General features: G+C 57.9%; 3 protein-coding genes and 1 long non-coding RNA gene across 5 annotated transcripts; 1 reads left to right on the top strand and 3 right to left on the bottom strand.

Annotated features, from left to right (window-relative positions):
- Positions 1 to 22,429: 22,429 nt before the first annotated feature.
- On the bottom strand, positions 22,430 to 26,563 carry Tnnt3 (troponin T3, fast skeletal type). 2 transcript variants are annotated; one of them, XM_090347154.1, is made up of 7 exons: positions 26,447 to 26,563; positions 26,276 to 26,353; positions 25,750 to 25,863; positions 25,553 to 25,662; positions 25,315 to 25,405; positions 24,307 to 24,347; positions 22,430 to 22,627 (listed from the first exon to the last, which is right to left on the bottom strand). In XM_090347154.1, exons 1-7 carry the CDS (start codon positions 26,528 to 26,530, stop codon positions 22,573 to 22,575), a joined length of 573 nt encoding a protein of 190 aa, XP_090203280.1. In that variant the 5' UTR covers positions 26,531 to 26,563; the 3' UTR covers positions 22,430 to 22,572. The 2 variants fall into 2 exon arrangements, with proteins under 2 accessions (XP_090203280.1, XP_090203279.1); XM_090347153.1 differs by lacking the exon at positions 24,307 to 24,347 and adding an exon at positions 23,674 to 23,714.
- A 1,095-nt stretch (positions 26,564 to 27,658) lies between these two features.
- LOC150052223 (uncharacterized) lies at positions 27,659 to 30,855 on the bottom strand. Its single transcript, XR_016538003.1, has 3 exons — positions 30,822 to 30,855; positions 30,168 to 30,186; positions 27,659 to 27,705 (listed from the first exon to the last, which is right to left on the bottom strand). It is a non-coding gene; the product is annotated as an uncharacterized LOC150052223 (long non-coding RNA).
- Positions 30,856 to 39,895: 9,040 nt separating this feature from the next.
- Prr33 (proline rich 33) lies at positions 39,896 to 43,555 on the top strand. Its single transcript, XM_090348621.1, has 4 exons — positions 39,896 to 40,139; positions 41,523 to 41,680; positions 41,789 to 41,988; positions 42,274 to 43,555. Exons 1-4 carry the CDS (start codon positions 39,896 to 39,898, stop codon positions 43,553 to 43,555), a joined length of 1,884 nt encoding a protein of 627 aa, XP_090204747.1.
- On the bottom strand, positions 40,942 to 57,238 carry Lsp1 (lymphocyte specific protein 1). The gene is made up of 11 exons (XM_090347151.1): positions 57,159 to 57,238; positions 50,594 to 50,722; positions 48,602 to 48,757; positions 46,970 to 47,111; positions 46,566 to 46,658; positions 46,348 to 46,391; positions 46,108 to 46,189; positions 45,458 to 45,592; positions 45,098 to 45,175; positions 44,899 to 45,010; positions 40,942 to 41,157 (listed from the first exon to the last, which is right to left on the bottom strand). The coding sequence occupies exons 1-10, from the start codon at positions 57,218 to 57,220 to the stop codon at positions 44,921 to 44,923; spliced, it is 1,011 nt and encodes a 336-aa protein (XP_090203277.1). The 5' UTR covers positions 57,221 to 57,238; the 3' UTR covers positions 40,942 to 41,157; positions 44,899 to 44,920.
- Positions 57,239 to 67,375: the final 10,137 nt, after the last annotated feature.

The raw sequence follows: 67,375 nt of genomic DNA, 5'->3' as shown, positions 1-67,375 counted from the left end.
GTGTTGCTGTCAACTGGTGCACTTGTGGCTTCTGTAACGTTGTGTCCCACAATCAGCTGTCACAGAGTCTTAAGAAACAGCTTCGCTCCCCCAAGCCCACCTTGACAGCTCCCTTCTGCCCCATCACCCGCGCACTGCCCCTCGCCACCTCCCATCTTCTTACTGTCCCAGTGCCAGTCTGTCATTGCTAAGGCGTCTGTCCATCAACAGTGTGCATTTTGCTTTCTCTGTCTCTGCACCTCCTGCGAGGGCCAGGGAGAACTGTGTGGTTTGGGCCTCAGTGGGCCTGCTTGCCTACTGTTGCTTCCAAGATTTAGCATGTACAAGTTGAATGGCGGTGACCCTTCTCCCAGGCAGGAGCCACAGCCAGGCGAATGCCATGCCTCAGTGGCACGCCTGTAATCATAGCTACACAGAAGGGTGCGACCTGAGGGTGGAGGTTTGAAGCCAGCCAAGTCTGGGACACTCTTCTCTCCAATAAACTACCAAAAAGCCAGAAGTGGAGCTGTAGCTCGAGTGGTAGCGCCGTGAGTGAACAAGTTTAAGGGCTAGCACTCAGGCTCTGAGTTCAAGTCCCAGTACTGGCTCACACCAAATGAATGAACGAGTGAATGAATGAATGAACGGATAAATAGCTAGCATGCACTAAAGAGAAGAGAAGAGTGCTTCATTTAGGCAGAGTGTCACCTGGCCTGGCACCTCAGAGCTGAAGAGCTAAAGGCCCAGGGAGACTTGTCTGGTTTCCTGCTCTAGCTGGATGGACTTAGACCAGTAAGTCCTGTGTGGACATGGCTGAGACAAAGGTTTGACCTCATGACAGCAGTCTGAGAGACCCTGGTGGGCCTGCCTGCCTGGATTCTTTTCTGATCTCTGCCTCCCTCCCTCCCTCCCTCTTTCCCTCCCTCCCTCCCCTTCCTCCCTCCCTATCTCCCTCCCTCCTTCCCTGTCTTCCTCCCTCTCTCCCTTCATCCTTCTCTCCCTCCCTCCCTTCAGCCCTCCCTCCCCCCTCCCTCCTTCCCTCCCCCTCCTTCCTATGTGGGGTAAGACCTCTGCAGGAAAGATTGCATCAGAACCAGTGTCTTCATAGCTGGGTCCCCCAGTGACACTTGAGGTCACCACTTCAAGATTCCCCCAGGGAGGAAGTGGGGCTTAGAGTGGTATTTGGTCTCCCAGGGAAGGAACAGGGCTTAAGTGGAACTGGGGGGGGGTTCAGCCTGGGGAGGGGCTCCAGCTTCCACCACCCACCTCGTGGAGGGCTTTGGGAAGGTCTGGGAGGCTGGCAGGGTTAGCATGGAGGAGGACACCACAGACCCTGCAGCACCGGGCGCCTGGGGGCCGCCGGGCACCTCACAGGGCCGTGTGGGCCTCGGTTCTCCACCCACACCAGCAGTTCCCTGGCTTAGTGAGACGCTGCCAGGTCTCCCGGTGGCTGCCTGCCTTGCACCCCTAGCCTGGAAGCCATGCCATCACCGCCCAGCTCCGCTGGTGTGACATTGGGAGGCTTGGATAGGATATAGGTCTCCACATGCACTCATTCATTCATTCATTCATTCATTCTGCTACAGACCAGCCTCAGGCCCTGGACAGAGGAGGAGGGAGGGAGGGAAGGGAGGACCTGTGGGACTGAACTGGGGTGCTTAGCAAAGGAAGTGGTCCTGCACCCGCCCACCCACCAAGCATCCCCTGGTCCAGGTTGGAGGCAGCGGGTGAATGTCTGGTGGCGCCGTGCTTGGGGCTCTGAGCAAGCCACCTCTCCAGAGCCCGTCCTCGTGAGTGGAAGTGTCTGCTTGCATGAGCAGGGCTGCAGAGGCCGGAAGTAGAGGCCGGCTCCACATCACAGCTGTCCCTCCAGTGCCTTGGCAGGGGCCGTGGGACCTTGTGCCGTCCTCGCCAGGCTTCCTCTGAGCTCTCTTGGCCTCTGAGAGGGTGGGCGGCTGCCTCTCACCAGCGTCCAGCGTGGGGAGGTGCAGGCCGAGCGCGGCGGTGGCTGTCCCCCAGATTCCGGCACATGGCCAGTGGGCACTGGTGGGCACTCTGGCTCCTTTGCTCTTGGCGTTGGCCACGTGTGTTTGCACTTTTCATGGGCATTTACCATTTGTGTCTCTAAGGTTGACTTTTGTTCCCCCTATTTATACATTGAAGTCTTGACTCCTGACCTCTCAGGATGCAGCTGTATCTGGAGATTTGGGGGGGGAGGGAGGGAGTGCATGCATGTGAATGTGTGTATGTGTGAATGTGTGTGTGTGTGTGTGTGTGTGTGTGTGTGTGTGTGTGTGTGTGTGTGTCTGTGTCTGCATGCCAGTACTGGGGCTTGAACTTGGCCCCTGAGGGCTGTCCCTTAGCTTTTTCTCCACTGAAGGCTAGCACTCTTCCACTTGAGTCAAGCTCCTTTTCTTGCTTTTTAGTGTTAATTGGAGATAAAAAGCATCATGGATTTTTCTACCCATGCTAGCTTCACGTGACAGTGCGGCGGGTTCTAGGCTTGGAGCTGAGTCTTTTAAGCAGGGTTAATTAAGATAAGAAGGGATCACTGGGGTAGATCTTGACCCAGCCTGACCGGATCCTTGTCGAAAGAGGAGGTGGGGGACTCAGACACCCAGGGGACACGGAGGAGCCAGTGTGGAGACACCGGGACGCCTCCATCTTAGGCTTCGGCCCTCAGGGCCTGAGACAGAACTCTCCGGTCTTGCACAAGTTCTCCGATGTGCGCGGGTACCTCAAATGACAGCGTGATGTCTTCCTCATGCATTCCCGGGCACATGGAATGCTTTCACTCCATCCTCCCTGTCTGTCCTGTTTGTCTGAACACATGGCCCTCCAGCTGTTCTTAGCCCTCTGGTGTTCAAAAGCGGCCTTTTGTTCTGAAGTATAATGTACAGTCACACGCTCACAGCACACCCCATGGACGGGTCAGAATGCAGGGGAGGCCCACGGAACTGTGCTGGGCTGAGGCCTCCCTCCTGCGTGTCGCCGTCCTCTGCCCTCCCTGTGCCCTCCCCAGGACGGTGCCCGGACGCTCCACATGCCCGGACGCTCCACACACGGAGTTACGGAGCGTGGACTTCTTCCTTCTCCCAGCTGGGCCGCTCTTCTGAACCCATCCCTGCGGGAGTGAGTGTGAGGACAGGACGCTGGTGGTGTGTCAGCGAGTGTGGACACACCACCGTCGGTTTACCCGCGCCTCTGACGGACCCCAGGCCCTTTCCAGTCCTCCATGGTTAAAATTCCACAGCCTGTGTTCCCATTCCCAGGAACATCCTCCCAAGAATGTCCACGTCTAGTCCTCCTGGGAAAAGGTCTGGAGGGGGGCCTGGGCCCCAGCACCCTGAGAGGGGCCCCTCCTCCCATCAGCTTCCGAGGAACTTCCACCAAGCTCCCCACCCCTCCCCGGAGCTCACTGGCCTCATAGACTTTGCTGTGGGTTTAAGTTAAATTTAGGTTTGTAGCAAGGTTGTATTCTAGTAAAACAGTGTGAAAGTTGGAAGAAACAGGGGTGGGAGAGAGAAGAGAGAGAGAGAGAGAGAGAGAGAGAGAGAGAGAGAGAGAGAGAGAGAGAGAGAGAGAGAGAGAGAGAGAGAGAGAGGAAGAGGGGAAGAGAAACATTTCCTGCTCCCCATGCAGAGCATGGGAGTAAAATTTTCAATTTAAACTTGATTTTCACTGTCTCATAGTTGGGCCCTGCTGTCTAAAGATGTCATTCTGCATCTTTCCAGTAACAAATGGGTCTGAGCACTTTCTCCTATGAATTTATGTAGCTTGCTCGGTGGAGAACCTTCAGATCTGCTTTCATATAGTTGAATTGGAAGAGATCTTTACATATTCTGGAACACTCCCCCCACCCCCCACCCCCGCCATGAAGTACCCATTTGCAAAGATTTTTCTCTCAATCCTGAGATTGTCTTCTCAGCCCTTCAAAAATTGTTATTTGAAGGGCTGAATTTTAAGATTATTTTAGATGGACTCACATCTGTCTATTTAAGGATACAGCTTTGTAGTTTTGTATGTAAGAAGTCTTTGGGTGAGCCAAAATCTCAAAGATTTTTCTCTGACTTTTTCATAGTTCTAGTCTTACATGTGGATTCGTCAATTCTTTCTTCTTTTCCATTTTTTTTGGGGGGGTTGTGGGGCTTGAACTCTGGGTATTGTCCCTGAGCTCTTCAGCTCAAGGCTACCGCCCTACCCCTCAGTGCCACGTCCACATTTCTCGTGGTTGAACTGGAGATAAGAGTCTCACAGACTTTTCGTTCCCCTGGCTGGCTTTGAACCATGATCCTCAGATCTCAACCTCCTGGTAGGATTACAGGCATGAGCCACCGGCTCCCGGCTTCATCAATCTTTTTTGAGTAAATTTTTAGTGATCTTGTGAAACAGGAATTTAAGTTCTTCTCTTTTTTCTTTCCTTTTCTTTGCCCCTGGCTTCCCCAGCAGGGCTTTCTGACACAGAGCTCATTGCTACACCTTCACCAGAGGCATGGGACTTTATTTCTGAGCTATTTTGTTCTTCTGTTTGACTGTTTACCAATACTGCTCTGTTTGGATGGGTTACGAATTCTTGGAATGTCAGTTCTGTGATCATAAGATCTTGTTAAGGATGTTTTTGCCCATCTAGAATCCTTGCTTTATTCTAGTGACAAGAATAACAAGGAGGGAGTGCCACTCAGAGAAAACTGATATTCAGTATGAGTTAGCCGCACCCTGCAAGCTGACATCAGTCAAGGCCACAGTAAAGAATGTGTGTATTTTAAAAGGTGGGGGGGGCAAGTTTTTAAGAGCAAAAGTACAGAGAAATTGACGTCAGCAGCTTGGGTACAAAGTTTCCTGACAGGTCTCAGAGATCCGAGGCCCCAGCCCCTGGTGGAGGGCACCTCACTGGCTGGGCACGGGTTCCGTCCAGAGCATCTTGTCTGCATTGCCACAGTCTTAAAGAATGCTATAGATAAACTTTACTGCAGAAGTCTGTGCCTACGTGTGCATCCAGGAGAAACAGAACATTAGGCGAGGTTGTGGGGGCCGCTGGAATGGAGAGGAGCTGCGGGTGGGATTTTAGAAAAGTCTCTGAGAAAGTATTTATCTCAGCCAGGCAGGCAGGAGCCCTTTATTGCTTCCCAGCTCTCCTTCTGTTTGGGTCTGACAAGAACAATTTTATCTTAGCATCAGCAAGTTTCACCATCCATATAAATTTTACAATCAGGCTGTTAATTTCTACGGGTTTAGGGAGAATGGACATCTTATCAGCCAGGAGCTGCTGGTCTGGACATTCTTTGTATTCCTCTGTTTACCCGGCTTTCCCTCGGTTTCCCTCCTGCAAGGTTCTTACTTCCGTGTATAGGCATTTTACCGTGCCTGTGGAGGCCTTCAGCAAGTGGCATTCTCAAAACTCAGTGTCAGGTGACTCCTTGCCATTTTGTGTTAGTGCAGTTGACTTGGTTTATCAATCTTGTATCCTACTACCCAGCTAAACCCATCCATGGCCCCATTTTCTTCTCTGCTTCTCCCCCCCTCCTTTTTCTCTGATAGATTCCATGAGATTAGATGCTGTTGTTATCTGTAAACGAAATAGTTTTCTACCTTCCTCTCTTATCTGACTGGCTTTGATTTCTTCCTCCAGCCAGAAAGCTCTTATGGGAACCTCAGCCAGGGCTAGACAGAGCCTGGGGCAGGGTCCAGATTCCAGGCCCTTCCAGAACCCAGCCCCAGCACGCACAGGTCATCCTCAGGCCCCAGGCTGAGAAAATTCCTCACTGGGCGTCTTTGCTGGGAGCTCTTTTTTTTCTTAAGTTAGGAATGGAGAGTGGGTTTCTTCAGAAGTCTTTTCTGCTGATATTATGACTTCGTTGCAAAAAAATGAGATGACAGAGCAGATCCAGGCCTCCCAGAGTTCTGAAAGGCTAAAGCAGGAGGGTTGGGAGTTCAAAGCCAGTTTGAGCTATGTAGCCAGACCCCATCTCAAAAAAAAAAAAAAAAGAGATGACCCTGTGTTTTTTCTTGTTCAACTGTTTATTCAGCAAACTACTCAGATTTTCAAATGTTATGACCTTATGTTCCTGAGCTAAACCCCACATAATCAACCACAGTGTATGATCCTTTTTATATACACTTGAAAGCTGTTGGCTAAAGTTGTAGCTTAACATTTGCACTTATGTTTCTAAGGAATGTTGGTCTATACTTTTTTTTTTTTGGTAAAGTCTTTGGTTTTGGTATTGGGGAAATTCTGACCTCATCGAATGGGTTGGAAAATCTTCTTTTTAATTTTTTGGGAGAATGTGTATATAATTGCTATAATTGCTTCTTTAAATGTTTGTTCGGCTCTACTGGGTGTCGGGAGCCAAGCTAACTCCATAATGTGGAAAATTATTGAGCCACATCTGTTAACTGCCTATTGTCGAATCTAACTGATAAGAACATCTGGTGTTTGTGAAACCTCATCCATGATATCCTGTTTTGTATCTAACTAGTATCCTCTTTTTGTATTTGACTAGTATTCTGTTTTGTAGAATAACCTATAACCCTTGTCCTTGGTGTCTTCCTGGAAAATATTGTGCAGGTCTTATTATTTAGCCACCTGCCTACGTCAATTACCCTCGTGCTGAGCATATATAAGCAGCCATGTAAAAATAAAGATTGAGACCTTGATCAGAAAACGGTCTTGGTCTCCCTCCTTGTGTCTGGTTTGTCTCTCATTCAGGTCTGCGCCTCCTCGAGCTCAGGTTGACTACCCCACGGGCCAGGACAAGTGGCGCCCAACCTGGGGCTCGAAGGAACGGAAGCTGAACTGTCTTCTGATTTGGGTGAGAGAAGACCCGCATACCGGCCACCACAGGTGGACCTGTCTGCCATACAGGCCCAGAAAGGTAAGGAGAGTGACGCAATTATGGGACAAACACTTAGTACGCATGAGTTATTTATTCAGGGGCACGAGGTGTACGGGTTAAGAAAAAAGATTTGGTAGATTTTTTTATGTTTTTGGAAAATCTTTGTCCTTGGCTTCCATAAGAGGGAACCATAGACGAGAACAGATGATAGCGTGTGGGTGATTGTCTTAAAGACTTTTACCACACTTTTGGCCCCGAAAAGGTGCCTGTTCAGGCCTTCTCATACTGGAACCTCATAAATGAAGTCCTGCAGGTCCATCATTATCAGGCAGATGTCTCTGAAGTGCTGAAAGACAGTGAAACCTTCCTAAAAGAAAATTTTAAGGAGAGTCTGTCTTCCCTTTTAAAACAACCTCCTAAATCCCCCTGCCTCTCTGTTTCTATCCCAATGCCTGCGGATGGTCCTCAGACCCATAAGCTACAGTCAATTTATCCTGTTCTATCGGACCTAGATTCTGGCAATCCCGAGGATGATGTTTTATCACCTGAGGGGGAGGCAACCTTCGAAGCAGAGACAGCCAAGTACAATAACCCAGCCGCCTTCTTATGGAAATCCCCCCTCCTTTCTGTGCTCCTGTAAATGACTTAACAGAAGTCACAGGGCAGGCTATTGTTAAAATCACCAGGGAAGCTCAGTCCTTAAAAACCCTCCTCCAAATTAAAAAACCGATCTACTCAAACAGCTTCGAGAGCTGACCTGGAACTAAGTCCCCATCCCATGCCCGGTCCAAATCTAAGACAAAAGACAGGCAGACTCTTCATGCCTTCCCTGTAAACCAGATCCCAGCTGAACTCTAAAAAACCCCCCTGATAGTACGGGAGGCCCAGAAGATAGTGAGGAAAAAGAAGAGGAAAGGGAGGAAAGGGAGCCAGTTACCAAAGACCCAGAAACCTCCGGAGAGGAGGAGGAGAATGACCCTCTAATCATTAAACCCCCAAATATCGTCCTCTAAAATTCAACTATATTAAAGAACTTAAAAGTGCTGTCTCCATGTATGGCCCAGTTGCCCCGTCACTCTCTCTCTTTTAGAATCTTTGAGTGATGACTGGCTTACAGCACATGATTGGGGAGGGTTAGCTAAAGCCACTCTTAGTAGAGGCCAATATCTTTCATGGAAAGCTGATTATACTGAAAGATACCAAGGTACCGCTGGTCGCAATGCTTCCGCTGGAGGCCTGTCTAAGTCGTGGACTCTAGACAAATGATTAGGACAAAGCCCATATGATTCTAATGCGAAACAAGCCAACTTTCCCCCGGGGCTACTCGTTCAGATCCAACGTGGGCGCTCCAAGCCTGGAAGAGCCTTCCCTCCCAGGGGTCTGCTGTTTCTTCCATTGTCAAGATTCTTCAGGGGTCCCAGGAACCATAGAGTGATTTTGTGGGTCGGCTTACTGAGGCTGCAGAACATTTTATGGGCCGTGAGGAGACAGACAATGAACTCATTAGACATCTTGCCTTTGAAAATGCCCATTCTGCCTGGCAGGCCGTCCTCTTCGCGTGGCAAAACTCTTTCTGATTATATCAGACTTTGTGCTGATGTTGACCCAGCCTCCCGTAATATTGGATTGGCTACTGGAGCTGCCTTAAATGATTTTACTCAAGGGCCAAAGGCTAAGACCTGTTTTAACTGCAAACAGCCTGGTCACTTTCTAAAGGAATGCCCCCTCCGTCCCTTTACCCTCCATGCAAACGAGGAAAACACTGGCCTCCTCGGAATGCCAATCAAAAACTGATAACCAGGGAAATCCATTGCCCAGGAAGCAGGGAGACTTGAGGAGGGGCCCACCCCAGGGCCTGTAGCCAACAATGGGGTCGAACCCTGGGGCTGTCAGGTTTGTCTCCCAATCTCCAGCTCATCTAATGTCGTCTCCCTCATGCGAGCAACACCAGGTAGTGCAGAACTAGAACTCTGAGCCACCTCCCACTCAATATTAACTCCTGAATCCGGGACTCAGATCCTTTCCACTGGAATTTTCGGCCCTCTGCCCCCAAACACATTTGGCTTAATTTTGGGACGTGGAAGCTCCACCATCCAGGGTCTTAATATTTCACCAGGCATTATTGATAATGATTATACTGGGGAAATCAAAATAGTGGCAACTGCTTCTCAAGGACCTATAACTATTTCCCCTGGCCAGAGAATTGCTCAATTGGCATTGCTTCCTCTCATTGCTAATAACCCCAGTCATGAACGGCGGAGAGGCACTCATAATTTTGGTTCCTCAGATACCTATTGGGTACAGGAAATTACACATAAAAGACCTTTATTAAAGTTAAAATTAGATGGAAGGATTTTCAGGGCCCTGTTGATACAGGAGCAGATGCTACTATTATTTCCAATAGGGATGGGCCTTCAGCCTGGCCCCTTAACCCTTCTATGACCCACTTAAAAGGAATAGGACAGACTTCTAGCCCTCTCCAAAGTTCTAAAATTATTTTGGGGGAGGATGAGGAAGGAAACCAAGGCACAGTGCAGCCTTACGTGGTCACCGGCCTCCCCGTTAATTTATGGGGCAGAGACATTCTTTCTCAGATGGGACTTATTATGTGTAGCCCCAATGAATTAATTACTCAACAGAGGCTTAATCAGGGATATCGCCCAGGCCAAAGGCTGGGAAAGAATTCTCAGGGTCTTACGTCGCCCATCCAGGTCGATGCGAAGGCTGATCGTGCTGGCATAGGCTATAAAAATTTTCCTTAGTGGCCATTGACATGCCTGTACTCCACGCAGACAAGATTCCTTGGGAAAGGACAGAGCCTGTGCGGGTTGATCAGTGGCCTCTAACAATTGAAAAGTTGGCTGCAGCCACAGCGTTAGTACAGGGACGGCTTGCTGCAGGCCACATTGAATCTACCACTTCTCCTTGGAACACACCCATTTTTGTAATAAAAAAAGAAATCAGGAAAGTGGAGACTTCTTCAAGATCTTAGGGAAATTAATAAGGCCATGATCCCTTTAGCCACTACAAATGCTGCCCCCCTGTTTTCCTTAATTCAGCAGTATATTCAGACTAGAAGTTGCCCCTTCTTTATAGGCCACATCTGTGCCCACTCTGGCCTCCCTGGACCTTTGACAAAAGGTAATGAAATAATAGACCAAGCCATCCAACTGGCACTCTTGGCTGAGAGTGACCCAATTACCCAAGCCAGAGAAGCCCATTCATTAGATCACCTTAATACCCAGACCCTTCGTCTTCTTTTTCAAATCACCAGAGAGCAGGCACGGCAAATTGTCAAACAATGCCAAAATTGTGTTCCCTTGTTGCCAATACCCCATTTGGGTGTTAACCCCCGAGGGTTGGTTCCTAATGAATTGTGGCAAATGGATGTTACTCAGGTTCCCTTTCTTTGGTACTCTTAAATATCTTCATATTTCTGTAGATACCTTTAGTGGATTTATTTTGGCCACACCACATTCTACTGAGGCCTCCAAAAATGTTATCGCCCATGTACTTAATTGCATGGCGGTCACGGGAAAGCCTAAGACCGACAATGGCTCCGGTTATACTGGCAAAAATGTTCAACATTTCTGCCGCAAGACTCAAATAAAACACATCACTGGTACTCCCTATAATCCTCAAGGCCAAGGAATTGTTGAGCGAGCTCATCAGACCCCTAAAAATACTCTTCAAAAGTTAAAAACGCAAACCTTTTATCCCACGAAAGGAACTCCAAAGAATCTTCTTCACCATGCCCCATTTGTTATTAACTTTTTAACTCTGGACATTAATGAAAGATCTGCAGCTGATCCCCTTTGGCACCCCCAAACCGTGAATAATTATGCCACGGTTAAGTGGAAGGATCCTCTGACCACCCTGACCCCGTGTTGATCTGGGGTAGAGGATCGGCTTGCAGATTTGATAATGAAGAAGGCGCAGCCCGATGGCTTCCAGAAAGACTTGTTAAGCCTGTTAATAATCCTCCTTCCAGGGATCATAGACAGCCCTGAGAACACTTTCCCCCCCTTCTTCTCTGTTCTTAGAGTAGACCAGCTAACCGACAATTCTCATCAAAGGACCTAGTCCAAACCGCGGGGCCTGTGTGAGCCGAGCCACCTCCAGCCCCAGTACGGAAGATCCCGTGCCTGGGCGCCGACCGAACGGGTCAGGAGAAAACGGAGACGGCCTGGAGAATTGAGTAGACTGAAAACGATTCTTAAAAACTAGGTTGTGTTATATAGCGATTCCCTTCCTGAACACTTGTTTGTTAGACTTGTCATTTGAAATATGATGGAAAAAGCCATGTTAATAAATTCTTTCATTAAAAAGAAAATAGGTTGCGCTGCCCTAAACGGTATGCTGCTTTTTCTTTTTTTGCGATGTTTTCAATTGCCTTTTCCAATCCTCATCAGTCCCCACGCGTGGCACGGGCCATTGCTAACCCAGCAACTGGACAGATGACCAATAGTACATCTCAGGAAGAAAGCGGTTCCCTCCTGATGGTGGCCTGAGTTGGAATTTGATTTGTGCGATTGGCTAGAAGGTCCCGGGGTGTTTCGGATTGGGCCCCCCCGACAAACAAAGCAGGCCGACGTGTGTGGGACCAGGACGGCCTCCCCTGGACGCTCGCAAGTGGCAAAACGGGCGGCTCTAAAGGAAACTTCTTTTTATGTGTGTGCCGGCAGCAACCGCACGGTAGAAGAAATGAATCCGTGCGGGGACCAGAGGCGGGCCATTGTGCCAGCTGGGCTCGTGAGAGCACCGGAACGGGTTACTGGATGAGACACAAAGGACTAATAACTGTGCAGAGGATCCCCCAGTCACCTCTTCTGAGGTTACAAGGGTATTGCACTGACTACGGATGTAACCCTTAACGATCACCTTCTCGGAGGAAGGACCAAGGGCCCAAGGATGGGATATAGGAAAGATGTGGGGACCTAGACTTTAACAAGAAGGATTAGATACCGGCCTTCTTTTTCATCTTAGAAGAACGGTAAGACCCGTTGAAAAACCCCAAATGATGGGCCCCCTTGCCTTGACCCCCATTCCTGTGCCCCCCTCTGCTCCTTCCATAGGGGCCCCCACCTCTTCTAATGAAAGCGATTTGTCCGTTTTATATCGAAATTCCTGGGAAGAACAAGATGTGCCCCGATCCCACATCCTAACCACCATGCAGTTGGCCTTTTCGGCATTAAATAAAACCCGTCCCGATGTAACGCGCTCGTGTTGGCGGTGCCTGATGCACAAACCTCCATTTTATGAGGCCGTAGGATGGGGAGGAAATTATACCCCAGAAAATGGTTCTGTCAAATGTAGATGGGGTGATCCTGCACGGATAGATCCTGGAGGACAGTTATACCCCCACAATTGGATAATGCCACCTGTGTCAGAACAGTCGATTCTCCTGGAACCATGGACTGCTTTACCCTTAATTCCACCCAAGATACTTGGCTTGTCCCTTCTGATGAAGGAACCTTCTGGCTATGCCAATCCACTGGATTAACTCCATGTGTGATAGCTAAAAATTCTTCAGTTATATAATGACACATGTGCCTTAATAACAGGTTACCCCATGTCGTGTGTCCTTCAGATGAAGAGATGCTTGCCTATAGCTACTCCAGAATGAAGCGGGAGCCTCGTACAGCTTTAGCTATTACTACCCTTATAGGCCGGGGGGGTTGCGGAAATAGGAACTGGGACTGCTTCCCGAATTTTACAGAAAAAACCTTTTCTGAGCTTTGAGCACAAATAGATGCCCATCTAGATGAAGTAGAAACTTCACTTAGATGTTTACAAAAAAGCACTGAGTCCCTAGCTCAGGGAGCCTTACAAAATAGACGAGGTTTAGATTTGCTTTTTCTTAAACAAGGTGGATTGTGTAAAGCCTTAAGAGAAGAGTGTTGTTTTTATGCCGATTATTCTGCAATAATTACTGAAAATTTAGATGACATAAGAAAAGGACTGGAAGAAAGAAAACGAGAATTAGACTCAAATCAAAGTTGGCTCGAATCATGGTTTAATTCCTCCCCTTGGTTGACAACCCTATTATCTGCCCTGGCTGGACCCTTAGTTTTGTTTATATTACTTATAACCATAGGACCTGTGCTCTAATTGGATTCTACGCTTTGTAAGGCAGCAAATTGACTCCCTGACATCTAAGCCCCTTTAAATTCATTATCCTAGGCTAGATTTAGCCGCTCAAGAGGCAGGTGAATGCCCAGAGGCTACCATCTCCTACTATTCAAACGGTCTGGCAAAGAACAACAGTTCTACCAAGGCAGCCGGAACCCGAACTGGCTAAATTTAGGTCATTGGCACCTATGGAAGGGCAGAACCGAGCGGTATCTACCGACGAGGGCTCAACAGAAAAACCGCCACTCGGGCTCGTGGAAGCAAACCCATCGGCACAGGGCTTGGATCCACTCAAAATTCCCCTCCCCTCAAAAACGATCCCATAAAACATTCCAGGGGATGGGTCCCTACTTCCTTCCAGGAGTCAATGCCAGCCATTCAAGGGACCCTTTCTTCTTGAAAAGAAGCCTGGCTTCTCTTCAGGGAGATTTCACTATCTTTTACTACCCAGAGATCCTAAGAGGAGTGGATGATGGTGAGACCTTCCTTTTAGGCTATGCCTCAACGCCCTTCTACTGGATTCAAATAAAATTCGGCCTTTTTAATGAATAGAAAGGGAGGAGATGTCGGGAACCAAGCTAACTGCCATAATGTGGGAAATTATTGAGCCACATCTGTTAACTGCCTATTGTGGAATCAAACTGATAAGAACATCTGGTGTTTGTGAAACCTCATCCATGATATTCTGTTTTGTATCTAACTAGTATCCTTTTTTTGTATTTGACTAGTTAGCATCTTGTTTTGTAGAATAACCTATACCCCTGTCCTTGGTGTCTTCCTGGAAAATATTGTGCAGGTCTTATTATTTAGCCACCTGCCTACGTCAATTACCCTCGTGCTGAGCATATATAAGCAGCCATGTAAAAATAAAGATTGAGGGGCTGGGAGTTTGGCCTGGTAGTAGAGTGCTTGCCTAGCATGCACGAAGACCTGGGGTCAATTCCTTGGTACCACATACATAGAAAAAAAAAGCCAGAAGTGGTGCTGAGGCTCAAGTGGTAGAGCTCTGGCCTTGAGAAAGTCCAAGGACAGAGCTCAAGCCCAGGACTGGCGGAAAAAAAAAATAAAGATTGAGACCTTGATCAGAAAACTGTCTTGGTCTCCCTCCTTGTGTCTGGTTTGTCTCTCATTCAGGTCTGCTCCTCCTCGAGCTCAGGTTGGCTACCCCGTGGGCCGGGGCAACTGGGGGGCCTGGGGACTTTCAGTGAAGGTTTTGAGAAGACATCTTCCCCACCTCAAACATACTGAGGGCAGTAGTACATCTTCCCGCTGCCTCCTCACACAACTCCGGCATTTTCCAAGAAGTGTGTGTGCTCCGCTGAACTTGTCAAAGTCATGGCATCCAACTGTCCCCAGTATTTCCCTTCACTGGTTGGCAATGGTGCCACCTCCCCCTGCCCTGGCTCTTGCCACATTCTGACAGCTGCCCAGAGCAGGACAGTTAGGTTGCAGAAGCTCCATGGGTTTGGTTTGCCTGTGGTTTTCTATTGCTTTTCTGCCATGCACTTATTTATTTATTTATTTATTTTATCATTTGGTGCCCCCCCCCAATTCCATCCCTCCTCGCCTGAGGAGCTGTCCTAGCTCTGCAGTGGCCTCTTCACGCCATGAACTCTGGTTGCCTTGGTCCCTCAGCCCCTGGGCTGGGCTCAAGGAGTCTGGGGACTCCACCTCAACTATCCCTTCCTGCAGGAGGCCTGGGAACTCCTGGGAGGAAGTGAGCTGGACTCGGGAGGCCCCTGGACTGTTTCCCGTCACTGGGGACCATTGTCCTTAGGCTGGTGTGGGGGGGCCGAGACACCATTGTTCACCCAGCTGTGCCTGCTTTGTGGTGTTTTTGTTTTGCTGGTTGTTGCAGGGGGTGGGGGGGTGGATAAATCCTGTCTCCAGCTCCATCCTAGCCAGAAGTGGAAATCTGCCCTTGCATTTAGGTGGCATATGTATATATATATATATATATATATATATATATATATATATACTTCTATGTATACATGTATACATATATACATATATAGATGTATCTATATCCTGAACATCAAATGAGGTCATGGACTATTCTACTTTCTTTTCCTCCATGATGCTTGTATCGCTTTTAGGCAGAGAGAATTGTTCCCTAGTATGAAAACAGAAACACACGCACACACACTCACCTCAATGTCTCTCTGGCTTTACTTTTAACTAATTTACTTTTTTTCCCATACCCATTTTCCAGGGAACTTGGGCCGTTGGTGTTCAGTGAAAAAAATACCATTGCCTTTTATGTACTTGATTTCCTCCCCTCTCTTTTCCTTTTCTTCTTTTGCTTTGTTTTTAAGACAAGATCTCCCTCTGGAGGCTGAGCTGGCCTCGAACTCATCACCCTGTCTGGAGTTCAGATGACACTGTCATACACACCTCCCCTCCTATGAGGCACAGGGACACATGAGTAAACACTGTTGATGGGGAATAAACTCTACAACCTACAGAGGTAGAGTCCTGGTGCCGGTAGGGGGGGGCCTGGCCTCCATAGCCTGGTGACTGGGAGATTTGTGGGGCTTCAGTTTGTCTTTTGGGGATCCCCCGTGATGACGGAATGCATCCTCTTCTGAGGGCCACCAGGGCCAAGACCAGAGGTCAGCGAGGCCAAGTCTGACCCTAGGCGCTAGAACCTGGCCCATGAAGGTGCTATGGGTGTCAGAGGCATTTGCTACTCATTCTGCCTTCCCCTCCCTTCCCCTCCCTTCCCTTCAAACCAATCCAAGTGGAATTTTGTTTGAAAATTGGTACATCTGTACCCAAGATCTAGAAAAGCTAGTTTTCTTCTAGGTTTAAAATGTCATTAGCACTCACAAATTGTGCATAGGAGTGTTTAATTGTGACGTTGCCACACACCAATGCTCTGTCCTGCTGAAAAGGCCTAATTCAGCCCTGATCACTCCCCGGCCCCACAAGTCCCTTCTTAAAACAATGCAACAGGTTTCATTTTTCTGTTTTCAAATGTGTGAATAAATTACACGGACCTAATTCACTCCTAAGTACCCTCCCCCGCCCCCTGCGCCCTCTCTATGTCTGTTGATGAAACCAAAAAAGAAAACAGCTGTGACAAAAAATCCCTCCGTTCTTCTAAGTCAAGCTTTCTACTCAAGAGTATGATAGGGTTTATTTGTTAGTTTCAAATTTTATTCTATATTTCCATAAAAGTTGTCCTTTTCCTGCTATACACTCTAGATACTTAGCTTTGATGCTAAGTATCTTTATGCTATCATTACTGGGTTCATGTGATTTTTGTGTTGCTTCATTTTGAGACTGATTTTTTTTTTAAATTCCATGTTATTTTCAGACTAGCCGTTGGCGGAAAAATGATAAAAATATATGGAGTTAAATATGTGTTTTGCATGTGTCCCTGCCGAGTCTTCAGGGCCCGTTCCCTGGGCTCTCTGGGGCCCGCAGGCATGCGACAGAGGTCTTCTCCTTTCTAGCACTGATATATCTTGTTTCCGTTGACCATCTCCTGCATTGTCCTCCATTTCCAGCTGGGGAGGAGCAGTGATGCTGAAAGCAGCCCCCCGCCGGAATGCTCTGTGCTGTTGTTCACAGCAGAGATAAAGGAAACGCTTATTTATAGATCCGTGCTTTGTTTTGCTTTCTGAAACAAAGATGGCCCTGTAGCAACGATGTGCTTCCCGCCTGAGTGGACAGCTCAGGAACTGTCTGGGGGCACCAGAGGGCATCTGTACGAACAGGAAGAGCCTCTGCCCCTCGCCCACCCTGCCCGGGAAGAGCCCAGGTCTGTGATCCTGCACAACGCCCCTTCCCTGCAGCCCCTGGCACAGAAGGTTTACTTGTTAGCGTTAAAGAAATACATTGGAATGCTATGGAAGTGGCGTCATTGCCTGTTTCTCCTTTTGCACCCCTCTGCAGCTGCAGGTCAGGGACTTGCTGTAGGATCCATCAATCACAGCCGACATTCAACCCGTCCACGGGACCCTTGAGAGCTGTCCCTGAGCGGAGCCCCGCGGCCTGTGGCCTGCACCCCTGCACCCGCCTGGCCCCGGGCCTGTTCCACGGCTCCGCGGCTGTGTGAAGAGGCCAGGATGTCAGGGCTGCTTTGTGACTGAACCCAGGTGGCTGCGTGCTTTGTGGGAAATGTCACTTGGGAAAAGCCATGTCCTTCTTTAGGCATCTTCGGATTTTTCTCAGCATCAGTGACACTAAAGGCCACCGATGTTTGTCTCTGTTGTACTGCAAGTGGTGCCTTGAGGCTAGGCATTCTGACCCCGGAGAGCTTCTCCCCATGACCTGAGCCCTCCAGTAATCCCTGCCTGGGTTCACTGTCTTTCCCTGGCTGCAAGGGGCCATTCCCGCTCCTGGGAACTGAGCTGAGCCTGCCCGGGCTTTCCCACTGATGGCTCTCCCCAGCTCACAGCTGCACAGGAAACAGCACCTCCTCTGGGCCCTCAGTCTCCCAGAGCTGCCTGCTGTCTGTCCTCTGCCCCCTTTGCTGCCTTTACCTCTTCCCCCAAGGTGTCCTGGCTGGTGGGAGGGCCGTGGATACTCCTTCTCTTCACAAAGGTGGCTCCCCTTTCTGTCTGTCTGTCCCCTGCTTGCCTGCAGAACCACCTTCCAGGCTCCCATGCTGCTTTCTTGAAGGGAACCATCATATCTAGTTCTAGAAAGATCCCCACATAAGCCGGGCACGGGTGGCTCACGCCTGTTGTGCTAGCTGCTCAGGAGGCTGAGATCTGAGGATCCCGGTTCAGGGTCAACCCAGGCCAGCAACTCTATGAGAGTCTTATCTCCAGTGAACCACTTCCAGAAAGCCGCAGTGGTGCTCTGTGTCAAAGTGGTAGAGCACTAGCCTTGAGCCGAAGAGCTCAGGGACAGTGCCCAGGCCCTGGGTCTAAGCCCCATGGCTGACAAAAAAAGGAAGGAGGAGGAGAAGGAGGAGGAGGAGGAGGAGGGGGAGGAGGGGGACCCACACTGTTGACTTTGCAAGGCCCCACAGGACTTCTCAGTGCCCAGTTGTGAACAGGTAATACGATGAGACGTAGTTTATTGAGTGAACACAGCTTAGTAGAGTGAACTCTGTACCCTAGTTCCTGTCTTCTAGTCCTAATTCTATCCAGCACACCGGCTGGATCACTTCTCAGACATCTCTTCATCCCGAAGTCCAACAGGGCCTGGGCGTCAGATGTCCGACGCACCTCCCAGTCGTGTCACGGTGTGAGCTCCGGGGCCGCACCATGAGTCTCCGTCTGGAGATGGGGAGTCGGTGCTCTCAGGCACCGAGCGGCTTCTGATGACCAGAGGTCCTGGAGCCACAGTCTCGGTGAAGGCCAGCAGAAATGTTGACCCCCATTCTGGGTCCTTTGCTTATTTTGGTCCTTGGCTTGTTCTTCTCTGGCCCAAACTCCTTCTTGCTTGATTCGGATTTGTTACGCCCTTGGTAGACGGGGTCCGGAAATGTGCTGGTCCGTTAGCTCTTTCTTGCTCCCTCTCCTATGCTCAGGTGCCTGGGCTCTTAGGTATTTCATGATTGCTCTATCTTGTAAGCCAGGCTTCTGACAGTTCCTATGGTTACGGTGTATGTGTCCTTGCACCGCTTTATCGCTCATGTCCACACGCCTTTGGCAAGGTATTTCTCCGCTGTGTCTCATTTAATTATTCTACTCTTCTCCTATTGTGATATCACTATTGTATATCGTGTTCATGATGCTGTTATTTGCACAGCGTATTCATGGCCTTAGTATTTTCACACCACTCTCCCCTGTTCTACCTTCACATCTTTCTGCTCCTAACACCAGTGTCCCAGCTGGGACACCTCCAAGGTGACGTTCTGCCCTGGCTGCCTTCAGCCAGAGTCCCTCTGGTCAACTTAGCCCCCAATCCACTGCCTTCCCAGAACTCACCTCTCCCCCCTGTGAGAGCCCTGCAGGGTCCCCACGGCTGTCCCAAAGGCTCCCCAGACCGCCCCCCTCTGTTGTCAGGCTGTGGGCCCTCCAGGGGACTGCTCCTCATCACCTGCCCTCGGTCAGCCTTCCAGTAGGCCCTCCTTCCGTGTCTTAGCCCACAACGCTGCCTGTCTTCTGGAGGGTCTGCTCGGCTAGCAGCGCGTGTTTCTTCCCTGTCTAGGGCTACCGTCAGTCGTACAGGGTGAGGATGTGAGGAGGGACTGCGCCCTGTGAATTAGCCGAAAGCCCCTCAGCTCTGTGCCCGTGCCCTTTGATCTGAACTTTTACCTCCTATAAACATTTCGCAACTCTGTTGGGCTCCAGAAAGAGGAGATTTGCTGATAAACATCATATGTGGAAGGCAAACACCCCTCAAACAGGCAATGCCTTCTTCTTATCATCTAAAAAGCACAGCCGAAGAGCTCAAAAGATCACCCGCTAGGCAACTTGTCCCTGCTCTGGCCTAATGCTAAGCTGATAAAAAACTCCTCGCAAGGCTCTGAGGGCCGAAGACGCAGATAATGGTCATCCTGAGCCGATACCGGAGCGGGACCCAGGACCCCCTGGACCGTGTGAACTGTCTTCCCAATCTCAGTCTTCTGTACCCTGAGGTCAGTGTTTGTCCCCCTGAAGAGGGCGAAGGTGAAGCACCATGTCCAGGTCCAGTGCCTCCACCACGTCTCCTTATGCGGCCCCTGGACTTTGGGCCTAGGGTCTACCAGCCTAGTTTCCAGAGGTTTCCCTGGGCTAATTCCATGTGAAGAGAATGGATGCGTTCTTTCTGATCCCCCTGATGTCTCTACATTTTTCTTTTCTTTTTGCCAATCCTGAGGCTTGAGCTCAGGGCCTGGGCACTGTCCTTGGACTTTCTCAAGGCTAGAGCTCTACCACTTGAGCCTCAGCACCACTTCCAGCTTTTTTCTATGTATGTGGTACCGAGGAATCGAACCCGGGTCTTTGTGCATGCTAGGCAAGCGCTCTACCACTAGGCCAGACTCCGGCCCCTGTCTCCACATTTTAATTGTGGTTCTTTTTTTTCCTTTCTTTCCCTTTGCGTTCCCTTCTTTCTTCCCTTTTACTTCTGCGCCAGGCTGGCCTCGTGGAGCCTTCCTGCTCCCACCTCTGGGATCTGAGTGTCCTCAGTGGGTCAGGGGCAGTCGGTCCTTGTAACTTGTGTCCCCAGCCGTCCTATTTCAGAAATGCCAAGGCCCCAGGTTTCCTGGAAATAGCCACATGCTGATGAAGAGAGTGATTTTTCTCTTGCCTTCCCTCCCAGCACCTCTGTAAAAGAAAGTCCTTTTTCTTATTTCAAAGCTCTGGCTAGGACACCTGGCCAGTGTAAAGTAGGACCCTTCCAGACGAGACCTCATTCCCACTTCCCACTCTCCACCACCGAGCAACACCTCCAGCCCTCGACATTTTTTTTGTAGCCTTTAAAGCCTTTATGTGTTATGAACATACAACACTACATCATTCATTTTTCTGATGTAAAACTGTCTTTCCCCTTACACAGAGAGCCCTTGGTCTCGGCCATGATGTAACTTAAAAAAAACTCACAGTGGTTTTTGGTGAGAATGATTTAACCACTGGTTCAACGTCTTTAAAATGAATCAGTCTATTCACGGCTTGCACTTGACCTTGACCCGGGTCTGTGAGTTATAGTTCTCCCGAGAATTGGCTGTTTTATCCCGTTTTCAAATACATCGCCATAAGGTTGTTTATAAACGTGTTCTTTTAGTACAAATGGAGCCTCGTCCGAGCAATGTCTGTGTCTTCTCCCAGGTCTACTTAATTGTCATGTCAGATGTTGGACTATTTATTCTTCTGGTCTTTTCCAAGAACCATTTCCTTTTTACTCTCTTGATCTCCATTCATCTTGGATTTTTATGTTGTTACCACCTTTCCTGTCCCTGGTTATATCTCTGTGTGTCTCTGTTTCAGATATCTTGTTGTTGTTGTTAGCTGTTACTTTTTTGAATTTTACATGAAATGCAATAAAGTTTTTCCCTTTCCTGGTGTAAGCCGAAGCACACAGGCTTCCCTGCCTCCCTTGGTCCAGGGCGCCAGGACCCATTATCCGAGGTCCCCAAGTGCTTCCTGCCTTCCTCCACCACTTCCTTTTGGATCCAGAGCAATCCAGAGTGTTTTCACATTTCTAAACATATGTTAAAATAGCCTTGGGGTGGGGGCAGGCCCGAGGTTCCAGTCCCGCACTCGGTGGAAATTGCCTTTTGTACTGAGCCCAGTGGGCCTTCCCGCACGTCCCATCTGCCTCGGGTTCGCACAGACTTCGCCCGTCCACGCCTCCATCCCTCGCCTCCTGTGAGTCCTGCAGGGGCCCACAGCCTCCTGGGGATGGTGGCAGCAGCTCTGTCGCCTTTTGGACCAAGGCAGTCCTACCCAGGCTCCAGTGTGCGTTGCTGTGAAGGCTTCCCCCTCTGCACACTTGGAGAAACCAGTGTCCTTGGTCACAGCATGGGGTTTTGCATACAGGAGGGCTCCAGGGTGTGTGTGGTGTGTGTGTGTGCGTGTGTGTGTGTGAGTGTACAAGGGTGTGTGTGCATGTGTGAGACAGGGTGCAGAGGGAGCGTCTCTTCCTGAGCTCCCTCACAAAGAGCCCACCAAGCTGTCCAGCTGGTGACAGCCTCACCAACGCGCCGTGTCACCTTCCGTGAGAGTCCTGCGGGGTGGGCCCTGCCCTGCTGTCCTCTGCTGTGTCCAGTCAGGCTCTGCCTCTGCCCGCAGTGCCGTGCTCTCGAGTGTGGGTGTCCTGGAGTGTACTTGTGGGGTACACCACTGTGTGCTGGGGGGTGTGTACCTGAGGGGGTCTCTAGGAGCCCCATTTTGTCCCCGAGGTGCTCCCACCCCCGTGTGGCAGTGGGGAAGGTCAGTCACTCTGGGCCCCTCCAGCCTCTCCAGGCCCGCAGCCTCTCCGTCTCCACAGCCCTTCCCCCCTTCCCAGTACCTTCCTGTGCTAGGCTCTGGGTCTTGATCCAATTTTCATGATTTATATTTTCCATAATTCTATTTGGTCATGACTTTCAAATTCATTACCCAGCCGTGCGCTGGGTGCTCGTACGATGTAGAAAAATGGTCTGTTTGGAGCCAGCTCCGCGCGGGCTGCCTTCCCTCCCCCTCCTGCACTCTGTCCTGTGCCTGCTGCCAAAGAGGGGGCTCAGGAGCCCCTGGGGAGCGGGATCTGCCTGCCTTCCCTTCTGGGGTGCTTGTGTGGTTCCTAGGTGGGCCCGAACCTGACGCTCCCTGCCAAGGCCCTGTGCCCCTTCCCGGCAGTGGGGGCTTCTCGGGAGGGGTGAGGCCCAGTGTGGGGGGGTGGCAGGGGGTTGGAGAGGAGCAGCTGCTAGCGGAGTCTGAGCCCAGCCACGGTCACGAGCAGACCCGTGTGGACGGGTGCCTGAGCTTTGTGGACTCCTTTGAGAGATGGGTCCCCAGTTTAGCCCTAGCACCCCCCCAGACCCTACACACTGGACAGCACACAGCCCGCTAAGGGGAGTCTGGTAACTTTATTCACAGACCCCGGGGGATGGGGACAGGCATGGCAGAGATAAGGAGGCGGCCTCTGTGCCCCCAGAACCGCGGCAGAGCCCCAGAAGCAGGCCCAGCGTGGGGCTGTGGGGCAGGATCCTGGAGCATGCAGGTGCCTCAGGGTGTCTGCCACATGGTGCTTCCCGGCTCCTCTACTTCCAGCGCCCGCCGACTTTGCCCTTGGCTGTGGCACCGGCCTTCTTGCTGCTGTAAGTGGGGAAACATGGAGAACAAGTTACCTTGAAGATCAGAGCGTCTGGTGGAGGCCAGGTGGCCAGTGGTGCCTCCAGGCTGGCGTCCGGGCCCCGCTGGCTGAGCCTCTGGCCTCCCTCCCTGGTCCCTTCCGCTGCGCGTGCACTCAGCTCATGCCAGTTCAAGCAGTGTTGACTTACCTGCAGCCGGCCTGGCCAGGCCTGGGCACTTAGTGTGGTTAGAATGGTTGCAGGCCGGGGAAGCGAGGGTCCTGCCGGCCCTGCCGGGGCCACTGCACACGGACTCCTGCTAGGGGCGCCGTCCCCAAAGACCCCAGGCATCTTCCCTGTCTGGAGGGGGCTGCTGCCCTCAGGGGCCTGCCCCATTATCTGAGGACCTTGGGTGACAGAGGCTAAGGCGGCCAGGGCGGCAGGACGATGACCAGGACTGGTCTCGCGTGTTCCTAGACACCCTCACGGGCATGCACACACACGAGCATGCATGCATGCATACACGTACACGTCGGACAACTTGCCAAACCAGCCTGTAATGACCCCTGACCCACACAACAGACCCCAGAGGGGCTGAGAGGCCTCCTTCGCCGGCCCCTTCCTGAAGAGGGCCTCAAGCTGGGAAACAGCAGAAGCCGTAGGACGAGGGGGAACGAATCCTGGGAGACTAGAGTTCCTAGCGGCCTGCACTGCCCCTGGCCAGCTTAGAGACGACGCTGAGCTCAGGCCTGTGGTCTGGGCAGTGGCCGCTGCTGTGAGCCCCAGTGGCGCTCGTGGAGGTGGCCTGCTGGAGGAGCCAGCACCCACGCCCAGAGCGCCAGGTCCTGGACAGCTGCGGCGGGGCTCCCTGGCTATCCTGCTCACCAGCCGTCAGGCTCAGGGCTACACAGGCCGGCCGGGGCCCTGCTGGGTTAGTCTGGTTACTGCTCTGTCGAGGGCCAGCCACCAGTGGCCCGGGTTTAGGACCAGCCTGGCCTGGGTCGGGAGGAGGGTGGCTGGCCCCCGGGGAAGCTGCACCCCGAGCAGAGCGAGGACGGCCAGGCTACTCACTGCTTCTGGGCCTGGTCAATGCGGCTTCTGAGGGTGGTGATCTGTAAACAACACGGCAACTTACTGTGCTGCGGGACTGGAAGGCCCAGGGGCGCCGGCCATACACATCCTCTCCCCAGGGCAGCCGCCTGTGCCAGCTTCCACGCTGTCTGTCACCTGGCCTCTCCTTTTGTGGAGGAGCAGACTCCATTCCTTGCCCCGGGTCGGGGGGCTTGTAGACTTACTCACTGGCTACACCACACAGCAGCAGCTCAGAGCTGGCCACTTACCTTTGGCAGTGTCAGGGTGGGGTTGAGGGTGTGGGCAGGGTGGAGGTGAGGCCTTGTGGACCCCCTCTGCCAGCGGCTGCCCGCCCTGACCCTCCTGCTCCCTAGCCCGTGCTCCCAGCTCCTGACTCTGTGGCCAGAGTGGCCTGGGAAGGTAAGGCCTTCCTCACCTGCCAGCGGGGGCAGCAGGCCGGCCCTGAAGACCCTGCTTCTGGGTGGGCGGGCAGGAGGAGCTGGGGCAGGGAGGGCAGGAGGATGAACTCCTGCCACCGACACCCTGAGCGACCCAGGTTCTTGCCATGCACGAGGCACGTATTCAACATGACACACCCACGAGCCTGGCCCGTGGCGGGCACTGGCTACTCACAACTTGGCCAGCATCTCCACTCTGGCCCGGACCGTCATGATCTAGAAAGACCAAGATGGTTACCAGCCTGGCTGGGCAGCTGAGGGAGGCCTGTGCCACCTTAGTGTGGCTCAGGGAGCCCTGGGAGCCTGACGGAGAGGTCCTGTGGCCTGGCCCCTGCTGCTGGTGTGGCCTCCAGGGGAGAGCTGGACCACCCCCGGGGCAGGCGGGGTGAGGTGTCTGCCTCTGCCTCCGTGAGAAAGAGCACAGCTAGGTTCTGCCCCACACACCTTCCATGGAGAGCTTGAATCTCGGGGACACCGAGGTGGCTCTGAGGGAGTTTACCCTCAGCCTGGCACCTGTCCCTGTGTCCTCACAAGCCTCACAGCTTAGGGAAGTGTCACTTTCCCATCCCAGCACTGTGGCCTCCACGTCACCTGGGCAGCCAGAGCCTACAAACTTACATCGAGGTCTGCCTTCTGCCTCCACTTTGCCCCCAGACTGCTCAAGCCTTCCCTCCCCCCTTGCCACCTCCCCTGAAGAGACCCAACCCCTCTCCTCTTTCCCAGGCACAGGCCGAGTGGTACATCCAGCCCGGGCTGTCTGGTGAAGACTGGCTTCTAGCCAGGGGTGGCGGCGGCTCACCCCTGTAATCCTAGCTACTCAGGAGGCTGAGATCTGAGGATCTTGGTTCGAAGCCAGCCCGTGCACTAAAGACTGTGAAACTGTTATCTCCAATTAACCACCAGAAAACTGGAAGTGGCACTGTGGCACTGAGGTGAAGAGCTCAGGGACAGCACCCAGGACCAGCCCCACTACCGACAAAACCAAATAAATCAATAAATAGTCTGGCACCGGGCTCAGAGGCAGGCAGATTGTGTGGCTGTCACCTGGAGGGTGAGCCCATGCACCTGTGGGCCTGGATTCCCTGCATGGTGCAAGATGGTAATGGGGCTACGGGGGGGGGGGGGGCAGGTGGAGGACAGTGAAGCCCTGGGGTTCCGGGCAGAGGGTGATGCCTGGACTCACATCATACTTCTGGCGTTTCAGCTTCTCCCCAAACTCAAACTTGTCCGTCTCAAGTTGGTACAGCGTGTCCCAGAGCTCCTTTGCCTTGTCCCTAAGAGGCGAGAAGGCACATGAGCAGCACACACCACACAGGCAGGGCCCAAGGGCTGCCCCTGCTCCTTGGACAGGAGCTGGCCAGTCCGGGAAGGGCACGGCTGTCCTGTCTCTGGGCCGCCCCGCAGCAGCCCTCCTCCCTCACCTCAGCTTGTCGTCACTAAGGTGGTCGATGTTGAGAGGCTTGCGTCTCTCAGCAAGAATCTTCTTCTTCATCTCCCGGGCCGTCTGCTTCTTGCCTCTCTTCTGGTCAGCCTGAAGAAGGGCCAGGTGGAGAATCTTGGTCTCAGAAGGGCCTGGCCCGAGCCTCGCCCCCCCGAGGCTTCTGAGCTGGGGCCTCACCTTGGCCAGGTAGCTGCTGTAGTTGGCTCCCATGGAGGACAGGGCCTTCTTCTTTTTCATGTCGTCCTCGGCTCTCCTCTTGGCATCCTCCTCCTCTCTCCTGGCCTTCTCCTCCTGTGGAGACGCCACCCAGACCCTCAGGCTGGCCAGGCCAGAGCTGTCCTCCGGGGCAGACTCTGAGAACCTGCCCTGGCTCAGAGGTGCTCAGGGACAAACCCCCTGTCTGGTAGAATCTGCTGGCTTGCGATGGTGCTGTAGGACACTACCTGGCCAGTGTCCCAGATGGGCCATCATGGGCTGGGGACCTGGAGGAGGAAGGTGGGAGATCCGCCCCACTCTGGGCTCTGGATTCTGGGCTCTGAATTCTGGACTCTGGACTCTGGACTCTGGGCTCTGGGCTCTGGGCTCTGGATTCTGGGCTCTGGGCTCTGGGCTCTGGGCTCTGGGCTCTGGACTCTGGGCTCTGGGCTCTGGGCTCTGGACTCTGGACTCTGGGCAGGCCCCATTGGGATGGCACAGTTCTCACCGCCAGTCTGTTCTGGCGTTCCCGCTCCTTCTCCGCACGAATCCTCTGCTGCTCGGCCCTCTCTGCTCTGCGCTTTTCCTGCAGCCGAGAGCTGGGTCAGACGGGCCCTGCCATGCCTGGCCTCGCCGTGTGCCCTGCACACACCCACCCCTGCAGAACAGCCACACTCACAATCCTCTCCTTGAGCGCGATCAGCTCTTCTTCCTCCTTCTTCCTGGCCTCAAAATGGTTGTCAATGAGGGCCTGAAGCTCCATGAGGTCTTTGTTCTGTCGCTTCTTTTGGATGTCCTGTGGGGGGTGGGGGGAGAGAGACAGAGAGAGAGCTCTCAGGTACCGACCCTCCCCTCCTCTCTAGGCAGAGGCCCCTGCTGTCAAGGGGCATCTCCTGCTGCCTCAGAGTCTTCCTCCGCTACTCAGCATCAGAATGACATCAGTGACTTGGTCCCCAAACCCCACCGCAGGCATGGTGCCTGTCGGGGCGGGGGGTGTTGAGCCCATCCCCAGCCCAACCATGAGGCCAGAGACACCCCTGGGACAGACTGGCTCAACTTGATGCTCAGAGATGCCTACATTGGTCTGGTCAAGAAGAGACTGGTTGGGATGGGAGCATGGCCTAGCATGCACGAAGCCCTGGGTTCTATTTCTCAGTACCACATACACAGAAAAAGCCAGAAGTGGTGCTGTGGCTCAAGAGGTAGAGCTTTAGCCTTGAAAAAGCCCAAGGACAGTGCTTAGGCCCTGAATACAAGCCCCAGGACTTGGGAGGGGGGGGGGAGAAGAAGAAGGAGGAAGAGGAGAAGGAGAAGTGGGGAGGGGGAGGAAGAGGGATGATTGAAAGTGTGTGTGTATGTGTGTGTGTGTGTGTGTGTGTGTGTGTGTGTGTGTGTATAGGTGCATGATAGGTGACCAGTTCAAGGGTGGAATTGTGAGTTGATAAATGAGTCAAAAGACAGTAAATGGAGTGACTGGATGGGTGCATGGATGAATGCGTGGCATAGTGGATGGATGAACGGATGGCTGGATGGATGAGTGACTGGCTGGACGGACCTACAGATGGTGGGTAGATGGATGCATGAGTGACTGGATGGATGGATGGATGGATGGATGGATGGGTGAGTGGGTGGGGGCGTGAGTGGATGAATGGGTAGATAACAGATGGACTGTGGGGATGAATGAAGGGTGTGTGGATGCAGGGCGTGCATGGAATAATGGGTGGGTGGGAAGGGAAGAAGGTGCTGTCTTTGGAGGCATGACCTCTGGAGGAGAACTGGAATCAGGAGGCCCTGCTCTGGGAGAGGAGATGTGCTCTGAGGCCTGGCCTGGGGCACCAAAGCTGAGGGTTGGGGCCAGGGGCTGGGGGCTGATCTGGGTCCCAGAAACTTACATCGAAGTCTACTTTCTCCCCTTCGGGGATCTTAGGAGCCGTTAGTCTGAGGAAGAGAGAGAGGTAGGTTATGAGCAGATACAGCCGAGCCATCTGTGTGTGGTGGGGAGGGGTGACTCCTGAACCTTCCCGACCCGTCCTCGGGTCGGCTCTCATTCTCCTGCACCTGGAATCAGAGGGCATTGTGCCTAATGGCACATCTGCCTGGGCTTTGTTCTTATCTGATTTATAACCCACATTCCAGAAGGGCCTTGACCCCCCAAGAGAAAGTTCCAAGATTCCGCCTCTCGGGGAGGGAGCTCTCTAGTTCTTTCTCCCCTCAAACATGGCTGGGTCCCTTCAGAACATAGGGGGTCACGGCGGGCCCGTGGGGGCAGCGGGCGGCATTCGGCTTCATAGTTGGCACTGACCGTTGAGCCTCCTCATGTCTCTGGCCGCTCTTTAATCTTTCTTTCTGGAGGCCCAGAGGAAGGAGAAGGGGCTCCAGGAGGAGTGAGAAGGGGAAAGAAGCCCCCAGTGTGCTGACCGTGCCACCCTCCCCACGACAATCCATTCCAGATGGAGCAGAGAGTTACGACAAGCACGGCTTTCAAATCCAAGACACGGGAGAGAGGGGGGCTGCACATCGATCAAAACCTGGAGCGGAAGGCTGTTCTCGGAGCTCTGGAGCCCTCCTCCAAGGAAAAGACGTGCAGATGACACTGCACAAATGAAAAACTTATGTACGTTTTTTGGAAGAAAAAAAAAAGCAAAAACTGTAGCACAGGCGGAAAAAAAACCCACCCAGACTTAAAAAAATATATATTCAGCAAGTACAGAGAAGACTTATATCCCTATGCAAACGAATCACTAAGAAAACATAGGGAAATGTCGGCCGTAAGATAAATGAGCGAGAGCTGAGGCTGCCAGTTCTCCAAGAAGAAAGGCAAGCAGTCATCCAGCACCGGGATGGCTGGCCCTCGTACCATCCGAGGAATGCAAAGGAAAACAAGATGCTCTCCGCCATCCATCAATGGTGGGGATGAAAAAGCACGTTTCTGTCTCTGGGTGGAGGGTGTGGGACTCAACCCATGTAGGAGGCCGCCTTGGTCAGGCCCTTGTGGAAAGCAATTTGGCAATAAATGTCAAAGTCTTAAGAACATTCACACTCTTTGACCCAGTAATTCCAGTTCTGGGAATGCGGCCTAGGGAAATAGCCCCGAAGATGGAAAGTGCTTCAGGCCGTTATTTATGATAGTAAAATACTGGGGGAGAGCCTGCAACAGAGGAGCGGTTAGAAATGGTATGGTTTGCTCAATTGACGGAATATTATGTGGCCATTCAAAATATTTAAGAAGACTATGTAAAAACATGGAAAAATACTTATGAATAGTGCTAATTTTTTTCAAAGAAAGCAAAATTCAAGGCTGTATAGACAGACTCATGTTTGAGAACCAGGAGACTTGAGGTCTTTTTTTCCAAGCCCTTCTCATGGAAAAAGAGTAGGAAGAAAATCGCAACTTTGATTTCTTTCTGCTCCTTTCCACACTCTGGCTGGGTGGGTGGGTAGATGAGAGAATTATGGATCCCCTTTTTCCTCTTCATTTGACTTTTATGTATTTTCCAAATTTTCTTTAATGAGGTGTTTTATTTTCATAATGAAAACACAAACAGTTTTGCTAAAATGAGAAAATAGCTTACGACCCTTGCATTACTTTATTTTAAATTGCTGAAATTAAAGTACAAGAATGTGGACAGGCCAGCCACACCTTTAACACATCTCTGCTCTCCTTTGTGAAAACAGGCAAAGGGGGGGGTGTACTCTTGTACCCCGAAATTCTCCCTGCGTGAGGTGCAGGTGAGCAGTGAGGAAAGTGGCCTGTGTGGGGCGAGAGCCCCCAGTGCCAGGGCAACTCAGAAAAGTTGGACTAAGAAGCTGATCAAATGGGGACGGGAGGGAAAAACTGGGAGAGAGCACTATCCAACAAGAAATGTACTCTTTACCTCACTTATGTAACTGTAACCCCTCTGCCATCATATTTGTAATAGCATTAAAAAAAAAAACAGTAAGATCTCTGCACTACTCACAAGAGGGCACATCCTTTAGAAAAACAGGGGGGCCTGGAGGGGCTAGCCCCCCAGGCTGGTTTGCACACAGCCCATCCAAAGTGGGATTCTGGGGTAAGACACCCCAACTTCCCATTTTCCATGCTACGTTTCATACCTGGAGCCCTGAGAGAGCCCCCCACACCCCATCACAGCTGAGCTGGTGTGGCCAAGGGGACAGGAGGTGCCTGGCACCCTGGGACATCCCAGCCTCCACCCCTGCTCTCCTCAATCTGCCTCTGCCACCTCACCCAGCTGTCTCCTCCGTCCCCACATCATCCCCAGGGTGACCAAGGCAAGCCCTCTCCCTACTGTCCTGCTCTCTCCAAGGGCAACCTCGGTCCCTATTGTCCTATACACTGGGCTGTCCCCGCAGACCAGGTCGCCCATGGCCAACCAGCCCAGCCTAGATGCTATACTCACTTGGGCCTGGGCTTCTCCTCTGGTCACCACAGGGCCAGCATGGGGGAAGAAGGAAAGAGACCCCAGGTAAGTCAGGGCTCTCCCCTCGTGTCCGGGGACCCAGCAGGCTGGTCCTCAGGGTCAGTCGCCTCTCCAACTGAGCCCACTTCCGCGCTGCCTATCTCTCCAGGAGGGGGGGGGCTTGACCCACCCCCCATTCCAGGCCTGTGCAAGGCCCAAGGGGCCTGAGAAGGGTGTAGAGTGTGGGGGTGATGGGAAGAAAGGAGAAATCTCAGCAAGAAGCATGTGTCACTGGAGGGTCAGAGACAGAAGAAGGCAGGGGACACAGTGGGGGGACATGGAGCTGGAGGAAGGGCGCCACTGAGGCTGCTTCTCTGGGCCATCTCCCTGAGCGGCCATCTTTCTGTGGGCAGAAGCTCAAGCTCCGTGGCAGGTGCCATGCTTAGCAGTGAGGCTGGGCTGTCGAGGCACCCCGGCCAGGAAGAAGAGGAGGAATGATGGACAGGCGCAGGGAGGGGGACAGGGCAGTGGTGACACAGACACCAGGTGGGTCCTCTCTGTGTCCTGCAGGCAGAGCCGGCCACAGCCAGAGTCCTGCATGGACAGAGCAAGGGTGGCAGCCGGCAGCTGGTGGAGCAGCTGGCAGGCCCTTACCTTCCTCGTCCTCCTCCCTCTCATCTTCGGCGGCTTCTTCATGGCGGAGGCACAAGCACACATGCAAGAGAAAAGCGAGCGGCTGCCGGGAGCGTTGGCCTCGGGAGCAACAGCAGGCTCGGGGCCCTCGGGGGCCGATGGCAGCCGGGCAGCGCTTTGCCCACCCTTAGGCCTGGACCCCTGCAGGGCCTCCAGCTATACTCAGAATGCTTCCCTTTGGGGTGCCAGCGGAGGGCTCGGAGGGCTCGCAGTCCTGGCCTTGACTGTCACACAGTGGGGCTGGAACTGGGCTGGGCACACAGCCTCTGTGCCCTGCCCGCGGGGCCCCGAAAGCCAGCGGGTCATTGCTCCTGCGTGGCGCTTGCTGCTTATCTGATTTCTAACAGGACCTCCGCGCAAGGAGCCCTATCGGCGTGCCAGACGTCGGTAGCCACGAGCCGTCCTGCCGGGAGGGGCCTGACCACATCTAGGGCCCCCACACCATCTGGCCCCACTCTCCCTTCCCTCCTGCTCTGGACCCAGAACGCTTCCATGCCAGCATCTTCTCCTGTACTTGGTGAACGGCTGGCAGGCCTTGCCCAAGGTCGTCGGCCAGGGACTCGCCTGCCATTCTGGCTGACGTGTGCACTTGGCTTGGGTCTGCTTGTAATTTCTATCCCTAGGCTTCTAGGAGCTGGAGCCCCTGGAAGGGCAATGCGGTTGTGTAGGTGAGCTGGTGCCAGCCTCCCCTGAGACCTGGAGTATGTGTGGAGCTGTGGCAGTGCTGGGAGCGGGTCTGGCATAGGGCTGGGGGACCAGAGGCAAGGCCCCCTGCCTAGGCGGGGTGGAGTGGAGCCTGGCCCCTGGTCACACCCCTGGGGTCCTGAGGAAGAAGCTGAGAGCGGAGGGGAGGCAGCGGCATGGCCAAGCGGCAAGCGTCCTGCAGGCCCCCGTCTGGCCACGTGTACCAGTGGACCTGAGTGCTGGTCCCAGGACTCCTGGTGTCCCGTGGGCCCCACGGGGGGCTCCCAGCCACCACCTTTCTGCCTGAGCTGACAGTCTGTCCCCGCCCCTCTCCTGTGTGCCCCTTCTTGTCCGGACCCCCGCTGAGACTGGGGACCATGCAGAGGCCCAGCCAGTGGGCCCATGGAGCGTGTAGACTGTGGATGGAGGGACTGAGATCCCCCATGCGGCCCCAATCCACCCTGGGGCCCCAGACCCTCTGGTTGGTGGCCCCCCAGCTCCCGGGGCGTGCTGGGCGTGTCTGGCGTGGGCCCAGGGATGGGTGGGGTGCCGGGAGCTGACGGATTACTCTCTTGCACGCATGGCCCCTGGCTGTGCCCTGTCCCCAAGAGCCCACCCTGGGCCTTAGCCCACTTTCCTTTCCACTTCCCCCACTTGCCTTCCCAGCCTGGTCAGCCCTGCTCCTCCTCCTCTCCCCCCTCCAGTGTCTGGCTCTCAGCAGCAGGGGACAGGACAGAGGGGGCCCCACCCTGCCCTCCCCCTCCACTGCTCTCTTCCACCCTCCCCCCCGTGGGCCTAGTGGCTCCTGGGCGCCAGGCACCATCTCCCCCAGGCCTGCTCTGCAGGCCCAGGACACACCCCCTTCCTCGGGCACAGAGGACGGGCGTTCCCTGACTACCCTCTGCCCATGGTGCTGAGTTCTGGGCTGGCACTCCAGGCAACCGAGGCGGGCCTGGGGCGGGGTGGGGGCAGGGGTGAGGTGGGGGTGGCCTACCTTCTTGGACTTCCTCTGTGAGCCGCAATGCAGGTGAGGGCGAGGGAGGGAGGAGAGAGAAGGAGTGAGTGGAGGTTGGGTGGGGGGCGGGACGGGGGGAGTCAGCCGTACACACAGCAGAACCGAATGTGAGTGGTTGAGTGGGTTACGTGGCCCTGCCTGTGCCTTGGCCCTGACTCCTGCGTCCCCACCACCGGTGCCACCCGTGCGACTCGGCACTAAAGTCGTGTCACATACCTGGTTCCTGAACCTCAGGGGCTAAGGAGGGCCAGGAACAAGAGGCAAAGCCACGGGTCAGAGGTCAGAGGTCAGAGGAGAAAGGAAGCAGCCCGTCGCCACTCGGGGCCGAGGGGTGGGGCACGTGCAGGAAGCCAGCAAGACATGGTTGGAGTTAGTTAGGGTGTTGACACCCTACCCCTGTGCCCCCACATCCCGTGGCCCACTCAGAACTGGGGAGTAGGGTAGTTCTGAGACCTGACCCACTCCCTCCCCTACCAGGGCTGACAAACAAGTGGGGAAATTGAGGCTGGGGCTGGGAGGCTCCTGGCTAGGGATACAGCCTGGTCAGGGGGCCCCAGAGGGCCCCAAAGAGGGCCCAGGGGGCAGGGAAGCCGAGGACACCCGTGTCCTGCCAACCCAAGGACGTGGAAACGTCTCTCTTTGCCTCCTGATTGTCTTGGGCCCTAGCAGAGTGGGGTGCGAGCCCTGCCAGGGACGGGGCACACTGGCAGGCTGTCCTTGCCCCAGTTAGGCTGCAGGCCTGGGCCTTCGCCTTCCTCTCCCCTGTGTCCTGCTATCCTAACACCCAGCCTGGGGTCCAGCCCAGAGGTCGGCCAGCACCGCGGTGGGTTCTTGTTAGCTCCGGGGGTGGCGGCTTCACCCCTGCCAGATCTGAGCCTCCCCACTGCCCTGCCTGCCCTCTGACCTCAGGGGCTTTCTGGTCAAGCATTGGCCTTGGTTAGTGGGTTACGTGGGCCACATGTGAGGCCCCTTGGCTGGCTGGTGCCCGGCTGCTTCCCCGACCTCTCCCCACCCCCCCGGCTCCAGCCAGACCCTGGGCCCCGCATGAGGACAAGAAGTCCGGTGTCCGCGTACCTTCTTCCTGGACTTCTATGGCCGAAGAGTGCCAGGGCGTGCGGGGGCAGGAAGGAGAGAGGACAGGATTAGGTGGAACACACACAGGTCCTTAGCGGCAGAGGCCGGGGTGACCCCAGGAAGTGGGGGCAAGGATCATGCCCAGTGGGGCAGGAAGGCTGGGGTCGGGGGCTCGGGTCCTCGACCCGCTTACCTTCCTCCTGGACCTCTTCTGGGGGGAGGGAAGGCCAGCAAGCAGAGGAGGCAGGCGAGAGAGAGAACAGAAACAGGTGGGAGAAGTCAGAGGTGGGCGAGGAGGAGGCCCTTGGGGCCAGGCAGGGAGAGGCGGCCGGCCCCACACTCCTGTGGGACAGCAGCCACCCTGTGTGGGGAATGCCCAAGACGTCGGCCACCTAACGCCACATGGCATACAGTGCAACCGGGTGGAAAGGAGAGGAAGCTGGGTCTTGCTCTGTGGAGGACAGAAGAGAGGCCCAAGAGCAAAGCCAGTGTGTGGTGACACAGCTCTGTGGGACCGAGCCCCCAGCGAGGTGGCCCTCGGCCTTCGTGGAAATCAGACCCTCCCGGCTGTCCTCTCGCAGAAGCCAGCCTTCCCACCTTTCGGCAGAAAAGGCAGGGCTGTGCTCTCGTCGTTAGGGGAGCGAGTGTTTCCAAACGATTTTCCTTCACAGCACCTACAGCTCTCACAGGTCGCCAGCCTGTGAGCCTGCGTGAAGCCTTTGTGAACTGAACCCATGCCAGGAGCTGAGCGGCGCTGTGGGCCTGGGAAACACCATGCCACACGGCTCTCAGGTGCGCCAGCCCCACCCCTGCCCGAGCACGACAGCCAGGCGGGGCCTCTGAGTCTGCCTAAGGGTACTGCGTGGTAATGGAGCACAGAGAGTGAGAGTCAGAGACAGAGACACAGAGGGACAGGAAGAGAGAGAGATAGAGATGGAGAGACGGAGAGACAGAGAGCAAATAATAGAGACGGAGACAGAAGAGAGAGTGGGACTGAGAGATAGACACAGGGAAAAGGAGACAGAGAGACAGAGAGAGAAACATTAACAGAGGCAGAGCCAGAAAGGGAATCCGAGCAAGGGATGAAGACAGAGATGGACTGTGTAGAGCTAGGCCTGCAATATTAATGCGTGAGAGTTTAATGTTCACCCCCACCACGGCACACACCACGCCACCACGACCACCAGGCAGGGTGAGGGCTTAGACTCCCCATTAACCGACGGGTGAGATGGGAAGTTAATGATGTTTTCATTAATGATCAAGTCATTGACCATTAATTGAAGGTTACATCGTGATACGTCGTGAACTCAGTTAATGGCCAATGGGGATGGTTCATGCTGAATTAATGATGAGGAAGATGAATAGTTAATTGACAGCTGAGAGAGCTCAGACCCTCAGGACAGGCCCTCCACAAGCAGAGGAGGGGCCTGGGACAAGGCTAGGGGCCTCCAGGGCCGCCAGAATTACCTTCCTCTTCATACTGCTCTGCATTGGGATAGAACAGAAGATAGGAGCCTCGTTAGACGGTGAGGAGGTGAGGGCCCAGAGGCCCCCTCCCTGGACAGCCTGGAGTCTTCGCTGGCCAGGGAGGGAGGCCAGGGGCTTTGGCAGAGGAGGCTGTGTGGCCTGGAGGAGGGAAACCGCCGAACCAGACCCCACAGGAGTGCAGGCCGGCGCAGGTTGCTACGAGGCCATCTGGAGAGCCATGGCTCCAAAGCCCGCATGCCGATCGAGCCCGTGTGGGACCCCTGGGTCAGGGTCTCCTGTGGGCTCGCGGTCCATGCTAGCCAAGGCCCCTCCCTGGGGCAAGGTCCCCACCCAGAGGCAGCTGCAAAGAGGGGAGTTCACAGGGATACTCACCTTCTCCCTGTTCACTGTTGGGGGGGGAAGGGAGGAAGGAGGGAGGGGGGGGGAGAGAGAGAGAGAGAGAGAGGCTAGCTTTGGTGCTGGCTTGGCCTCAGCCGGGCACCCCAGCGTGTCAGGTCCCGCCCAGTGCCGGGGTCCCCCGTGGCTGGTGGTACTCACACTTCCTCGTCAGACATGGTGGCGGTGGGTGGGTTGTTTCTGTAGGGGGTAAGTTAGGAGTTGGTTAGCTAGACCAGCTGGAGCCTGGAGGCTGGGAGAGGACAGCAGCCGTGTCATGGGTTCTCTTCATACCCCATCCCCATCCCCAGTTCCCTCTGGCTCTTGGGGCCCTGAAGCTGGGTGGGGGGCTGGATGGCCAAGGTGTCCACCCTCACCGGCAGACGGCCTCTTGGAAGGGTCACCCACAGTGCGCTCCCTGTGGGGGGGGGGCTTCCTTCTCTGCTGTTCAGTCCTCTGAGCACTGAACATCCAACATTGTCTTGCCACGGTGGCTCCGTCGAGAGTGGGGTGCCCTGCCATAGCGCCCCATGGCCCCTTTGTGTCACAAGACTCTCTGAGGACCCTCTGGCTCCTTCTCCCTCCGGCCTGGAGAGCTGGCCAGAGCCTGGGCAGGCGTTGGGTGAATTGAGAAGAGGATGCCACCACCTGCCCAAGTCCACTGGGGCTCTGGAGTCCATACCAAACTACCCAGCAGATGTCTGTAGACCCCCCCCCAGCCTGGCACACACCCCACCTTGAGCCTCAGAACCCCGCCAGTCCGTGTACACCCCTGCCAGGTTTTGCCATGGGGCCTACAAGCCAACCTGCTGGTGTTGCCTGACTCCCTGTCTTCCCTGCCTGATTCCTTTCCAACTCTTCTTCATCCAGTGTGGTGCCCTCTGGGGTCAGGGTCCCCCAGGACCACTCTCTGAAGGGAGGGAGGGTGGGGTGGAGTCGGGGCCCTGGGCCTCGTGCACCTTGGTCCCTGGCAGGGCCCACACCTGTCGGCCATCACAGGAGGGGGCATTGTGCCGGTGCCCAGGGTGGGGGTGGGGCGTTTATAAGGAGCCAGTGGCAGCTGAGGTGTCCAGAAATAGCCATTAAAATTAGTAAGATGCCTCTGCCCAGAAACTCAAGATGGCAAGGGGGAGGGGGGGAGCGTGGGGGGAGGGCCTCCCAACACTCCTGGCCCCGTCCCTGGCTCCAGGCTGCGCCCAGAGAAATCTCCTTCAAGGTGAGGCAGCAAGACCCCTGTCCACAGGGGGACACTGAGCCCACCCTGGGGCCGGGTGGGGCTGGTCCGGCCCCTCCCCTGGCTGTGGGCCCAGTCCCCACACCCTCCCCACCAGGCAAGGAGGGCATTTCACCCTGGAGGAAGAAAGCAGTTGTCGGGGGGGGGGTGCCCTCATAGGCCAGGCATGGAAATAGCCTGTGAGGTCAGGCTCCTTGGGGACTCTGCTCTGAGGGCAGCAAGGTGCAGGAGGCTCTGCCACCGAATTCCCGTGGCTATGGACGCTGGCCACGCCCTGCCCAGAGCCCACTCCTGTCTGCCTGGCTCTGCCTCCATCCAGGACTCCTCAGAATCTCCAGAAAGCTTGGGAGGACCCAGAGGGACAGAGTGAGGGGCTGTGGACTTCAGGGAGACCTTGTGCCACCAGGGGAGGGTGGAGCTTTGGGCACACCTGCTGTGCCTGCCTCCAGCAAAGTGGGCGCCGCCGCTCTGAACGGGAGGGACAGGGCTGGGGCCTTCCTCACACCGTCACCCCTGACCTGGACACCAGGGAGGGCCCAGGACCCCCTGGGGCCCAGACTCCTCTGCCCACAAAGGCTCTCCTTAGCTGTCACCTCTACTGCAAGGTAGAGGGAGCTCAGGTCCAGTCCCCAGGCTTCTGAGAGGGGCTGTGGCACCCTCAGGTCCTGCCCCCAGCCAGTCCTCATTCCCAGGGCCCCCACCACCCCCTCTGCTGGGCCAGGGCTGTGCTCTGGTCAGGAGCCAGTCTCCTGCTTCACCTCCAGGATCAGGGAATGCTACAGTCCCAAGCCGCCTCCTGGCTCCGGCCACCATGTTCCCAGTTGAAGACCTAGCCTGGAGCTCGGCCCCAGGGCCTGGAGTGCTCCTCAGAGGCAGGCAGCCCCTCCCCGACACAGCCCCGGGCCCTGGGCAGACTGCGTGTGCCCGTTCCCACCTGCGGTTGAGTCCAAGAGGTCTGCGCTCTGGGGTCGGGACCAGCTGCAGTGATGGGTCCCCTCACAGCCTCGTGTTATAGGGACACTCGATCTTCCCTGGCAGCCCATTGGCCAGCAGCTGGGCAGGGGGAGGGCGTGTCCACTCAGGCCCCTGACCAAGTATAGGAATGGCTGGAGGGGGAGGCCGAAGGAGCTGGAGGAGATATGCCCAGAGAAGGAGGCCCCCCCGGAAGGTGTCAGCTGCTATTTTTACCAGTCCGCAGTGGGGCATTCTTCAAGGGCCGAGGAGGGCAGCAGAGGAGGTTGGGCAGCCCCAAGAGGGCCCGGGACCTGCCCTTGGCCTGGCTGAGGTGGGGTCGCAAAGCCAGGGCCTCACGCCCACAGCACTGTGTCTAAGATTCTGTCCTTGGGAGCAGACCTTGTGCCCCAAAGACAGGTCCTCTTTCTTTCCCACCCTCACCCCGGGGCCACCCCACTGTCCATCAGAGGAACCCACAGTGCCCACACAGTGGAGGGCACTGAGTCCTCTGTCCCAAGACACCCCAAGCCCTCTGGAGGCCAGTTCTGCTTCTCCACGGGGACCCCGGCCCCTCCCTCCCCACCACACACGGACCCTGAGGGCCCATGGGGCTCCAGTAGCCCATCTCTGCCAGTGAACTCACGCGCCCAGATAGCCCTGCCCTCAGGGAAACTGAGGCGCCGGTGGAGCACAGCAGCCTGTCTCCATATCTGCATGACAAGGGGTCCATGGAGCTGCCCCGCTCAGGGCAGAAGTTTGTGTCAAGTGTGGGCCAGTCTCCTGGCCAGGGCTCCCCCTGGGGGACACCCAGGTGTCCTCCCTCCCCTGAAGAGTCCTGGGGCTGGAGACACCAGGCCCTGGCATGGTGCACCGCAGCCGGCTCTCGGGCTTTCTGGAAGACTCTGATTGGCGCTCACCACACCCTACCTGTAGGAGATGGAGCTGCAGAGGCCCTGGACTGGCAGAGCCCTGCGTCCGGTTAGAGGGCAAGGAGAGGGAGCTCTCTGGCCTGTGGACTGCCTGGGGTAGGGCCAGCTCTGCCCGTCCTCTCTGACTCCCTGGCTCTGGGACCCCCGGCCAGCACATCTCACTCCACCTGTCCACGACTTCACCCAGCCTGGTTGCCCAGCAATCTGGCCACGAAGGTTGCTGGGGAGCCGCTTCTGTGAAAACCTTGAGCTGGCTCCTTCCCCCCTCTGCCCCCTCCCTCGGGCACGCTGGGTCCTGGTCCTGGAGGCCACGCACCCCGCCCTCCGCAGAGATGAGCACATCATGGGGGCCTTCTTCTAGCCCAGGGCTCCCTGGAGCCTGGGGCCCCCCTGGACCAGGCAGGCCCTGCAGTAGCCCTGTCTGGCCAGCAGGGGAGGGTGGCTGTCACTGAGTGCGCCTCAGCCTGTGGCAGGTGCACTCCCATGAGGTCAGAGGGACCGAGGTCCCTCCTCCTTAGGGTGCCAGGCCCGAGGTGCAGCGAGACGGCTTGGAGTGGGCGCCATTGGAAAGCCTGTCGCTGGCCACCCAGAGTCTGCAGCAGGCCCCAGCTGGCCGCGCCCCGCTGGGTGCAGGGAGAGGAGCTGGGCGGAGGCCCTCCTCAGGGAGTGAGTGTGTGAGTGTGTGTGTGCACGCACACACGTGCATGCTCGGGGGGGACTGGAGACCTTAGTGGAGGTCGAGGACTAGAGGTGGCTGGAGGGGAGACTGGTTTCCATCCAAAAGAGACCAGGGCCCAGGGAAGGGCGGGGGGCATTGACATTTGGGCCGACTCGGGGGAGGCGGTGGGACAGTAAGGGACCCCAAGGAGCCGGCCTGCTCGGCTCTAGCAGCTGTGAGGGGCCCCATCAGGCCCACAGGGCCGACCTCTCACCCGGCGCCCACGGCCGGGAGTGGAGGAGCCCGTGGACCCTGAGCCTGGTGCCCTGGGTGACCTGGTGAGGGTGACTCTGCCAGGCCCAGGATAGGAGCAGCTGACATGGCACTTGAGACAGAGCCACTGTCACAGGCAGCTGCTGCCCTGGGCTGCGTGGGCCTCCCGGTGTCGCAGATGCCCAGACTGGCCCTACCGGGTCCCGTGCATCTCCCCGGGGCCGGGCTGCAGTGGACCCTGGGGTGAGGCTGCTGGGGTGGGCGGGCGGGACGTCCAGGGATGGCAGCCCAGTGCCCCAGGCAGATGCGCCTTCAACAAGAGCCTGCTAGAGTGTCACCTGCCCTCTGGTCATGGGGGATGTGGCAGGTGCTGCTGACAGGAGGCTGATGAGGGAGGGGGCTGCACGCAGACGGCACAGGCCAGGCCAGGGGGCTGCGGCACGCTGGGTCCCCCTGGCCTCCTGTGTGGTACCTCCGCCCACTCCCCACGCTGCTGCCAGGGGCTCTGGGGGGCTCCTGCCTGCTCCCTGCTTTCACGTGGCATCCCGCCCAGCAGGGGGCAGCGTGGCCCCGACGCTCAGTGGGGAGTCCACAGGTCAGAGGCGTGGGGCCAGGCCCACTCGACTGCCTTGGCAGCTGGCTCCGGCGGGGTAAATCACAAAGCCTTCAGAGAGTAGGCGATGGAAACGGCTAAGTAGACCTCAAGGTCAAGCCTAGGCAGACACAGTGGTCAAGGGGCTTCAGAGCCAGGGCTGTCGGGCTCAGGGTCAGACACTAGTGTGGGTGCAGTGAGAAGAGGGGCACCTGGGAAAGGCAGCTCTCACCAGAGTCCTGGTCCTGGTCCCTGCTCATCTGACACCACTCCCCACAGCCCTTCATTCGTCTTTCTTCCTCCCCCTCCCACCATCTTCTATCCATTTCCACACACACACCCATCCCCTTGCTTATCCATGCATCCACACATCCACCTGCTTATCCAGCCACCCACCAGTCCATTTGCCTCTGTTCACCTACCCGTGCATCTATCTGCTCATCCATCCGTCCAGCTAGCTCACTCTCCCATTCACTTACCCATCTGTCCATCTGCTCATTTGTCCATCTATTTGTCCTTCTATCTACCCAGCCATCCATCTATTTACTGTTCTGTCCATTCATCCACATGTCCACAAAGCCTTCCTTGAGCACCCCTGGAGGCAGAGCACATAGTGGAGCTTGTATTGAACAGAAGGGGAGGAATCACAAGCCTTCTGGACAGGAAACAGGGTCCCACACACTCTGGGTACCCCAACTTTGACTCCCACACACCTTCGAGCTTGGGGTACAACACCCATCAAGGCCACAGATGGCCTAAATACACAACAGTGTCCAGAGGGAGAACATAGGAAGACTGGTGAGGGGACTTTCCAGGAGCTTTATTACACAAAATGGGGGGTCTGAGAGTGGGGGCAGGGAGAGAGAGAGTTCTGAGCATTCATTGGGGGTACATGGACCCCTCACATCTGCATGGGGGTGCCGATCTCTCTTTGAAGGTCTCCATCTCTGGCCTTTCTTGGGGCTCCTGGCCTATCTAGCGAGCGGTTCCATCAGCTAATCACCAGGCTTCTTTCTTCTCCCTGGGGGAGGAGGTGAGGGATGGAGGCTGAGAGGGTCATGAGTAGAAGGAGGTCGGGCACCGAGCCATCCCATGGGCACAGGCAGGCTAGGCTGGTGACAGGAAGCAACTTTGCATTCGGGCAGGCCATGGCACATGACTGGAGTCTCTCCTGGGGCATGGAGGGAACCACGAGCTGGCACCTGCAGAGGCACAGCCACAGGCACAGGGAGGATGAGGCGGGGTCCGTGGAAGCCGGTCTTCTGACCGTCTGCTCCTCCCCACAGCCTTCCTACCATCCAGAGACCATCTCTGTTGCACCCTCGGCTGGGAGGCCCTCTTCCGTGTGAATCCTAGAGCCTGAGCCCTGGCACTGCTCGTGACTAGCTCCCAGGGGAGGGAACGCTGTCCAGTGCCTCCTGTCCCCGGGGCTGGCCCAGCTCCCACACAGCCAGCAGTGGGACCCCTGCCCCAGCACACAGCAGCAGGCCTCCTTCCTTCCCCAGCCAGGTGGCCCCTGGCCCCACCCAGATCCATTTGCCAACGTGAGATGAAGGAGGGCCCGGGCCAGGGCCCCTCGGGGCGGGGCGGGGGGGCTGGAGAATATCTGAGCCAGCCTAGCTCAGGGAACATTGTTCCCCTGCTCTGGCCAGCCCACCTCCGCCGAGGCAGCCTCAGCCCTCCTGAGCCTCTTGGCCTCGGGCTGGCCAGTGATGGTCGCGCCTGTGGTCAGGTTGGCGACGGTCCGCGCCACACGGCTCCCTTCCCGCGTCTGCAGCAGCCTTCTTCCCACCCACAGCGGCCGCCACGGGCAGCAGGCCAGGCTCAAGGGTCTCACTTGGCGCCCCCTCCAGTGCGGTCATCCGTGTGGCCCTGTGGCCTGCCAGGGCCCTGTGCACTTGGGTGGCCCAGCCTTGTGCTGGCCCAGCACGGAGGACAAAACCCCCGAAGTGGCTGCAGGCCTCTGTGGGGCTCAGACTCGCTCTGGACAATGCTTTAAGGCACGTGGAAGGTTCTAGGGCCGGGGTCCTCCCCCTTGCCCCACCCCCCACCTCCCTAGACTAGGGAGGACCAGAGCCCCCCCTCCTGCGGGGAGGGAGGTGCCGCCAGCCTGACTGCCCTGTCCTCCCTCCTCCAGTGCCGGGATGTTCGCCTTGGGTGCGGCCGTGCCACTGGTGGCAGGTGACACCAGAAGACCCCCAGGGCCCCCACCACCCCTGCTCCCCAAGCCAGGAAAAGACAACCTGCGGCTACAGAGGCTCCTGAGGAAGGCGGCCCGGAAGAAGATGGCGGGGGCTGCACCGGCCCCTCCCGGGGCCTTCCGGGCCTCCTTGTCCCCTGTGAGTGAGGCCAGCCACGACGTGGAGGCTCTGGGTCCAGCAGAGGTCCCCGGTGTGGTGGCCCCGCCGCTGCTCTCCCCACACACTCCCGTGGTCCACCACGTGCCCTCACCCCTGCAGAAGGCCACGCTGACCTCCAGCCTCCCCCAGCAAAGAGCTCTGTGCACTCGCTTCCAGGCCCTGGCCTTGGGACCTGTCCGGGGCCCTGATGGCTTTGCCTCTGTCCCTGCCCCCAAGGCGACCGGCACCCACGCCACCCAGTTCCACATCCAGCTAGCCTCGCCCCCGCAGGCTGGGGCTCGTGGGCTGGACGGGGGTCCAGCTGGCCAGGGTGGAGACACAGCCCCGGGGCCTCTCGGCGCGCGGCCTCGGATCCCAGTGGCCCACGTCCGCCCACTGTCCTCCGGGGCAGCGCCGGCAGGTACTCCCGGGCCGGGGGAGAGCCCGGCAGCAAGGCAACCGCCCGGCTTCCCGACCTCAGAGCCCAGAGAGGCTGTGGCCAGGGTGGCTGTGCCCGTTGGGCCCACCTGCCGCTCTCCAGGACCCTCACCCTTCAGCCTGGCCCCTGGGAACCCCGAGACAGAGTGTCTGGAGGAGCTGACTCCAGCCTCTGGTCCCCCTGGAGCCCTGCTCCCAGATCCACCCTCGGGCCCCCACCCATGCCCGCTCCCCAGAGTTGCGCCCGAGCCCGGGCTCAGCGGCGGGCTCAGCGGCTGGACACGCCTCAAGAAGCAGTTGATGGAGGAGCCTGAGCAGAGCCCAGAGCCCTCACAGCCGGAGCGGGCGGCCCTGCTGGGCCTGGCTGGGCCTGGACCGCCTGCCTCCCGGGCCTCCAGGATGTGGGACGCGGTGTTGTACCGCATGTCAGTGGCTGAATCACCAAGTCTCGTGGCAGGGCCTGGGGCTGGGGACCGGTCTGTGGCTGGCCCCGGCCGCCTGCCCTTCCTCTACCGGCCTCGCTTCAACGCCCGGAAGCTGCAGGAGGCTGCCAGGCCCCCGCCCGCACGCCCCAGCATCCTAGAGCGGGTCCCCCGGCCCAAGAATTTCAACCGGACAGCGGCCGGCTGGAGGCTGCAGTGAGGGGGCCGGCGGGCTTCCCTGGGCCCAGAGGAGGGCAGCAGAAGCAGGGGGACGCGGGCTGCGGGGAGCAGGGGCTGAGCAGAGTCTACTGGCTGGAGACAGGTCAGGTGGTGGGAGCATAAAGGACCAGTTGGAGAGGTGGACAGGCAGGGGACGACGGGAGGGAGGTGGGTGGTGAGGGGCAGCCCTGGTCAGCGCAGCATGGGAGCTTGGTGAGCGCAAAGGGACATGAGCCTGTGATAGGGAGGGGTGGGGCCGTGTTGACACACCAACCATCTGGCCAGGTCAGCTGGGCTCCCCTGGGCCAGGCTTGCTGCCCCCTCCCTTTTTGCTGTCAAAGCCTTGGGAACAGAAGCCATTCTGTGCAATGGACATAGTGGGCAGGCTGGGCCCAAGGGGTGGCAGGAGCCAGACCCATGGGTCAGGGTACAGGGAGAAGGAGACTCAGGCTAGAGGGAGCTAGCTAGCATAAGGGGTGCCCAGAGCAGGGGAGAAGGTGACTGGGCAGGGGAGAGGCCTAATGCAGCCTGACCTGCTGTCCCCTCACCTCCCTGCCTGGACTGCAGGACTTGCTGAGGGAAGAGAGAGAAAGAGAGAGAGAGAGAGAGAGAGAGAGAGAGAGAGAGAGAGAGAGAGAGAGAGAGAGAGACAGAGAGAGAGACAGAGACAGAGACAGAGACAGAGACAGAGAGAGAGACAGAGACAGAGAGAGAGACAGGTCCAGCCTGGTCATGGCCAGGGATGACCAGGAGAAGAGCCAAGCCAATGTCGGGGGAGAGGAGACCAGGCCAGGCCAGGCCTTGAAGGGGCCCTGCAATCAGCAAGGCTCTCATGGGCCTCCAGCCATGGGAAGAGGACCCCAGAGGTGCCGGGATTCAGGCAAGACAGGACTCAGTCGGGGGAGAGAGCACGAGACAGGCCGCTCAGCACCCACAACGGGAGGGATGATGTTGTAGCTGGAGCCTGGGATGCAGGCCGCAAATAAATGCCTATCTAACCACGTGGGTGTCATTTCTGCCTGCGCCAGCAGCTGCAGCTAGGACAGGAGGGCCAGGCCCAGGTCTGGCCTCCCCTATCTGGGGAGTCCTCTGCCTCCTCATCGCTGGCCCTGCAATAGCCTCCCTAAAGGGCATGCCGGGAGTAGCCCCTGCTGTGGTGGCTGGCTGGCCTGGCCCTGGGAGAAGGGCAGGACTTCGGGTTGGTCAGAGACGAGGGGCTCACGTCTGCCCAGGTCCAGGAAGACTTCGCTGGGCCTGAGCTGGGGCCAGTTCTGAGGCCAGGCCTTCAGCCTTCCAGTAGGGGAGCCCTTGTGTGCAGTGCGCTGTGTACTGGCCCTGACTCACCAAGACAGGCGGCCGAGGCAACCTAGGACACGGAGCCCTCGTCCACAAACACTTTCTCGTACTTCCCGTGGCCGGTGGCCACAAACTTGTACCTCTTCCCAGATGGAGTGCTCTGTTGGGGAAGGGGATGGAGTCAGGCTGGCCAGGGCAGCCCTCCCCTGGTGGGCAGTCCGTCCTGGCCCACAAGGTGGAGGTTTACCTTGACGGTGGAGGCGGTCTTACAGCCGCCTCTCTGCTCCCAGAGGCTTTTCTTGCTCATATCTCCAGCCACAATATCCTTCGGGAAGGAGAAGGAAGAGACTGGCCATGGAGCTGGAGGCCCTGGGCCCCAGGCCCCTCCCTTTCACTTGGCTTTCCCGGGAAAGGCAGGGAAGCAGTGAAGGCGCCATGCCCCTTTCCTCTCAGCCCTCCGTCCACCCTTACTGAACGTGCATTTTCAGGGGACCTCCTCAATGGCTGACTTCTCCAGCTCTGACTTCCCGGATGGGCCTTGCTGGGGTGTGGAGTGGGGTGTAGGAAGCCCTACCCTATAGGGAGAGGTCTTGGTGGGGAGCCCTACCGTGCAGAGTGAGGTCTTTGTAGCAGACTGAGTCTGCACCTCTCCAGTCTCCCACAGGCTCTTGGTGCTGGCCACGGCCATGCTGGGAAGCTCGATGGAGGTCTGGCGGGACAATTTAGGGATCCAAGCAGCAGACTGCAGAGAACACAGAGCCCCAAGACCAGCTTAATGGACACGTCAGAGGGTCCACCAAAGTCCCTTTTGATCCAGTGTTTCCCCTAGAAGGCTTTAATACACGGCGGGAGCCAGCTCCCCCCGGCTTGCATGCGCACACAGGCTGTCTGCAAACCCTGCCCGATTCTGAAGAGTCCAGGGTACTGGGTGGTACACAGGGGGCTGTCTCCAGGCTGCATGGCACAGTGCTGGGGGCCCGGGGGACTGCTGGGGGAGCGCAGGGTGGCAGAAGGATATGGGAACAGTAGTTGAGCAGATGGCCATGTGGTGAGGCTGGGCACACGGACGCTGGCTGGAGACGGGGTGGAGGTCGGGTTGAGGGAGGGGCAGTGGGTAGAGGGGCGCTGGCCGGGTGGGTGTTAGGACACAGGCTGGTGTGGATGAGCTGGTATGGCCTGGGTAGACAGGGAGACGGCCTGGGCAGTGCCGTGTGGCGGGGTTGGTGCGGGAGCGAGGACAGCCAGCTGTGGGCACACCTCGGCGGCCTGGGTGTACTGCTGCAGGCGCTGGTCGATCGTGGAGATGGACAAGGCTGGCTGGGACTTCCTCACATTGTTGCTGGAGGTAGAAGGAAGGCAGAGCCACACTCACATCTCCCCCAGCTCCTCCCCACCGACGGCAGCCCCCGCCCGCCCGCCCTCCAAGCTCCCAGATCTCCGCCCACAGTGCTCTCTACCACCTGCTCCTGGGGACTGTCGGAGGGCACACAGACCCACCTCTTCTCAATGGAGCGGTTCAGGCACTCGGTCCGCTCGGCCAGCTGTGGGGGTGGGCACAAGGGTGGGTCTTGGGCAGCAGAATAAGGCCGACGCTCGGAGCCCAGAGGTCCAAGCTGGCCAGCAAACCACCCACAGCCCAGACTCGTTCACCAAGCGCTGGAAGGATGGCACAGGGAGGCCGGGCCAGGAGAGGGGCGGCACCCAACTTCACCTACGTTGATGGAGGGGCTTGGGGGAGGTGAGCTGGAGTCTGCAGTCCCCGCCAAGAGAGGAGGGCTGGGGGGCCTGTGCTGTCCACCAGTCTGGCACTAGAGAGAAGAAAGCCAGGTGGTTCAGGTGCACCGGCTGCACTCTCTGTCTGCCCCACTCAGGGCCTACAAGCAGGCTCTGTCCCCTCCCTGGCCGGGGTTAGGTCTGGCCCTGGGTCACTAGGCAGGAAACCATCTCTGTCCTGGGAAGAATTTTCCCACAGAGTCACCAGCCTCGAGGCTCTCTAACCATGTGGTCTGGAGGGACCAGAGCAGGGCAGTGGGCACCGGCTCTCCCAGGCCAGTCCAAGAGGCCCACAGTGTGGGCCAGGGGGAGAATGGGTCCTGTTTGGACTGGGGAGAGCCCTCACCTCCACCTCTGCCACCCCTGGGGCGCCCCCGGCAGGCTCCACTGGGTCTGGCCCTTCCTGGTTCAGGGGCGCGTCCTCCAGCTGCACAGCCGGTGGGTTCAGCCCATCGCCGGCCTTGCTTTCACAGGCGCGCTGGCTGGGCCTATGGATGGAAGGGGAGCCGAGCAGGGGAAAACCATGGGATGGCTTATTCCAGACCAAGTCCCAGTGCCCTGACCTGTGAACTAGGGTGAGGCCCTGCTTCTTTGGGGAAGGAGATCCAGCCACCTTAGAGCTAGCCCTCCCTCTCCGTGAGGGATGAGGCTCCACGGGGCTCAGTAACCACTGCCCAGAGCCACCTGGGCACCGAGCCTGGACCTCCCTTGTAGCCCCTCTCTGGACAAGGCCAGGTTCTAGAGGCCGTCCCTGGCCTCCATGCTGGGCTGGCCCGGCTGCCTGAGCTGCCAGCTCTGGGTCTGCTCCGTGGGTGGGCAGTGGAGGGGAGGCTGGTGGGTGTCCAGAGTGGCAGAGGTGAGGACAGGGTCTGTATCAGTGACAAGAAGGCCATGGACAAGGAGGGGCAGGGAGGCAGACAGCTGGCCGCCTGTGTGGCTTTGTATTGGGGCGGGAATGGACCTGGAGGATAAGACAGTAAATTCCTTCATTTTCCATGATTTCAGACCCCTTGGTGAATGTGCCAGCCAAGACCCAGACCCACCGCCCAAGGTGGGCCAGAGTCAGAGCCAGAAGCAACCACACACAGGGAGGGTTCAGGCGCTGGGGGCCCAGGCGGTCAGGCAGGTTTGGGGGTGGGGTAGGAGCCGCAGAGCTGAGCTCCCCAGGAAAGGGCCAGAGCCCCACCCAGCATGTACAGGACCCCAGGACACGTGGAGGAGAGAGAGCTGAGCAGGCATGCCCGCTGGCCCAGGGCCTCCGGGGGCCGGCAGGGGGCTGAATCCGGGAAAGTGGACAGCTCAGCCTTGGGCTGCGGCCCACTGGAGGCCATGGGGCCCTAGCCCCTGTCTTGGAACTTGCAAGCATGCTAGGCTGAAACACACACTGCTGTCCAGGCCTGAGAAGCAGTCCTCAGGCGTGGACCCCGAACGGGAGAGGGCAAGGGGAGGCAGGGGAGAACCCCCATCCACCAGCCTCCACAAACCGTGGGTTCCCTGCCACCCCCTGAGACAGGCACAGGCACCCGCACATCTGGAAAGCATGAAGCACTGCAGGCATACATCTGGTGGTACCTTCTCCACCTCCTGGGAGTAGGTCAGCCAGCCCTGGGGAGGGGGAGAGGGGAGGGGGCGCAGCCTCCTGGCACAACTTGCATTATATAAGGACACTGCAGCTGTGTGCTGATGTGGCAAGACCCCAGTCCTCACAGCTGGTCTGGACAGGGCCGGGGGCCCTGGGGAGCCCAGGAATGAGATTTCCTCACCGCCCTCTCCCAAAGCCCATCAGGCCACTCACTGTCTAGCTCTCTTCCTTCCCGTCTCTTCCCACCTCCCTCCCTCTCTTCCCCCTTCATTGCCTTTGGGCTTGGGGGGGGGGACTGGCTAGGAAAAGGGGAGCTTAGGCGGTGATTACAGCATGGGTTAGGGCCCAGGAAAGCTCTGCACAGCCACCGGCCTCCGGGCCTTGACCCACACTTGCCTGGCCTCTGGGCTCTCGCCATGAGAGGGCTCAGCGCGGCCATCCACGATTCCCTCGGCCCCACAGTGTGGCTGCCATTGCTCTGGCTTCTGGGACCAGTCACCAAAACCCTCGTCCTCATCCACTTCAGGGCCCTGTGAGGGCTTCAGGCTGAGGCTGAAAGTACAGAGGTGTGAGTGTGTGTGTGTGTGAGAGAGTGAGTGTGTGTGGAGTGTGTGAAAGTGTGTGCGTGTGTGAAAGTGTGTGGAGTATGTGTATAGAGTGTATGTCAGTGTGTGTGTGTGAATGTGTGTGAGAGTGTGTGTGAATGTGTGAATGTGTGTGAGAGTGTGTGTGTGAATGTGTGTGCGTGCATGTGAATGTGTGTGAGTGTGTGTGTGAATGTGTGTGAATGTGTGAGTCTGTGTGTGAATGTGTGTGAGTGTGTGTGAAAGTGTGTGAATGTGTGTGAGAGTGTGTGAATGTGTGAGTGTGTGAATGTGTGTGTGAATGTGTGCGTGTGGGTGAGTGTGGGTGAGTGTGTGAATGTGTGTGGGGAGTGAGTGTGGGTGAGTGTGTGAATGTGTGTGAGTGTGTGAATGTGTGAGTGTGTGTGTGAATGTGTGAGTGTGTGTGTGAGTGTGTGAATGTGTGTGTGAGTGTGTGTGAATGTGTGCGTGTGGGTGAGTGTGTGAATGTGTGCGTGTGGGTGAGTGTGGGTGAGTGTGTGAATGTGTGAGTGTGTGTGTGAGTGTGTGAATGTGTGTATGAGTGTGTGTGAATGTGTGCGTGTGGGTGAGTGTGGGTGAGTGTGTGAATGTGTGCGTGTGCGTGTGTGAGGGATGGGCCCGCAGACTTGAGCCAGGTCCTCTACTTTGCCTCCCCTCCTCAGATGTGTGCCCCGCACTGCCCCGCGGTGGGAGCTGCCCCGCAGGGCTCCCAGTGGCCTCCACACGTCTGGGACTTGCCGAGGGCAGAGCTGAGCCCCTTCCTGCAGTCTGACACCCCACACACCGCTCCACAGGACGGGGTGTCTCCCCTTCAGGCCTGGGCACCCCGTGTCTGGGCTGTGTCTCCCCACAGTCTCAGGCTTCCCACAGGCAGAGCTGCACCTCCCCCACCGGTCCTGTCAGTGCCTCAAAGACAGTGCTCTGTCTCCCCCTTCAGTCCAACCCTCCCAAGAGCTGCGCTGCTGTGTCTCCAGTCCTGGGCTTCTGAGGCAGAGCTCTGCCTCCCTGCAGGCGGGGGCTCTCCATAGACAAAGCTGGGCTCCCTTGGGTTGGGACCCCAGAGACAGAGCAGTGTTCCCCCTTCAATCGGATGCAAAATCAGAGCAACGTCTCTCATCTACCTGGGGCTTCTCCTTCACTTTGGGCCTCCCCAAGACCACAGCTGAGCCTTTCTCTAGTTTGGGGCTTCTCAAAGACAGAGCTCTGTGCCGCCCCCCCCCCCCTTTAATCTGGGGTTTCCTTTGGCTGCTGTGGCCCTAGGCACCTTCTCCAAGCCTGGTCTGGAGCCGCAGCGGGCCCTGGGTCTCGGAAGGCTTGGGGTAACTGAGGACCTGTGGAGAGGTCATGACCCCGCCTGAAGCTGCTGACTCGAGAAAGCCGGGCCAGGAAGAAGGGGAGCATTAGTGGAAAAACAGCCCAGCCCAGCCACGGAGGCCTCCCGGGCCCATGGCCGCCAACTTGGATTTGGGCTGCATGAGTCACGGCAGGCAGCCGGGAGCTTGGGCGGGGGGCTCGGGGCCCCGAGGGGCTCTGGGGCTAGGGCCGAGCAGCTGGGGTCAGCATCCGTCCAAGCAGGCCCGGGGGCCAGGCAGGGTGTCCAGAGCCTGAGTCAGAGCCCTGAGGCCGGCTGGGAGGGGCCGCCTCCTGGACTCAGGCTGCCTCGAGCCCTGCCCTGCTGCCAGGCTGGCCTCCTCCTCCAACCCTAGTACCTGGACCCCCAAGCCTAGGGGTGACCCCCGCTTCTGCCCAGAAACTAGGGGTTTCGGGGGCCAAGGTAGCCTACAGTGCCTCTTGCTCTGGTTGTTCTGGGGCGCAGTTGCCTTCATCCTGGTCCCGGTCGGGCCGTGGCTGGCCTCCCTCCCGCCGGTGCTGCTCTTGGTCTCTGTCCTCCACACTCCGCTGGGTGGTGAGCCTGTGGGGGACACAGAGGCCGGTCAGGGCAGTGGCTGGCCAGGGCAGTGGTGGACAAGCCCTGCCGCTGGCCACTTCCCCTGGCCTCATTTGACTATTCAGGTATTCATTGGGCTAGTACTGGGCCTTGAACTCAGGGCCTGCAAGCTGTCCCTTAGGGTTTCGACTTCAGGCCGGCACTCGACCACCTGAGCCACACCTCCACGTCCAGACTTGGCTGTTGGTCCACTGGAGTCTCACAGACTTTCCTGCCCCAGCTGGCTTTGAACCACAGTGCTCAGGCGCTTGCCTTCTGCCTAGCCGGGATTACAGGCATGAGCCACCCGTCCCGGGCTTCGGTTTACTGTAGAAGAACTCACACAAAGCAGTTGAGAAGCTACTCCAGCCCAGACGGAGGACTCAAGGCTGTGCCTTCGCCACGGCCTCCAGGTGCCCTCTGGTGAATGGTGGGCCTTGGTGGGCAGAAGTCAGAGACTGACTGGCCCCTCCTGCCATCCCCTCCCCAGACCAGCTCCTGTCAGGAGCCTGGAGGGTTAGAGAGGAGTGGCACTGAGTCCAGAGGGAGGGAGAGCCGGGGTGGCCACAGCACAGAGCCCTGGCCAGTGGCAATGCTGGGCGACGAGCCCACAGCAACTGCCAGCTCCCCCTACCCAGCCACAGCCCCCTTCGGCCCCCCAAGAGCGATGTGTGTTGGGTGAGGGTGGGGGTGAGGCAGGCTGGGCCTGGCCAGCCAGGCTGGACTTCTGGTCCCAGCCAGCCCTTTCCATGTCCACCTTGAGCCATGGTTCAGGTGTGTCGGCTGGGCAATCGCCCGTATCTCCGGACCCTTGGTAGGGTCTATCTGTGTGTTCCAAAGGTGGGGAAACTGAGGCCAGGAAATGCTTCTGCCCGGCCAGTGCCACAGCACACAGGCTTCCTGGGGCCTTGCCCCGGGCTAGAGAGGAGGGCGCAGACCACAGGCTCCTGGTGTCAGGGGGGCACCACGGGCCTCCACCACCCTGGCCACCCTCCAGAGGGTCTCCCATTCACAGCCCACCACCAGGTCTAGGTGGGCAGCTGGAGGCCACGCAGGCCTGGGTCTCCACGCGGGCCTGGGTCTCCACGCTGGGGTCTCGGTCTCTCCCGGCTAATGTCCGCTGAACGACCCCAGCGCCTGCTCCCCTCGGGGCCCCCGTCCCGGCCAGGCAGTGCTGCCAGCTCATGATCTAATCTCTCCAGGTCTCCCTAAGCCTGTCAGACGAAAGCCAGGCCTCTCCACAGGCTCCAACACACGGCGCCCCCCTCCACAGCCACGTGGGATTCCAGCCTCCTCTCACCGCAACCCCCACCCAGAAAGCCCCTTAATTCCCCACACCTGGCTCCCGTCACCGCAGATGAAGGCCGGGCTGCAAGGCCTCGCGGGCGGGGGTGGGGGGCTGCTAGGCCCCGTCCTACCTGGGGAGAGGAAGCGCCTCACTCCCAGGGCCTCCCCAACCCCTGAACCCAGGTGCACTGGAGCCCTGAGCTGGGCCGGCGTCGGGGCTGCCCCTCCCCTGGAGCGAGCCCTCTAAGGAAGGCCTCCCCCCACTCCCACCCGTGTGCACCCCGGGTCCCGCTCCTGAGCACGTGTGCCCCTGTGCTGGCTTGACTGCCAGCCAGAGCCTGGGACCCAGGCCGAACCTCACTTCCTCTTGGGGATTCCCAGCACCTTTCCTGGGGTCCCTCACAGAATCAGACCCCCCCCCCGCAAGCAGCAGGGGCAGCACACCCAGGCCACAGCCCCCCGCCTGGGGCAGCCCAGCGCACACACGTCCTCCACGGGCCCTGCACGCTCACGCATCCACACACTGCTCAAGTGCACACACACGGCACACGTGTCCACCTACACACTTACACTCACGCACACATGTTCCGATGTGCTCACACACACCAGCACGTGGTCACACCACACACTCACACTCACACACACACACACGGGGAGCCCTGTACACACATGCCCACATACGTTCACACAAACGCTCACACACACCAACACGTGTGCTCACAGACACCCTCAGACACACATGCAGGCCCTCACAGACACATGCCTGCACACGTGTACGTGGACATGCTTGGGCACATGCAGATAAGACTCAGGGGCAGATCACAGGACGGCCAGTCAGGCCCCCACCCGGGCTCTCCCTGGGGTGCCCCTGCCTCTCTATTTACTGTTTTCCTCTGTGTCACCCCGACAACGTGGTGGGAGCTTGGCCAGAGGCCACAATGTTTGCTGGGAACCTCATCTCTGAGGAGTTGCCTCTCAAGTCACCCCCTTTTGACCCCCTGGAAAACAGCTCAGAGACAGTTGGGGTACAGGGTGGGGGTCTTGTGGAGCCCCCTGCCACTCCTGTGCTAGGGGAAAGCCCTGCCTGCCAGAGTTCCTGACCCAGCAGCTGAGGCCGAGAGGCCCCCGGGCCCCTTCCCTGCCCCCTCCCTTCCCGCCCGCCGGCCCCGCCAGCCCGCCCGCCCGCCTGAGGCCCCCGGATGTGAGTAACGCGGCCCCCTCCCCATGACCTCACCCCCACCTCCCCACAGCTGGGCTCCGTTCTGGGAACTGAAAGGGGGTGGCTCTCCTGGGGTGGGGTGGGAGCCTCTGGCCTGGGAAAAGCGCCCCCCCCCCCCCCCGGCCAGCATCCCAGACCCCTTGGCAGGCTGGGAGGCTGTCAGGCCTCCCGCCCACAGCCGCGGAGCCCAGCAGGCCAGCTGCACAGGATTTGCCGTCCTGAGCAGTGCAGTCAGCCATTTCCTGCGTCTGTTCTGGCTCCGAGGCCCAGGGCTCAGCCCGAGGGGCTGGGATGGGGCCCTGACCCCACCCAGGTGCGGCGCACGCTTGGACCCCAGTCAGGACCCCTCTTTTGAGCAAGAGCCCCCCCCATCAGGATGTCCACCAGGCCACCGGCCACACACCAGCCGGGGTCTGCTCTTCTTCCTGTGCGCCCCCTCCCCCTGCACAGACCCACAAGACCCACACTGCCTGCCCTGTGGCGCCTGCAGCTGCGGCCCCCTCCCCTCTTCCTCCTCCACAGCTCCTGGAGGGCCTCAATCCCACCTCAACACTGCCCCCTGCAGGCGGCTCCGCTGACCACAGTCCTGTCCGCCTGAGCCTGCAAGTCAGGCAGCTGGCACGTGGGGGGGGGGGGCAGCAGGAGTACGAGGAGGGGGTTTCAGGCCACAGGGGAAGCCCCAGAGTGCTGGCTGGGAGCCTGGGGGACCTGCGAGGGCTGAGGCCTCTGGTGGCCCCACACAGGCTTCCCCAGGTGGGGCGCTCCGGGGCCGCCTTCTCCAGAGCTGTGGGACTGGGTGGGGCAGGCAGGCGGGACCCTGAGCTCTCTTGGGAGCTGCGAGAGGGCACGGGAGCCCCCTCTCTACACACTCACACCTGGCCCTGCGCTGGGCTACTCCATTGACCCCTGTCTGGGTCTGTGTCCTTCCAGGGGTGGACAGGATGAAGAGACCCATGTTCCTGCTGTCACAAGCCAGTGAGAGAGGGCCAGCGTCCCTGGTGTCCAAGGATAAACATGTAGGGCCCAGGGGACTGAGAATGTGGCCTGCAGGTGAACAGGGGACTGGGGCCAGAGAGAGGGGCAAGGCAGAGACCTCAGAACCACCCAGGAGTGGAGAGGCGCTGCCATGCCAGGGAGACCAGCAGGGCCCCTGGAGGAGGGATGGAGGACCAGCAGGGAGGACTAGAGGGAGTGTCTGAAAGGAGCCAGCCTGTCTATATTAATGCCCATGCAGTGTGAGACAGGACCTGGGAACTGAGTCTCACCAGGGCAGTGTGGAGCATGGAGGCCTGGGGAGATGGCACTTACCAGGCATTTTTGTAGTCCTCCAGGCCCTAATGGGCAAACTGAGGCAGGTGGAAGTGACCAGGGGGGCTGGGATGGAAGGGCCAGGGAGACCCCTTCCCTGGCTGGAGGGGCCCCTTTTTTGTTTCTCTGACGCTGGAGCAGCCCCCCCCCCAGGGCACAGCCAAGTCCATTGCTGGTCTCACTGGGAATTGCACGCATGTCCTGGGTCTTGGAGAGCCCAGCCCCGACAGCTCAGGTCCCCAGCCTGCCTCCTTGTTCACTGCAGCCCCTGTGAGCCTCAGCATCACCACTCCTGGGCACCAAGATAGCCAACATACGGTGAGTCTCAGTCTGCTCCACCCCAAAAACCACGACTCGCCCTCGAGACGCTGCGGGGCCAGCTGTAAGGGTGGCTCTAAAGGCCATGCCAGCCAGGCCTCGCGACGGGTCTGAGGGCAATGGTCTGGCTCAGCAGTGCGAAGCCGGGAGCCGCTGGCTGCCCTGAGGAAGCAGATGAGGGAGGCCCACTGCCCTCCACGGACTCACGTGGGATCAGGTCCTGGGGCAGGGGTCACCTGAGGAATCAGGCTGTATCACCCCTGGAGGAGGCAGTTTGTGATGGACAACCCGGGACCAGGGAGGGTCTGGGGGCCCTGTTCCAGAAGGCCCAGGAGACTCTGCTCTCCCTGAGTCCTTCTGCTGCCGTGGAGACCCCACGCTCAGCTTCATCTCCCCTGGCCTCCATCCCTCAGCCTCACCCTCCTGGCCTCTGTCCACAGCACACTCCTTGGAGCAGAGCCAGCCTTAGCTCCCAGAGCCTCACAGTCCCCGGAAGCAGGGGAGGCCCTGGCCTGGCCTCCCAGGACCCCTGCACCCTGTCCTTGGGAGCTGCTAGGGCCCCCCAGCCTGCAGACCTGCAATCACGGGAGCCCTGCAGAACACAGGAGAAGGGGGAGCCCCAGAGGGCTCTGCGCGTCAGGGACCCACGCCCCGCTGAAGCCTTGGCCCAGGCTACACCCAGGGATAGTACCCAAAAAAGCCTTCGTCCCCTGCACCAGGAGGAGGCGCTGTGCAGCCTAGGCAGAAGCTGCGCCTCTCTGAGTCCTTCCAACGGGAAATGCTCCTGAGGCCAGAAGGGGACAGCGCCGCCTGCCCGGGTCTGCCCCGTCTCCCACACGCAGTCTTGGCCACCCTTCCCTTTAGTACTCCGTGGTCCCACTAGGTGTCTTCTCCCCATACCTCCTTCCTTCCTAGCCTGGCCTTTTGTTGGATGAGCTTAGCTGCTTCTGCCCTGACCCCCAGAGCTGGCCAGTGGCCCAGGGCTAAGTGACAAGGGGCTGACCAGGGGGCGCTGCTTCCCTCCCACACTGGCTCAGGGACCCCTGGTCACCAGCTCCCCGCCCCCAAGCTTCTGTCCTCTCCTCTCTGCCCTCATCCACCTGACCGCTGACTGGGCCCTGGCCTGCGTCATCTCCACTTGCAGGGACTCCCTCAGGTCTCAGTGCCGAGTGGCTCCACCTTACACAGCTGGGGCTGGGGTCTCGCTGGCGAGAGGCGTCACATAGACCCCGCCGACATCTCCAGCCTTCTCTGCTCTGCTGCCCCCTCCCCTCCCCTCTCCTCCCCCAGGCCCCACCAGGCCCCACCACCTGCTCCACACCCCCGCGTGGTGCAGGCCCTGGACGGAACCCATCATTCTTCCCCCCTCCAGCCCCCATCCATCCTCCCTGCAGATTCCTCTCCAACACCTCATTCTTCAAGGGGCCGGGGATTCAAATTTGAGTGGTTGCAGCCAGCTCTCTCCAGACCCCCACAGCGCTCAGGCCTGCAAGCCCAGGAACCTGGCCCTGACTGCAGCGTGCACATGGCACCTGGCCCGGGGAGCGGGGGTGAGGGAGACTGCATACAGAGAGGACAGGTGGCAGAAGTCTCACAAGGCACCGGGGGGGGGGAGGGGCTGGGGCCAAGGGCGCTGGAGCAGGGTGGGGGGGGCCCCAGAGCCCCAGCTTTGCTTCCCCTCCCCATAGAGGTGCAGCCTTCCTCTCTCCCACCACCCCCAGCGTCTGCCCATCCCAAGCTGGCGTGCACATGTCTGGCTCTCCGCCTGCACCTCTGGGGGTTGCCGGGGAGGGGCTCCATCCTCGGCATTCCCTGCTCCCACCTGTCTTCCCTGGGGCCATGGGCCCAGATCCCCAACTGCCCTGCTCGCCCCAGGCCATCGCGCACCTCCGGGAGAGTGGCCACCCACTGAGGACCCCACTTCCACGGAAGCACCTTCAACAGGGCACCTATGGGCATGGCAGCCACAGGACCTAGGGCTGGGCCCTGTGCAGCCTGGCGCCTTGCTCCAAAGACCTGGTGAGACCAGAAACAGGGCTGGCCTCCCAGCCCCACTCTGGCTCTTCCCTTGGAGAGGGATCCCAGCCCCTCGACGCCTTCGGCCCCCCTGCCCTACCTCTTCTGCTGTGCTCCACACTCAGCCTTCCGCCAGCAGCTTCCCCGGGGCTCTATTTCTCTGCCCGTCCTCAGTCAAGCTGGACTTGTGTCCTGGGTGGAGGTGGCTACCCAGCTATCCCCCCCCCACCCTCCTGCCCACTCCATCCTGGTGTGGCACCACTTGCTGCAGACCTGAGCTCGCTCTTCCTCCCCTGCTCGCTGGTACACTGTGTCCAGGCCTGTCTGTTCTCCATGACCCTGACCACAACACCGCAGGGGCGTGGGCCAGCTACCCTGCAGCCCTGGAGACCTTCCCAGCATCTGCTCCGCCAACGGCATCCTCTTGAGAGGGGAGCCATGGCTGCCTCTGGGTGTCTCTGTGCTGCCAGGTCAGGGCAACCCTGCTCTGGGGAAAGGGCCAGAGGGTCTTGTCAGCCTTGGATGGCAGGCCCTCTTGGCGAGTCTGTGGCTCGGAGCAGCGGCGGCCCTGGCAGCCTGGCCGAGCTCAGGAAGCAGGGCTTTGGCATGCAAAGCCTGACACGCGATGGTGGTGACAGCAGCTTCATCTGCCATCCCTGTCTCCTCTCTTCCTGGCCGGCGGTGCCCAGATTCCCTGCACCCCGAGTGCCTTGCTCACTGCCACTGCCCACAGACACCATCCAGCAGCCTCCTGGCCTCCCTCAGCCAGACTCACAGTGCTCACACTGACTGCCCGCCTGAGCAAGTGTGCCCGCCGGCTGCCCCACCTGTCCTTTGGGGCCGGTGTCCCAGGGCCTCAGTGCTCCTGCTTGAGGCCTCCACAGGGCATATGCCCATCCAAGCCAGGGTGCCCTGCCTGGCCCATGGGGACCCCCTGAGCCAGCCTGAGATTTCCTGCCCACTGACGTTCAGGCTGCAGCCCTCGCTGAGCCTCTGTGCTCCAGTCTGCACACAGACACCAAGGTCCCTGGAAGATCCCGGGGTGCTCCGAGCGGCGCCGCTGGGCACAGAGGGCTCTTACCTCGTCCCTGACCTGAGACGCCCCCAGCAGCCACGCTGGAGACGCAGCCATCACCCTCCCCACGGCCCTGGTGGTCAACGCATGACCAGTGCTCGGGGGCCAAGCACCTGAGAACCAGGGGAGAGGAGAGCAGGCAATGGAGGCAGAAAATCCCTCCGCCCGGAGAGGGCCAGGGCCTGCGGGGCCGGTGGCCTGCGGGGCCGGTGGCCAGCCCTCTGCTCCCTCTCTCTCGGACTGTGGGCCTTTCCCACTGTCTTCCTTCTCTTCCTGCCAAGAACACCCAGCAGGGACCCCACCGCGGCCCCAGGCCCCATCACTAACCCCATCGCCTGCTCTGGCTCCCTATTCTATGGCCTCCATGGAACAACAGAGAAGGGAGCTGAGTCCTGCTGGTGATACCGGCACAGGGCCACCACATGTTCCCATCCTCCTGGTCCACCCTCTCCACAAGACACCCGCCCACCCCTCCTGCCCCGGGATGCCGGCACAGGACCCCCCAGGGCCCCCACCTGACCTCCACTCCCACCTTGAGGTTTTCTCAGCCCCTCATAGCCAGCTCTTTTCTTCCCTGTAGGACCCCCCCTCACGGCCCCGGAGATCACACCCCCAGCCCCCCGTCGGCCAGCTCAGGCCTCCCCCAGCCTCTGCCCTGTAGAGTCGGCACCCATGGCCACACTCCTGCTCCCAGGACAGCCCACTGGGCAGAGGACAAATTCGCACCTCCCTGTTCTCAGAGCCCTGAGCCCACCCGGGGGCCCCGCCGTGTCTCTCACCCTCCGCCTGCCCCCCTCCCGTGGTCTTGGGGACCCACCTGCTCTCTGGGTTCCTTCAGCTCCAGAGCTGTCCTCTGCTGGGCTGCTGGCCCACTGCACATCCCTGGGGGCCATCCCCATGAGGTGACCCTTGAGGCCCCAGAAAGCAGTTTGGGCTCCGGGCACCCTGGCACCTCCATCGCTTGCTTGCTGCTGGGTCTGCCCGCCCCTGATTTGCTGGCTGGGACTGGAGCCGGAACCTCAGTCCTCTGGGCGCTGGCCCTGACGCCCTGCCCAGGGGGCTGGGCCACGCGGTCCCTGTACCCCTGCTGCTGGCTCGGTCGGCCTCGAAGGCAGGCGGGCTCTGGCTGACAGACCATGTGAGGGTGTCACCCTGCCAGGGTGGGGCGCCCCCACCCTGGGGACACTGGGCCCTGGACGGGTCCAGTGGCCACTCCCCTTTGGACACCTTGGTTTGGCCGTCTGGCTCGCCTCTTGCTGGGGCCGGCCCAGTGGACTGCTGACCCCGGCTCTTGCTCACTGCTCATGGGGGTCTCCAAATGACTCAGCTAGGTTCTCGGGGTGGGGGGTCCCTGGCGGGGGGGTTAAAGCCCCTGGGAGGCCACAGACAGGCGTGGCAATGGTTCTGCCAGTGTGCCTAAGACCCACAGGAGAGCAGCACGGACGCCACACAGGTGATGTGGGGCTGGGCACTGCTGTCCAGTGGGGGCCGCCAGCTAGGGTGACCCTCAATCCCACGTCCTTGCTCTGTCCTGCCTCTGTCAGAGCCAGGCCCAAGGCCTGTGGACCAGTGGCCCCTGGAGAGGAGAGGTTCCCTGATCACTCTTGGTCCTGGCCTGGCCTACAGTGGGCTTGGGGCGAGGGCTTGGTTCACTGAGGCGGGAGAGAGGACAGGAAGGCTAGAGACAGGAAGAGACACTGCCCCATACCCAGAGGGCAGCCCTGAGTGTGGGGTTCTGGGGTGCAGGGCCTGGGCTGGCCCTGCCAGCCTTCAGGAAGGCCTGTGCTGGCTGAGGCTGGCAGAGCCTGGAGGAAGCCCTGTCTGGCTGACCTCAGGCCAAGCCCCCAGTGCACACCCAGTTTTAGGCCCCCCTTTAGAGGGCACATCTCTCTCCTGGCCCCTAGTGTCCTTTCACCAGTTTGACCTGGATTTCATTTACATCTGGACCAGCTGCCTGTCCAGAGTCTGTCCCAGAAGAGACTGCACCCAGGCCTGGGGACAGGCGAGGGGCAGGCCGGGGAGGGCCTGGGGAAGCAGGTAGATGGGGAGCCATGGTCACGGTGCCAGGGTGGCATCACTTTGCACAGTGCACGCTTTTATGTGGCATGTCACCACATCCTTGTGTGTGCTTGTACGGGTGTCATCACCCCATGGGCATGTTTGTGTGGGGTGCACAGCCTCCAGCCTGGAGGACCAGCTGCCGCCTGCAGTCTGCTGCAGACCTGCTCACCATCACTGGGCAGGGCTCTTCCTCTGTCCTCTCCAGGGCCTCCCCTGTCCCCACTGCCCTCCAGTGCTGGAATCCCAGCACAGAGAGGCAGAAACTCCCGCCTGGCCACTGCCAGCCACCATGAGGCCTCAGCTATGCATGGCTGTGTGTGCGTGCATGCCCATGCGTGTTCAGGCGTGTTCACACGCATAGCTGCCGTTGTGTGCTTTCATGTGTGTCCAGGCTTAAGCATGTGTGTAGATGCATGCATGTGCATGTGCATATGTGCCTGTTTTCATGTAGATGTGTGTGTGCCCGTGCCTGGGGGTCACCCGTCTCCTGCCCAGGTCCACAGGACGTCCTGCAAGCCGTGCCTGCCACTCGGGGGGTACCTGTGGCTAGGGGGCGGGCTGCCCCATGCTGAGCCTCTGGGCAGAGCCAAGATCCAGTCTGGACAGAGGCATGTGGCCGAGCCAGGCCCCACAGCTCTTTCTGTTTTCCCACAGGTCACTCTTGGGCCTCAGTTTCCCATTTGCTAATTGGCGCTAGGGGGCTAGGACATGGAGCCCGGGGTTAAGGGTGCAAAGCATGCTGGGAAAGAAGGGAGGGGAGGGAGCCCTGCAGCCAGGCAGGAGAGGAGGGCCGGAGACAGGCAGGGGGTCCTGCAGGGGCTGGGAGGAGCCGGGGGAGGGCAAGGGGCTGCCAGGGTAGGGTGGTCTGGGGTCAGAACACCCTGGAGCCTGGCACCGGACTGACCCCGGGTGGCTGTGGGCTCCATGCTGGAGCTAGGAGTGGGAGAAGACTGGCACGGACCTGCATAGGTCCTCGCAGCGGGCGCTGGCATGAGCAGGCAGCCCCGGCACGGGCCTCTGCTGCCTGCGCCCCACTGCCTGCCTCCAGTCCCCGTGGGCCAGGAGATCCAGGGCCGAGCACACAGAGCTGCTCCTGCACCCCAGTCTCCTGCTCCGGCTCAGGCCCCACTGCTGGGCTCTGAGCCACGGAAGCAGTGGGAGCCGGCACACAGGGCTGTGGGGCAGGAGAACAAGGTAGGCTTCCTGGAGGCAGCGGCACTGAAGCAGGGACTTGGAGCCTGGAAGGTTGAGGAGGGAAGGGCATGGAGGGCAGCTCAGAGGAAGGTGGAGACCATGGCGGCTGCGGGCCCTGCTTGCGCCACGACCAAGCCAGCCGGACGCCCCCCATCACACGTGGCAGCGTCCAGCACAGGCTGAGAGAGAATTCTGCCCTGGCCGGCGAGCCTGCACACCAAGGCCGGGGTGTTCTCCGCGGCACCGGCGCCCCTCACGCAGGGCTGCAGGGCCAGGACCTGTGGCTAACAGATCAGGCTTAGTATCTGCAACGTGAAGGGCAGCTGAGGGTCCCCGAGGCCAGCAGGATGGGGAGCAGGAGAGGGCTCGGCAGGCGCCCCGGTTCTGCACACAGGGCCTGCGGGAGGACAGGCGGGAAGAGACGGGCCGGTCCCAAGCTTGGGCCGGGAGGCCAGGCCTCGTCTGCTGTCTCGCTCACTCGCTCGCTCGCTCGCTCGCACGTGCACATACATGGTGGGCACTGCCTCACGGCCTGGCCTGATGGCCCTGGCAGCCCCAGCCCAGGGGGCCGGGTCTGTGGGCTGTGCTGGGCTGGGAAGCACCTACCTCGAGAGCTTCTCCGGGCCCTGCTTGTAGCGCTGCTCCGCAGAAGCACGGGGTAGCTGGCGCTGCTGCCGCCGGCCAGCACCTTGACCTGACCCCGGCCTGGGGACGCGGCTGCGTCTTCAAAGGCTCCAGTCCACCCAGCCCTGGTCTCTGTGGCCCTCCTCTGCTCCCTCCTCCCTTCCTTTCCCTTCTTTTCTTTCCTCTCCCCCTTTCTGCCCCCTCCTCCTTCCTCCCCTCACTCCTTTGCCCTGTCTGTCTCTGTGTCCCTGCTCCCGTCTCTGGGTCCCCTGTCTCCGTGTCTCAGTCCTTTGCTTTGTGCCCTGCCCCTCTGTGTGTGGTGTGTGTCTGTGTGTGCTGTCTCGTCCCTCTGACTCTCACACCCCCTCCCTGTCTTCTTCTCCCTGACTCATTGTGCCAGGAGCATCTGTCTGTCTGGGTGCCCTCGCCTCTGTCTCGCCCACTCTGCCCCCAGGCCCGGCCACTGTCCCCGGACCCCTGTCTCTGTGGGTCTTGCTCCCCTCGCCTTCCTCAGGACGCTCACCAGCTGCTTCCCTTCTGTCCCCAGCCCCCTTCTCCTCCACCTCCACCACCTCCTCCTCCTTCCCAGACTAGTAAAAATGTCAGAGAGAAGCCCTCCCAGCCGGGCGCCGCGTGGGGCCTGGCCGCCACACTCTGCGCCCTCCTGGCGGAGGGGCGGCATGGCCGCCTCCCCCCCTTCCTCTGCCTCCCCTCAGGCTACCTTGGCAGCAGCTGCAGCTTCCCTGCTCCCCTGCCCACTGCCTCGCTCCCAGGTGCCTGGCCACCCGGCTGTCCATCCTCTTGCCCTGTCCCCGGGCCCGGCCAGCCCGGCCCTCCTCTGTGGCCCAGCCCGCCTGCTCTACCCCTCTAGTCTGGGCCTCTGCCCTTCCTTTACCCCCTGGGTCCCTCCATCACCCTCAGCCCCTCTCTCTCTTTCCCTCGGGTGTTGCTCTGTCCCTTTCTCAGTCTCCCTCCCTCCTTCCCTCCCCCATCCTTCCCTCTCCCCTCCTTCCTCTCCCTACCGCCTTCCCACCCCTTCTTCCCCCCTCCCTCTGATCTCCATCTTTCCCTTTGTTTATTCCCCGCCACTGCCCTTGTTCTCCAGAGGGAGGCTGGGCACCCCAGGAATCTTCCGGGTCCCCACTTGGCGAGACGGCTGCACTCCCCCGTCTCTATGACCCTCCCCAGCCAGGACACCAAAGAGGCAGAACCTCCAACACAGATGTGCCCCTGCGGTGTCGGTGGTGGCTAGGCAGTGCCGTGGGCACAGGTCTGTGGGTGCCCTCGCCAGCTGAGCCCCCCTGGCCCTGGCTGGCCAAGGCCCAGGACGAGCAGCCCAGCCCATTGTTTTTCTGGTTGGGCTCAGTCACCATGACGCACTTGAGAACACAGGAGGCGAGTGGCTGGACAAGAGTGGGGACTGGTCTCACCTCACATTTGTGGGTAGTCGCCACAGGCCAGCTTTGGGTGAACAAGAGTACATGCAGGAGCTTTCCAACAAGGCTGCTCTCACATCCACGGAGAGGCAAGGCCACGATACCCACGCTCCAGATGAGAAAACCAAGGCCCATCCAGCAGCCCAGTGACTTAGGTGACAGAGCTGGCATCCGACAGGAGCAAGACAACAGCTAGCAGTGCAGTATCCTAGGTGATAGAGCCAGTGACCCACAGAACCACAGGCAGCAGTACAGTATCCTAGGTGATAGAGCCAGGGACCCACAGAACCACAGCCAGCAGTACAGTATCTTAGGTGATAGAGCCAGTGACCCACAGAACCACAGCCAGCAGTGCAATATCCCAGATGATAGAGCCAGGGACCCACAGAACCACAGCCAGCAGTGCAGTATCCCAGATGATAGAGCTAGTGACCCACAGATCCATAGCCAGCAGTGCAATATCCTAGGTGATAGAGCCAGTGACCCACAAATCCATAGCCAGCAGTACAGTATCCTAGGTGACAGAGCCAGTGACCCACAGAACCACAGCCAGCAGTACAGTATCCCAGGTGATAGAGCCAGTGACCCACAGAACCACAGCCAGCAGTACAGTATCCTAGATGATAGAGCCAGTGACCCACAGATCCACAGCCAGCAGTACAGTATCCTAGATGATAGAGCCAGTGACCCACAGATCCACAGCCAGCAGTACAGTATCCTAGGTGATAGAGCCAGTGACCCACAGATCCACAGCCAGCAGTACAGTATCCCAGGTGATAGAGCCAGTGACCCACAGAACCACAGCCAGCAGTACAGTATCCTAGATGATAGAGCCAGTGACCCACAGATCCACAGCCAGCAGTACAGTATCCTAGGTGATAGAGCCAGTGACCCACAGATCCACAGCCAGCAGTACAGTATCCTAGGTGATAGAGCCAGGGACCCACAGATCCACAGCCAGCAGTATAGTATCCTAGATGATCGAGCCAGTGTCCTGCAGATCCACAGCCAGCAGTACAGTATCCCAGGTGATAGAGCCAGTGCCCCACAGATCCACAGCCAGCAGTACAGTATCCTAGGTGATAGAGCCAGTGACTCACAGATCCACAGCCAGCAGTGTAATATCCCTGATGATAGAGCCAGTAACCCACAGATCCACAGCCAGCAGTACAGTATCGTAGGTATAGAGCCAGTGACCCACAGATCCAAGCCAACAGTGCAATATCCTACGTGATAGAGCCAGTGACCCTCAGATCCACAGCCAACTGTGCAATATCCTAGGTGATAGAGCCAGTGACCCACAGAACCACAGCCAGCAGTACAGTATCCTAGGTGATAGAGCCAGGGACCCACAGATCCACAGCCAGCAGTATAGTATCCCAGATGATAGAGCCCGTGACCCACAGATCCACAGCCAGCAGTGCAGTATCCTAGGTGATAGAGCCAGTGACCCACAGAACCACAGCCAGCAATGCAATATCCTAGATGATAGAGCCACTGACCCACAGATCCACAGCCAGCAGTACAGTATCTTAGGTGACAGAGCCAGTGCCCCCCGGATCCACAGCCAGTAGTACAGTATCCTAGATGATAGAGCCATTGACCCGCAGAACTACAGCCAGCAGTATAGTATCATAGATGATAGAGCCAGTGACCCACAGATCCACAGCCAGCAGTACAGTATCTTAGGTGACAGAGCCAGTGCCCCCCGGATCCACAGCCAGTAGTACAGTATCCTAGATGATAGAGCCATTGACCCGCAGAACTACAGCCAGCAGTATAGTATCATAGATGATAGAGCCAGTGACCCACAGATCCACAGCCAGCAGCCCAGTGTCCTGGGTCATAAAGCCAGTGACCCACAGATCCACAGCCAGCAGTATAGTATCCTAGATGATAGAGCCAGCGATCCACAAATCCACAGCCAGCAGTATAGTATCCTAGGTGATAGAGCCAGTGACCCACAGAACCACAGCCAGCAGCCCAGTGTCCTGGGTCATAGAACCAGTGACCCACAGATCCACAGCCAGCAGTGCAGTGTCCTAGATGATAGAGCCAGTGACCCACAGAACCACAGCCAGCAGTACAGTATCTTAGGTGATAGAGCCAGTGCCCCACAGATCCACAGCCAGCAGTGCAGTGTCCTGGGTCACAGAGCCCATGACCAACAGGGCCAGGACTACAGATGGGTCTGCTAACTGCAGGCAACACTGGCACATCCATCCACCCGTCCACCCACCTGTTCATCCACTTATCCATCCATCCATCCATCCACCTATCTATTTATCCATCCATTATCCACACACCCATCGATTCATTTATCCATCCCTCTACTCACCCATCTATCATCTCCCCATCCACCATCCATCCATTATTTACCATCTATCCATCTACCTACGGACCATCCATCCATTATCTACCCATCCCATTCATCCTCCTCCCCATTCCTTCATTCTTTCATTTATTCAGCCATCTATTTATGCCTCTTTCCTTCCTCTCATCTATCACCTTTTTCAACCCTTCAATTCTTCAACATACTTCTCAATCCACTTATCTATATAAACATAATTCATTCTCCCAATTGATTCAAGCAGCTATCTATCTATCTATCTATCTATCTATCTATCTATCTATCTATCTATCGGTATAGGAGTGTGTGTGTGTGTGTGTGTGTGTGTGTGTGTGTGTGTGTGTGTGTAGGTATATATCTTCATGTCCTCCCTTTCTCTGTATATTTTTCCATTCACTCATGTGTTGGCCTGTCTCTCCATCTGCCCACCCATTTATCTGAATGTCTTCCTATCTATAAAGCACTTAGAAGCACTTGCCAGCTAGGAGTTTGGCCTAGTGGTAGAATGCTTGCCTAGCATGCACAAAGATCCGGGTTCTATTCCTCAGCGTCACACACATAGAAGAAAGCTGGAAGTGGTGCTGAGGCTCAAGTGGTAGAGCTCTAGCCTTGAGAAAGTCCAAGGACAGTGCTCAGGCCCTGAGCTCAAGCCCAGGACTAGGGGAAGAGGGAGGGAGGAGGAGGAGGAGGAGGGAGGAGGAGGGAAGAGGAGGAGGGGAGGGAGGAGGGAGGAGGAGGGGGAGGAGGAGGCAGCACTTGCCAATTATCCATCAGTCTGCAATTCTGGACTACTGTAATCACTCATTCCATGCTATTTACTACTCTAAATGTTCATCCTTCAATCTTTGTATGTATTTGCACAACTAAAGTAATTTTTTTAGTTCGAACTTTTATGTTTTCTGTCCTTATTTTCATTCATTTGCTCAAATGTTGTACTATTTATCCATATCACTGAACATCGATTTCCAAATCTGCCAGCTTATCCACCCTCACATCTCCCTATCTTCCTGTCTAGCCGTCCATATATCCACGTGCACACACACCTGTGAGCATACAGTCACCCAAGCAAGTTTATACTCCAAATAGTTACTGGAAATAGTAAGTCCTCATTGGTGGCTGTTCCTCCAATGAGTCCCTCCCACACACTTATCTACCAATCCTCACAGATACAGCAACACATTTATACTGACTTCCAAGTGTGTGTGTGTGTGTGTGTGTGTGTGTGTGTGTGTGTGTGTGTGTGGTGCTTGTATTTGGGCTTGAACTCAGGACCTTGTGCTCTTGCTTAACTTTTTCACTCAAGGCTAACGCTCTATCAATTGAGCTACAGCTCCACTTAGGGTGTTGTTTTGGGGGGGAAGAAAAGGGTGGTGTTGGGGCCGGGAGTTTGGCCTAGTGGTAGAGAGCTTGCCTAGCATACATGAAGACCCGGGTTCAATTCCTCAGTATCTCATGCGTAGCAAAAAGCCAGAAGTGGTGCTGTGGCTCCAGTGGTAGAGCCCTAGCCTTGAGAAAATCCAGGGACAGTGCTCAGGCCCTGAGCCCAAGCCCAGGACTGGAAAAGAAAAGAAAAGAAAAGAAAAGAAAAGAAAAGAAAAGAAAAGAAAAGAAAAGGGTGGTGTTAATTGGAGATAAGAGTTTCACAAACTTTGCTGTCCCATGTGGTTTTGAACCACAATGCTCAAATGTCAGCCTCCAGAGTAGCTAGGATTACAGGTGTGAGCCACCAGTGCTGGGGACCCATCATTCA

This window comes from Megascapheus bottae, chromosome 16, assembly GCF_031878675.1.
Source record: "Megascapheus bottae isolate mThoBot1 chromosome 16, mThoBot2.hap1, whole genome shotgun sequence".
In the NCBI taxonomy this organism is placed as follows: Eukaryota; Metazoa; Chordata; class Mammalia; order Rodentia; family Geomyidae; genus Megascapheus; species Megascapheus bottae.
The sequence above is the reverse complement of the archived record's forward strand: the minus strand, read 5'-3'. Positions and strand labels throughout refer to the sequence as shown.

What these genes read in the sequence shown, in the direction of transcription:
- Tnnt3 (XM_090347154.1), bottom strand. Translation starts at nt 26,530, where the DNA reads ATGGAGCTTCAGGCCCTCATTGACAACCATTTTGAGGCCAGGAAGAAG. An exon ending in ACAGCAGCTACCTGGCCAAG is followed by an intron (nt 25,663 to 25,749) that starts GTGAGGCCCCAG and finishes GCCCTTCTTCAG; the next exon opens with GCTGACCAGAAGAGAGGCAA. An exon ending in TGAAACGCCAGAAGTATGAT is followed by an intron (nt 24,348 to 25,314) that starts GTGAGTCCAGGC and finishes TGGTCTTTCTAG; the next exon opens with ATCATGACGGTCCGGGCCAG.
- Prr33 (XM_090348621.1), top strand. Translation starts at nt 39,896, where the DNA reads ATGGGGGATGTGGCAGGTGCTGCTGACAGGAGGCTGATGAGGGAGGGG. An exon ending in GCTCAGTGGGGAGTCCACAG is followed by an intron (nt 40,140 to 41,522) that starts GTCAGAGGCGTG and finishes GCTCGTGACTAG; the next exon opens with CTCCCAGGGGAGGGAACGCT. An exon ending in ACCCAGATCCATTTGCCAAC is followed by an intron (nt 41,681 to 41,788) that starts GTGAGATGAAGG and finishes TGCTCTGGCCAG; the next exon opens with CCCACCTCCGCCGAGGCAGC.
- Lsp1 (XM_090347151.1), bottom strand. Translation starts at nt 57,220, where the DNA reads ATGGAGAACAGACAGGCCTGGACACAGTGTACCAGCGAGCAGGGGAGG. An exon ending in CAACCAGAGCAAGAGGCACT is followed by an intron (nt 48,758 to 50,593) that starts GTAGGCTACCTT and finishes CTGTACTTTCAG; the next exon opens with CCTCAGCCTGAAGCCCTCAC. An exon ending in AACCGCTCCATTGAGAAGAG is followed by an intron (nt 46,190 to 46,347) that starts GTGGGTCTGTGT and finishes TTCTACCTCCAG; the next exon opens with CAACAATGTGAGGAAGTCCC.